Raw genomic sequence first — 65,039 nt, 5'->3', positions numbered from 1 at the left:
TGTGGACATGCTAAAGAGAAAGGCCATTTTTTTAAATGGACAACATAATTTGGATTACAATATACCAGAGGCTGCTACTTATTTTAAGATCATGGACACTGAACTGGCTTTGGCCTCGACTCCTAAGAGTAACTAACATCACTCAGGTAACAACCAAAATTTCCCCTTAACTTCAAGACTATATACTCTCCAGTGCTTCCGTTGTGTTTCTTATAAAGAACTAAGTGACCAACTGCTTCCCATGGAACCAGAACAATGGTTAACAATGAGTTCAACTATTACACAATTATGCTAATATTTTACTAGTCCAAAAGCACTTTACAAGAAAATATAAGTATGGCTTCCAATAGGAATGTTATACCTGGACTTGGTACCAAGCTCACAGATTTGAGTTTACAAGGAAAAACAGGTTTTCAAGTTAAACAACAATTTGTAACCAAAACTTTAATCCCAAGGAATTCTCACAAAACATATTACAAATGACAGCATGAAAAAAAAATGTTGCAGAGCAACTCAAAAGTTCAGCTCTATAATGTACCCTTAAGCTGGCAGGACATTGGTATTTTGAAATCTCAAATTTCCAAATAAAGAATGTTACAAACAGCTATTGTATTCATATATAGCAATCACATAAGACACTTAAAAGGTAAACTTTCTCATCAGGTTTTAAACCAAGGCAACCTATGCCCAGGGTGAAGACCAGCTGGATTTTAGAAAAACTTCTCATCTAGTTTAATGGTGCAGCTTTTATCTTTACTGGTTGGCCTGTCTGTGGGCACAGCCACTTGTAAAGACTGCATATTCATCTACAGCTGCATACTGTATCCCAGCTATGAGTGAAAGTGCATCTCAGTTCCACTTCTGAAGTTTTGCTTCTGTAACATTAGCACATCACACTTTGGTTGGGCAAGATTTAGAGTTTTTTATTTCAGTCCTACGTGCAAGACTAGAGTTCAACGCAAATTCAGTCTTGCTTAAGGGAACATTGTAAAGGAACAATTCTTGGTATTACATGCCTCATATGATCTATTTCAAACCATAGACAATTACATCGCTGTGTCACTGTTCTAAAAGACAAATTTGAACAGCTAAAACATTTTAAAAATGCACCAACCTTATGAAGTCTCAAAACTTGAATTTTCTGTACATACTCCTGTCAACTGAAGTTATTTACTGTATACTACTCTTGCAAACTGTTCTTTCCTTTCATTTGACCTAGATTGGCTACCAGACCTGGAGAAAGATCGGGATGGCTTGTGATTTCTCTTCCAAGACAGTGATCTCTCTCTTCTCCTATCTCTAGAAAGGGACCTGCTTCGGCTGCGAGAGAAGCTTCTTCTTCTTGGATATCTACGGCCAGGTGGAGGACTCCTCTGGTAATCATCTCGAGGGCGACCACCCCAAGAAGGAGGCAGGCCACGGTTTCGGCTTCTCTTCTCACCATTTGACAGTTCCACTCTTACACGGCAGCCACACGGTGTTCTTCCATCTAGTTCTTGAACAGCATCAGATGCATCTCTGGGATCCTCAGATTCAACAAACGCAAAGCCTGTAGGGTTTCTAGCAACCCATACTTCGGAGTGGCCCTTAATAGCCAAAAGCCCTTTCCAATTCAGTCTTGTTGCCATTGTTTCCAAGATTGCCTACATAAACCTTACAGTCCAAAGGACAGGAATCACGATGTATTTCGAGATCGTGGAGTAGAAACTCGGAGGCTCAAACCCACACACCCGGACTGTTTTCCACTGAACTTCTTCAGCTAAGCCACCATGAGTAGATACGCACACTTCCCCGGCGTCCACGAAATGGCGGACCTATATTAAGTTTTTTAATCCATCAGGTTTTCCTCCCCCGCTGGCTTTGAACCATGATCCTCAGATCTCATCTTCCTGAGTAACTGACAGGCGTAATTCGTGTGTGTGTGTGTGTGTGTGTTTGGGGGGTGTCAGTCGTGGGGCTTGAACTCAGGGTCTGAGCACTATCCCTGAGCTTTTTTGCTCAAGGCTAGCTCTCTTACCACTTTGAGTCACAGCTCCACTTCCAGTTTTCAAGAGACTCATGGACTTTCCTGCCCAGGTTGGCTTTGAACTGCGATCCTCAGATCCCCGCCTCCTGAGTAGCTAGGATGACAGGCTGAACCACCAGGGTCCAGGTAATTCATGGTTTTCATGGGAGGTCTTGTAAGAAGCCTGGAACTCTTGGGCTCAGAAATCCTGCCTGAGCCTCCTCACAAGGAAGCACACACATCATTAGTGTGTGTGTGTGTGCTTTTCAGGTTGTGTACTGCGTCTTCCACTTATTAAATAAATGTTAATATCTGCGGAAGGGTCGTATAAAAGCATTTGAAGCTCCGATGTCTTCCTTGCGTTCAGGATGGTGCGCGTTTGGCACCTGGCTCAGGGTCGGGTCCCCAGGGCTCAGTACCGCCAGGGGCCGCCAGGGGTCACCAGCGCCGGCGGCGCCCGGCCGCGCCGCTCTACGCGCCCCGCGTGCCGCAGGGGAGGCGCGCGGGAGGCCGCGGCGCAGTGCATCCTGGGTCGGCGTAGCCATGGCGGCTCGTGTCCTTTCGGCTTGTGCCCGCCGCCTGCCCGCGGCCTTGGCGCCGCCACCGCGGCTCCCCACGCTGGCCCTGGCCCGGCCGCTCAGCACTGCCTTGCAACCCGCGGAGACCTGGAGGAGGGTCGGGGCCACGCACGCGGCCGCGGCGCTCGCGCAGGTGACTCGCGGTGACTTTGCCGGGGCCTGGCCGGGGTCAAGGGCCGCGGGGACGGGAGAGGTGGTCTCGCGCCGGGGTTCAGAGATCGTGGGGAGCAGGCGGGGGGGCGACGGCGCCCCGGGCCTCGGGGACCGGGGTTGGGAGAGGCTGGGGGCGGCCGCTCGCCCTCCGGCCCCACCGCCCTGCGGGGCCCGCTTGACCGCGGCCGCGGTCACCGAAACTGAGGCGCACCCGGCGTCGCCGAACCCCGGAGCCGAGTGCAGAACCGTGCGGGCGGTGCGCCGGGGTCCGGGGCGCCCGGGCCCGTCGTGGGAATGCCAGCCATCCCGCCCAGCGGGGCGAGGTGACGGGCTCCCTCTGTGGAGCGGCTCTCTCCCCTCCGTCCCCCTGCGGCGGCCTTCCCGCCCTTCTCGGCGTTCTGAAGCACGTGTGGGACACCCACCGGATGAGAGTCTTCAGCCCCAGGCCGCCCGGTGGCTTTGCATCCCCAGCCCTCCTCCCACTCCCCTTCAGGTTCACTCTTCAGGGTTGAGGCTCTGGCTGCGCCCCCTGGTTTTTTAAGTTCGCCCCCCCCCCCCCGCCCGCCGTGTGACTGGGGCTACCCACTTGGAAGGCCTATTGCCTCCCAAGGAGGCGTGGCTCCAGTAGTGGACGGCCGCTTGGCCAGCTGGAGGGCCTGAGTGCCTCCGAAAAGAACAGAAAGAACTAGCCTGAAGTAGGGTAGACTCTCAGAATCAAATTGAGAAACCTCCTTTCCTATTCCTTGGCTTTGTGTAAAGTCATGAGATTCTGTCATGACTTTTTTGTTGTTGGGTTTGTTTTTGTTGGGGGGGGGTTGGGTTGTTTTTTTTTGCCAGTCCTGGGGCTTGAACTTGGTGCCTAAGCACTGTCCCTGGCTTCTTTGTGCTCAAGGTTAGCACTCTACCACTTGAGCCACAGCACCACTTTCGGCCTTTTCTGTTTATATGGTGCTGAAGAATCTAACCCAGGGCTTCATGCATGCTAGGCGAGCCCTCACCCACTAAGCCACATTCCCAGCCCCATGACTGGCTGTTACAGTTAACAAAGTAATTCGGGGCTGGGAATGTGGCTTAGAGGTAGAGTGCTGGCCTTGAGCAAAAGAAGCTCAGGGACAGTGCCCTTGCAGAGGGGTTCCCCATGGAGAATGGTGGATTCTGGGAGAGGAGTTGCTTTGAACCCTTCCTCCTTGGCGGCCAAGTGATTTGTGTCATGCGGCTGTATGTTGGCTCTTGAGGAGGTGCTTTCTTGTTCTGTCATTTGTTATCTTGACAGCTGACACGTGGCAGAGGGGCAGTAAGACCCTCTAAGAGGTCATACTAGCCAGGAGGCCATTATCTGCCTCAGTTTCTTTATCTGTAAAAGAGGGCTTACAGTATTACACATTTCACAGTTACTGGGACAGCTAAAGTAGATGATGTGAGCTTAGGCCTTGCTAATGGTCAGAAATTAATAGACAGCTTCTATAATTAATAGACACTTCTATAATCCCAGTTACTTTGAAGACTGAAGCTGAAGGATCACAAGTTCTAGTCTAGCTTGGGTAACTTAGCAAGACTGTCTCAAAATTCAGAAAGGGTGTGGGGTGGTGGTTGTTGCTCGGAGGTAGAGTACACTGTTGAAACCCTTGGTACAATCCCTAGTACCTTAAAACATTTTAATGGGGATAGATGCAGTGGCTCATGCCTGTAATTAGGACGATAATTTAAAAAGTTTGCAAGACCCTATCAGTTAATAAGCTGAGCATCTATGTGTGCATCTGTGATTGTAGTTAATAGAAGGCCAGGCTGGTCCAGGCAAATGCATGAGACCCCATTCAAAAAATAAAGCAAAAAGGGCTGAAGGGCATGGCTTGAGTACTAGAACACCTGACTACCCTGCTCAAACCCAATACTGCCATAAACAGATAAATAAGAAGGAAACAGCGCCAGGTGTGGTGGCACATGTCCATAATCCCAGCAGTCACATGGCTGAGGCAAGAGGAGACCCTGTCTCAAAGCAAAATGTCAGAAGTGCCTGGGGATGCAGCTCAGTGGTAGAGCACTTTCCCAAGGCCCTGTGTTCCCTCCAGCACTGCTTCACAAGGAAGGAAAGAAAGAGAAAGGAGCAGGCTGGTGGTGTCACACTGTTAGTACCACAGTCCTGCCAGGATGTCATCCCGCGTATTCCTCTTGACCCTCACATAGCTGACTGGTCTGCTCAAAGCCTCCAGCAAGGTGGGTGCCGCTGGCTCACACCTGTCATCCTAGCTACTCAGGAGGATCACAGTTTGAAGCCAGCCCAGGCAAGAACATCTATGACATTCTCATCTCCAATTAATCACAGAAAAAGCCAGAAGTGGAGCCAGGCATGTGGCTTAAGAGTGAAGTGCTTGCCTAGCATGCATGAAGCCCTGGATTCGATTCCTCAGCACCACATAAACAGAAAAAGCCAGAAGTGGCGCTGTGGCTCAAGAGATAGAGTGCTAACATTGGGCAAAAAGAAGCCAGGGACAGTGCTCAAGCCGAGTTCAAGACCCAGAAGCGGAGCTTTGGCTCAGGTGGTAGAGTACCACTAGCCTTGAGCACAAAAGCTCAGGTACAGCACCCAGGCTCAGGACTTGCCAAAAGAAACCCTCCTACAATTGTAAGATTAACTTGCTCAGGGCCACACCAGGTGTCCGCAGCAGCAGCCCACTGTCTAAATGTGGCCTCTTGCTGGACACAGTTCCCTGAGGACCTCCTGCTGACCCCACTGCCCAGCCACTCACCTGCCAGTGATGCCGAAGGCAGTGCTGACACCTAGTGGCTAGGGTGGGAACACCTGGAGGCCTCCCCTCTTCTTGCAAGTCAGTTCCTTTTCATGTGCACTGAGCCTCTGTTAGATCTCCTACCTCACACATTTTCTCCCTCCTGCTTGTTCCTTTCAGTCTTTTGGAGCTGTGACTTGGAAACCCCTCTATCCCTGGGGAAGGGATCACAAAAGGAAACTGCTCTGCCACCCTTCAAAGTATCCAGAAACATTACTCTGGAATAACACCTGAAATGATTCAGGGAAATGAGAGTTGAAACAGTCTTGTCTGTAGCCCAGCTGGCCTCAAACTCCACATCCTCCATGCCCTCCTATCGCAGCCTTCCAAGTGCTGGGACTGTCTCATGCCAGGCCATTTGCCTTACTTTTCAGATTAGACCTGATTTCAGCGTCTGGCTTCCATACAAAAACACGTTTCTTAATACAGACCTATATACTGGTTTGGTTTTATTATTTTTTCCTGGTTCTGTAGCATAAACTCAGGGCCTCATGCTTTCTCTCTATTGCTCACAGCTGGCACTCCCACAGTCCTCAGCTTCTTTTTTCTTTTCTTTGTGTGTGTGTCTGTCCTGGGGCTTGAAACCAGGGCCTGGGTGCTGTCCTAGAGCTTTTGTTCCTGAAGGCTAGCATTCTATCACTTGAGCTGCAGCTACACTTCTGGCTTTCCGCTGGTTCATTGGAGATAAGTCTCTTGGACTTTCCTGCCTGGGCTGGCTTCAAACTGAGATCCTCATATCTGCCTTGTGAGTAGCTAGGCTTACAGGCATGAGCCTGGCTCTCAGCTTCATTTTTATTAGTATTTTTCAGTGTTTTATCAGTCTTGAGGACTTAAGTCCCTAAGAGCAAACCCACTTTCTATGGAAAAAGCCCTAAGAATGACGAGTTGAGGACTTGAAATGAACAGCATGCCAGGCACCAGTGGCTCACACCTGTAACCCTTGCTACTCAAGCTAAGACTAAAGAGTTGAGGTTCAAAGCCAGCCAAGGCAGAAAAGTCTTTGGAAACTCCATCTCCAAAATAACCAACAAAGCGCCTGACTGGAGGTGTGGCTCAAATGTAGAGCAGCATCGGTGGGTAAAAAAGCTGAGGGAGAGTGGTGGCCTAAGTTCAAGCCCTTGTAACAAACAGCTCATACACACAAATGAACACCCCGAGATGAGGCCGTTAGATTGGGGGTATTTGGTGATAGGTGGTTTCCTGTTCCGTGTTGTCCATTCCTTCTCATTACCCCCCTGGCCTGTGAGTTGGAGTTCATCCCACATTTGGTAACTGAATCTGGTCAAGACTAATGCCTGAGTCATGCAGGCAGGCTCATGTCAGAGATGCCAAAATATTACTTACTTTGACATGCAAAATCAGAGGCATGTAGTCTGGATGGTGGCTTGCTGCCAGGCTACCTGGACGAAATAGGTTGGAGTGGGATGGATTACTGGGGCTCCCCCAGCCCACTTTGGGGAGGAGAGCTGGCTTCCTCCATCCTGGCTCTGTTATTACTAGGTCCTGTAATTACTTCACAAGCCAAATTTGGCCTTCCCAGTGCTGGGCCCTGGGTGGGAACTGCCTTTCTAGGCTAATGGTGCGTCCCCATGTGTTATTCTGACCCCCATCAACCCAGTAAAGATGGGAGAGGCCTGTGGAGGTCAGTGGAGCCAAGGCCAGGCCAGCTTTGGGCAGGGAGACCAGACTTTTTTTCTGCTCCTGGGGCAAGGTCTCTCCACATAGCCCTGGCCAACCTGCTGAGAACTGCCTGGATCCTAAGGCCGCCCAGGACTGGAGATCCAAGGCTGTGGAGCCTCCTCTGTGTGTGTGTGGCCGGAGGTTTGGTGACTTTCCCTGTCCTCCTGTAGGTGCCAGGGCCCGTGCCACGGTGGGGCCGCTCCTACAGCGACTTGCCGCCCCTGACGCTAGAGGGCATCAAGGACCGAGTCCTGTACGTCTTGAAGCTGTATGACAAGATCGACCCAGAAAAGGTAATTGTGCTGTTGATACCCCCATTTCCACCTCAGCTCTAATCACAGGCCGTGTGAGTTTTGGGATCTTGTCAGATGGGTGCGTAGATCTGGTTGCATGCACTGCACATGCACATGTCTGTAAAATACAAGTGGGCTGGAGGTGGGGTCACTCAGTAGGCAGAAGCCCTTGGTTCACTTCTCAGCACCAACCCAACACAAAAGTCACAAGAGGACTGGGAATGTGGCTTAGTGGTAGAGTGCTTGCCTAGCATTCATGAAGCCCAGGATTTGATTCCTCAGTACCACATAAACAGAAAAAGCTAGAAGTGGTGCTGTGACTCAAGTCCCAAGCAAAAGAAGCCCAGGGACAGTGTTCAGGCTTTGAGTTCAAGCCCCAGGACTCGGGGGCAGGGGGTGGGGGGGAACTCACCAGAGATAATATACCATGAACACGTTTCTGCCCCTTGCTTTTTTTTTTGGCCAGTCCTGGGGCTTGGACTCAGGGCCTGAGCACTGTCCCTGGCTTCTTTTTTTTGCTCAAGGCTAGCACTCTACCACTGAGCCACAGCGCCACTTCTGACCGTTTTCTGTGTATGTGGTGCTGGGGAATTGAACCCAGGGCCTCATGTATACAAGGCAAGCACTCTTGCCACTAGGCCATATTCCCAGCCCCCCCTTGCTTTTTTTAAATGGGGGGAAATGTATTTTTGCTTTTCTGTGCTGGGGGTTAGAAGGCAGTCCTACCTTGCTCCTTTTTTGGAGACAGGTCTTGATCTATAGGTCAGGTTGGCCTCAAGCTCATAATCTTGCCTCCTCTTGAGGACTGATTTTTTGTGGTGGTGGTGTTAGTAGTGGGTTTTTTTGTTTTGTTTGGTTGGTATGGGGCTTAAACTCTGGGCCTTAAACTCTGGGCCTGGGCGCTATCTCTGAGCTCTTCATCTCAAGCTAGCACTCTACCACTTGAGCCATAGTGCCACTTCCAGTTTTCTCATGGCTAACTGGAAATAGTCTCATGGACTTCCTGCCCAACCTGGCTTTGAACCGTGATCCTCAGATCTCAGCCTCCTGAGTAGCTAGGATTATAGGCGTGAGCCACCAATGCCTGGCTGTTGTTGTCATCAATATTGTGGCTTGAACTCAGTACCCTAGGTTTGCAGTGCAAGCATTGTGCCACTTCAGTCACACCCTTAATCCTTTATGTTTTAGTTATTTTTCCAATAGTTTTGGGGGGTTTCCCTGGCTAGACTAGACTGTGATCCTCCTACCTATGGCTTCCTTTCTTGCAGCTCTCAATAAATTCCCACTTCATGAAAGACCTGGGCTTGGACAGTCTGGACCAAGTGGAGATTATCATGGCCATGGAAGATGAATTTGGTAACATGTGCTGTGCTTATAGTATGGTTATCCTTTAGGTGTACGTTTGTTTTGTGTTTTTTTATTTCTTTGTTGGTTTTTTGGGGTTTTTTTTGCTAGTCTTGAGGCCCGAACTCAGGGCCTGGGCACTGTCCCTGAGCTTTTGCTCAAGGCCAGCACTCTACCACTTGAGCCACAGCGTCACTTCCAGCTTTTTCTATTTTATTTTATTTATTTATTTTTGGCCAGCCTGGGCTTTGGATTCAGGGCCTGAGCACTGTCCCTGGCTTCTTTTTGCTCAAGGCTAGCACTCTGCCACTTGAACCACAGCGCCACTTCTGGCCATTTTCTGTATATGTGGTGCTGGGGAATTGAACCTAGGACCTCCTGTATACAAGGCAAGCACTCTTGCCACTAGGCCATATCCCCAGCCCGACTTCCAGCTTTTTCTGTGTGTGTGGTACTGAGGAATCAAACGCAGCTTCATGCTTACTAGGCAAGTACTCCACGACTATATTACCAGCCCATGTCCTTTAGGTGTGTTAGTTGAAAGAAATGCTGGAAGCCCGAATTAGAATCAAATATTAATAGAAGTAGTAGCTGTCACCCCTTACCATCTGACAAAATCCACACTGGGGACGGGGCTGGCAGAGGCCCAGGAGGGAACTGAAGGGTCCTCGTGGGAAGGGCAAAAGCCAAGTCTGTGCAGGTGCTCACGCCCGAGTCCCCTTATGAGCTGTGGCGACTAAGATTGGCAGCAGTCCCAGTGTGCCTCTGCCTGGCCCATGTGCCCCTCGCATATTGCGTGTTTGTGCCAGTGCACCCTTGCCAAACTGCTTGTCTTAGTCCCTGGGTAGGAAGCTGTGGCCTCCATTGCGCCTTGCAGAGGATATGACTCAGATCCTTCACTCTGCAGTTACTGCAGAGTGGTTCCCAAGGGCCACTAGCCCACCAACCCCATCTCCTGGAGCTCAGGACTGAATGCTTAGGAGAGACCATGTGTAAACACTGGGCAGGGTCTGGGCAGGCACTCAGCAGGAGGGGAAGTGGTTGCCTAGCCACGTGAAGAAAGGCATGATGTTCAGTTCACATAGCATCGGGTACACATGGTACACACATGATGAGCTGTGGGAGTGTGCTGAGTGAAAGGAGCCCTGGCACTGCTGTTCATGGGAAATGTCCACAAAAAGCATTTGGGACAGAGTGGCTGGGGGGACCGCTAAGGGGTCCTGGGTTTCATTTTAAGGATGATGAAAATATTCTTAAGGATTTGGTTAGAAAAGAGTTGTTAGTTGGCATCAGTGGCTCACACCTGTAATCCTAGCTACTCAGGCTGAGATCAGAGGATCAAGATTTGAAGCCAGGGGCTGGGGATATGGCCTAGTGGCAAGAGCGCTTGCCTCCCATACATGAAGCCCTCGGTTCAATTCCCCAGCACCACATATACAGAAAATGGCCAGAAGTGGTGCTGCGGCTCAAGTGGCAGAGTGCTAGCCTTGAGCAAAAAGAAGCCAGGGACAGTGCTCAGGCCCTGAGTCCAAGGCCCAGGACTGGCAAAAAAAAAAAAAAAAGATTTGAAGCCAGGGTGCTGGGAATATGGCCTAGTGGTAGAGTGCTCGCCTCGTGTACATGAAGCCCTGGGTTCAATTCCTCAGCACCACATATATAGAAAAAGCCGGAGGTAGCATTGTGGCTCAAGGGGTAGAGTGCTAGCCTTGAGCAAAAAGAAGCCAGGGACAGTGCTCAGGCCCTGAGTTCAAGCCCCAGGACTGGCAAAAAAAGAAAAGATTTGAAGCCAGCCTTGGCAGTAAAGTCCACGAGACTTTATCTTCAGTAAGCCTGGGGGCGGAAAAGGAGGGGGGGGACTGTGAAGTGGAGCTGTAGCCAAGTGGTAGAGCCCAAAATAGCTCAGGGTCAGTGCCCAGGCCCCAGGACCTGTACGACAAACAAGAATTTTCTGCTGTTTACTGTATCTGAAACAACCAGCAGTGTACCCAGCATGGTGTTAAGTACCACTCAAAAGTTCTGTGCTCACTAGGAGCTACAGGTAGCTCATGCCTGTAATCCTACCTACTTAGGAGGCTGAGATCTGAGGATCACAGTTCACAGCCAGCCTAGGCTTTTAGAAAAATCCATGAGACTCTTATCTCCAATTAACCACCAGAAAACTGGAAGTGGCACTATGGCTCAAGTGATAGAGTGCTAGTCTTGAGCTGAAGAGTTCAGGGACAGCACCCAGGCCCAGAGTTCAAGCCCTATGACCAACAAAAGGAAACAAAAAAGTTCTGTGCTCACAGCCAGAGTGTGATTCAGGGTGGCTGGACGATTTTGAGAGTTGTGGGTTTGGGGAAAGGGTGAGGTGCTTTCAGTTCTGAAGCATTTGTTCTTTGTATACCCACACAGTTGTCAACTTCCTTCGTTTTAGGGTTTGAAATTCCTGATATAGATGCAGAGAAGTTGATGTGTCCACAAGAAATTGTAGATTATATTGCAGACAAGAAGGATGTATATGAATAAAACACCAGGTAAATAATCTCACCTAGTGACTCAGTTTGTCTGTACTTCTTCAGCAAAGCAAGAGTCAAGAAGAAAAGGGTGGGGGCTGGGAATATAGCTTAGTGGTAGAGTGCTTGCCTCATATACATGAAGCCTTGGGTTTGATTCCTCAGCACCACATATATAGAAAAAGCTAGAAATGGTGCTGCGGCTCAAGTGGTGGAATGCTAGCCTGGAGCAAAAAGAAGCCAGGGACAGTGCTCAAGCTCTGAGTTCAAGCCCCAGGGATAGCAAAAAGAAAGAAAAAAAAAAGAAAAGAAAGAAAACAGTGGAAATGCTTGACAGATTTTTCACTGGTTATAAAATGAAAGCAGAGCTTGCATGGTGGCCCTGCCCATAATCCCAGGTACTTCCTGTAATCTGCCACTGGCTAGTCTTTTTCCTGGGTGAGTGAGTAGTCATCCTTGGACAGGACTCCCTTGATTACCAGCCCTCCCTAATGTGGCCTTCCTGAGTCCCTGCCAGGCAAGCTCCCTTCCTGCACAGGAAGCAGTGGTGGGCAGAGAAGCTTCTGGATCCCAGCCCCCAGGTTGTCCTCAGCCTGATGACATTCTGTCAGGACAGGGACCTGCCCTGCCTACATGTAGCAGAGCCATCCGTGCCTGTGCAGCGCTGAGCACAGGGGTTGTGCTGGGGCCAAGGGTAGCACTGTCCCAGTGATTGTGATGCACACCCGAAGAACATGACCTTACTTTGTCCTTGCCAGAACCCTTTCCTCGCCGAGAGGACTCCAACGATACTGGAGAGGGTCGAGGGGAGGAGGCTTCTCAGCGGAAGTGGTGGCACAGCCTCTCTGTTGGACCTATATTTAAATTGTTTAAGTGTTTTGCCCTTTGAAAATAAATCTATGAAACCAACACTTCTCAATCTTTACTTTTTCAATAATGTCTTATAAAGTGCCTTTATTTCATGACACTGCTTAATATTTTTCAAAGACTTTTCTGATTACCACCATCACTAATCATGTATATTAAAAATATAGGGAAGCCAGGTGCTGGTGGCTCAGGCCTGTAATTCTAGCTACTAGGAGGCTGAGATCTGAGGATCATGATTCTAAGCCATCCTTGGCAAGAAAAGTCTGAAAACCCAGAAGCATTGAACACTGACCATGAGCAAAAGAACCAAGGACACTGCTCAGGCCCTGAGTTCAAGCTCCATGACCAACAAACAAAACACAACCTTTGGAGCGGGGCCGAAGCAGAAGGAGAGTTCAAGGTTAACCTGAGAGGTGTAGCGAGATGGTCTCGAAAACATGCAGGGCACCTGTAATTCTAGCTACTCAAGAGGCTGAAATCTGAAGGACTGAAGTTCAAAGCCAGCCAGCATACCATCTAATTATCCAGAAAAAAGCAGGGCTATAGGCAAGCTCTAGCAAAGCAAGCAGGAGGTTCTGAGTTCAAGCCCCTGTACTGTGGAAAAAAGTGCCTTCTCCAGTAGTGTACCTGGGAAAAGTTAAGAATGAATGTATTAAATGTACTCATTACCTACCTGACTTATGACATGGTAACTGCTCTGTACAACACATTAATAGCAACAATAAAATTATCCTAAAAAGTGAGTGTTTTCATGAAGAGAGGACTTTTTAAATTTCCATTAACAAGTGGGCTTTTGGGCTTTAAGGGTTGATTATAGGACTGACTCTCCATTACCTAAGGCCTTCTTTCTATATAAAAAAAAAAAAAAGGCCAGAAATGATGCTGTGGCTCAAGTGGTAGAGTGCAACAAGAAGCCAGGGACAGTGCCCAGGCCCTGCATTCAAGCCCCAGGACTGGCAAAAATAAATAGTTCTGTCCATGATCCTAAGGGGTATCTTTTTCTCACACAAAACTTCAATGTAGAAGACTACATCTCTTCCAATAAATTCAACATTTAGAAAAAAAATTTTTTAAAGATAGGACTTAGGGGCTGGGGCTATGGCCTAGTGGCGAAAGAGCTTGCCTCATATATATGAGGCCCTGGGTTCGATTCCCCAGCACCACATATACAGAAAATACATATACAGCGCCGGAAGTGGCGCTGTGGCTCAAGTGGCAGAGTGCTAGCCTTGAGCAAAAAGGAAGCCAGGGACAGTGCTCAGGCCCTGAGTCCAAGGCCCAGGACTGGCCAAAAAAAAAAAAAAAGATAGGACTTAGGTTTTGGATGGTGGGAGGTGATGAGTCTTGGTTGCATGTTGGTGAACACTAGCTCTGCTGCATTCATTTAGTCTGTGTAAGCCCAGCTGACCTTGAACTCTTTCTGCCTTAACCTCCTGGATGCTGGGACTCCTGATGTGTGACACCTCCCCCAGCTGATTTCATTACTGCTGTGTTGTTTCTTGAGGTCAACATAGATAACGTGTGTATTGCCTACATATAGTGAGATTGAGTGATGTCCTAATTCCTCTCACTGGAATTTCTAGTTTGTAAGATGGAGGGGACAAGAACGAATGAGTAAGTCAAGGTGCTGGACTGTGTCAGCCTCCTGGTGGGGGTGCTGAGACAGGAAGTCTAATTTAAGGCCCCCCCTCAGGCCTACTGCACTGAGTCACTCTAGAGTTACTCTAGGAACACTGACATTCCTTCCACACAAAACAGCCATTGTTAAGCCTGTGTTATGTGTGGTCATTGCCCCCAGACACAGCCCAACCCCCTACCTCTCTGTACTTGGTGCCAGCTTGCAGCAGGAGGTAGCTTGAGTCCAAGTGGGCTGACCTCTTAACCTGATACCTGTAGTGTCCAGGCCCATTCATGTCACAAGTCCCAAGGGAAGAATGAGGAACACTTGACCTGCTTCACAGAATCCATTGTAGGGTCGAGGTGTTCAATAGGAGCACTGGCCTTTCTGCTCTAAAAACTCACTGGAATGTGAGAGGCTAGGAACTACCACTACAGGTAAGCAGCAAGCTGGCCAAACAGTGTTCCAAAGTGCATGGCTCAGAGCAGGATTTTCTAATGGCCTACAAGGAGCAGAAAATCTAGTAGCCAAGACCAGGTCCCCTGTGCTGCTCCATGCTGTGCACTGACATGTCACTCCCATGGGGGGGGGGGTGTTTCTTGGGTCAGTATTGCCTTGAACTCATGATCCTCCTGCCTAGGCCTTGTGAGTGCTGGGGATACAGGTGTTTATCTCCATGCCCACCCAGTTCACCTGAGATTTGTGTGTGTATGTGCCAGTCCTGGGGCTTGAACTCAAGGCCTGAGCTCTATCCCTGAGCATTTTCTGCTCAAGGCTAACATTCTACCACTTGAACCACAGGCTCCAATTCCAGCTTCTCCCCCCCACCTCCTTCTTTCTGGCTTTTTGGTGGTTAATAGGAGATAAAGTCTCAGACTTTCCTGCCTGGGCTGGCTTCAAACCACTATCTTCAGATCTTAGCCTCCTTAGTATCAAGGATTACAGGTGTGAGCCACCAGCATCCAGCTCTCTTCTTGTTGTTTTGTGTTTTGCAGTACTGGGGTTTGAACCAAGGGCCTTGTGTTAGCCAATATCTCTACTTGAGCCGTGTTGGTATTTTGTCTTTGCGACGGTGTCACTAACTGCCAGACTGGTCTTGAACTCTTGTTCTGCCTGACTATCACTAGAGAAGTAGCTAGGATTACAAGTATATACCAACCACACCCAGGTTCACAATGTTGGGTTTTATGTTTGTTTCTAGTATCAAGACTTGAACTCAGGGCTTCATGGAGCTTTCTTGCTCATGGCTGGTACCCTAACCACTTGAGCCACGTCTCTAGTGTTGGCACTGCTAGTTTAAAGTGGAGATGGGGAGTCCTAAAGACTTTTCTTTTTCTTTTTGGCCAGTCCTGGGCCTTGGACTCAGGGCCTGAGCACTGTCCCTGGCTTCTTTCCGCTCAAGGCTAGCACTCTGCCACTTGAGCCACAGCGCCGCTTCTGGCCGTTTTCTGTATATGTGGTGCTGGGGAATCGAACCTAGGGCCTCGTGTAGCCAAGGCAGGCACTCTTGCCACTAGGCTATATCCCCAGCCCCCTAAAGACTTTTCTGCCTGGACTCGTCTCCAACTGCAATCCTCCAGGTCTCAGCCTCCCAAGTAGCTAGGAATATAGGAGTAAGCCACCAGCACCAGGCCTCAATGTGTTTTAAACCTGTTCTCAAAAGCCGAATGGTCAGTGGAGTCACAGAACACCTCACCAGGTGGTGAGCTGCCCCTCATAACACATGGAAGTGAAGCTGACTGAGGAGGGCTGCCCCAATAGGAGAGTGGCTCACTAGCTTGTTGGATCCTGTGACCACACCAAAACAAACTAAGTATCTTTACTGTTAACTTGAATAGATACACTCAAAACCAAGAAAATAAGACCACAGCTGGCAAAAGACAGCTTTCAGCCCAGCTCAATCTTGGTCAGTCCTCAGTATAGAGTAGGCGCGTGAAGAATTGGAAAGGAGACACAATTAATTATCAAACTTTAATTGGTAGACTAATCTTACAGGATAAACAATAAGACAGCTAGTCAAGGTTACACACTTAAAAAAAATCCAGCAGCGCAAATCTAATAGACTAAATATGTCCATCTCTTCCCAAATAGGCATTTGATTTAAAAATCAAACCAGAACAGAGCACACACCACAAGGAAACATGGTACTTACAGATTTTTGTCAAGTAACTGCAGAACTCTTTTAAGAAAGAAAAAGGAAGGCTGCTAGACATTGAGAAAGCAGTAGAACCACCCAGTCTGGTAGGTCCGTGTACCAGGAGCTCCTCACTTCACCTCTGGCACCCCAGCAAGACAGCCAGGCCCCGAGAAGGAGTAGGGGGAGGAGGACACGGGCTGAGCCTAACAGGGGACAAGACCAAGGGACCATCCTCTCCCAAGCCAACAGGAGCAAGAGCAAGAGTGGGCCCTCAGCACAGGGTGGAAAGCAAGCCTACCCTAGCATGGCCCTGGGCACACTCAATCACCCCTGCTTATCAGCCCTGGTAGAGAAAGGGTGGGCTTCTTGCAAGGAGTCCAGGAGTGCTCCAGGCACACGGTTAAAGAAGAAAACAAGTCCCTTCTGGGTGAACTGTGGCGTTTCAGTGACGTGACAATGTGGCAGCTCATCCTTTCAGCCCTAAGGGAAAGTGGCTACTAAGGGCCTCCCTGGGCCCCCACGCTGGCCACTTCAAAAGAGCAAATGCTGTTTACAGAAAGCTCACTGCAGTACCTCACCCCAGAGCTCCAGTCACTCCTGAATCTAAGTGCTCTGGCTCGCAGGGTCAGGAGTGGTGACCCTGAAAGGGTGATGTCTGGGAGAGAAGGAGTGTGGGAGAGCACCAGTACCAATTCCAAGTGGTAGGGAAGGCAGCTGGCTGTCGGGGTGGAAAGCTCACTGCCAGGGACAGAACCCTAAAGAACACGAATACTGATGCAGCTCAGGGCCAAGCACGTGTGTCTGCTCGCAGATGCGACAGGCTAGTCCAGAGGAGTTAACAGACTGCCCATGGGAGGGAGTGACCATCCGTGAATACTGCAACAGTGACAAGAGTGACTAAGGCTTCTGGGGCTGCCTGTGCCCTCCAGGAGCTTTCCCCAGGCCTTCAGAGCTGACAAGGAGTCCAATGTCAACTCAGGACCCACGAGCTCTGCAAAGCAACACTGAAAAACAGCTCCATACAAGAAAAAAAGCTGTCGTGGATCTTTTATATTTATATAGAGAATCTCCAAGTAAGGAATAAAAGCACCATTTTTACTGAAAAGAAAAAGGCTCACACAGGCTTTGGTCCTCTTGACATTGGCACCAGCCTGAGTGAGAAGCGGTCAGGCCCTTGGGCAGCAAGGAGATGAAGGCAGGCAGGCAGGCAGGCAGACACATGGAGGGAGGGTCCAACAAACGGGCACACCAGCAGGGCAGGAGAGGTCTCAGAGCCAATCTGGGCACAGAGATGCCCACAATGAGACCAAAAAAAAATGGGCTTGTGGCACCGTCAGACAAGTCTTGAGGACACATGAAAGGGCAAAGGGAGACGCTGCTGCCTGGTCACTCCCGGGGCTGGCACAGGGCCTGCAGAGGATGCGGGCAGAGCAGTGAGGCAGGGCTCCTGCAGGAGGCCAAGCCAAGGGATGAAGACCAGGCTGTTTTCTGGACATTACGCTTCACACATGTACTTACATCCCCCCAAACAGCAGAGAGTAAGTTTCTCTTGCCATAGACAAAACTTGGCATTGACTACACCACGAAAAGCAAGAGTCTATGTGGGCAGGATTCCTGAACTACAGCTTAGAAGGAAAGGGAAAAGACTAGAAGAGCATCATAGCTGGCTCTTAAGGAACAATCATCTTAGGTGAATACATGCAAATACAGTTCACAGAATGAGGGGACGGCTCAAGTGGGAGGCTGCGACCAGTGAGAGGAGAATTGCAAAGACAGCAGCAGAGAAACAGCACGCCACAAACCCACAAACACCCCGTCTTTCAGTCACGCTATCAGAAGACGACACAAGTGCACAGGTACAAAGAAAGTTGGGACTGAAACCAGAAGAGGATGAGCTGATCATGAGAGGGCAATTAGAATTATCCCACTTCTGGTGTTCTAATACCACTGGGCCCATGCACTGGGTCACATGACTGAGTGGGAAAGGCAGCCCTAGGGGCTGGGATAAAGGGCACTTCAACTTAACGCATGAGCAGAAGGATGGAATGGAGAAGTCTAACTGAAATCATCACTGGACTGCTTGCAGGTTTCTGGGGGCACTTCCACATGAAGGTCTCAGAACCTAACTTGGCCCTAGGAACTTCCTTCCGTGGGGCACTGTCTTGAGCTGGAGCAGCCCGGCCCATGCCCACTGGTGCCAGGCTGGGATTCACCAGGAGGAGGCCAGAGGGCAAGATGTGGGACAGCCCAACTCACTACCACCACAATAAGGTGAGAGCTCCTAACCCAGGCTTCCCAAGTCCACTCCAGGCAGTAGCAGCATGGTGGGGGGAGCTCAGAAAGGAACTGTAGATGAGGTACCAAAAGAGGAACTGATGTCTTTGGGTTAACAAAATCTCAAATCTAGGCAATTGAAGAAATTAAAAAAAAAAATTCAGTCAGAATCAATGGACAGCAAAGTATGGCTTACTAACACTCTCTCCCTCCCTCCACTTTATACAATTTTATACCAAGGAAAAAGATAAAAACCAAAAACCCCCAACTCATCACAAAGCAGTCCAAATGTTTTCAAAACCAAGGTTTATGAAAATATTTCATTTGAAATCACTTCTTTAAAAACTTAGAAAAAAAAGAAAAACCAACAACAATGAAAGCAGAAAAGCTTTTGGTCATTCCCTTCTCGGCAACAATGGCAGATCTACACTCACACAGACTTAAGAGTGTTCCACACCACATGTTCGGAATTGAGATTTATTGATTTCCACCATACTAACTTTAAAAACGGTCTGAAGCTGACTGCAAGAAAGGGAACCGGTGATTTTAAGTTAAAATTAAGCTATGGTGAAAGTACATCACCTCTGGCTTCAGTCAGTACTTCGCCTCAGGTTGAACAGAGGAGTTTCGTGAACAAAGTTCCAGAACTCGGAAATCCAGGGGTGCTGCAGGCCTCTCCTGGCAATGTCCTTCACTTTGGGTCAGTCTCCTGGGCCAGAGGTGAAAGTGCTTTCAAAAATACTGCCATTTTCCCAGCACAGTGTCCTTGATTGCATCCACATATTGAGTTGGAACCCAGTACACCCAGTAGTAAGAGGCTTCCGTGGGGCCAAGTTGAAATGCCTGGAAGGGAGAAAATGAAAAGCAAGCCAGACCTCAGCGGTGGACCACCAAGCAGTCAGCACAACCTACACTGGGAGGGAAGTGAGTTAATTAAAAGAGGATGAAAGACAGAGGCCATGAAGTACATGGGGAATGCTCTCCTAACGTTCAAAAAAAAAAGGGGGGGGGGGAATGACAAGTTCAGTACAACCCTAATATAGTAGCAGTCAACGTCAGTGCACATCAGAACCTTCTGGAAGGCTTGTGAAAGCAGCCTGATCCAGGAGGAAACTCCTCACTAGCTCCCAGGGATCTGAGAACCTGGGCCCAGAAAGCTGCATCCACACAGGAAAAACAGTGACATAAGGGTGGCAAGCGCCCACACCGCTGGCAAAGAGGGAGTGCCTGGCTGGTTCACAGGGATACTGTGAGGTGCTTTCCAAAGGCATAAACCAGACCAATCCTACCAATCTATAGTTGCATGGATAGATCGCATGATACCAAGTAGGAAAGGTGAAAAAACAATGTCTTGCTCATAGACATAGGCCCAGACAAGCAGACAGATGGTCATAACGGGAGCCACAGAGGGAAGACAATGAGGGGGACGGGGACTGTCTGCCAATAAATGCTTTATTTTAAAAAAATAAAAAAGACTTAAAAACAAATTACAATTATCATTTCTCTAAGTAGATAAATTTGAGTTCTGATATTCTGTCCTTTACTTTTTGTGTCAGTCGTGGGGCTTGAACTCAAGGCCTGGGCACTGTCCCTGAGCATTTTTACTCAAGGCTAACACTTTACCATTTTGAGCCACAGCTCCATTTCTAGTTTTCTGGTGTTTAACTGGAGGTAAGAGTCTCATGGACTTTCTTGCCTGGCCTGGTGAACCATGATCCTCTGATCTCAGCCTCCTGAATAGCTAGGGTTACAGACATGAGCCACCAGTACCTGGCCTTTTTCTATAATTTTTAAACCTATCTCTAAAACCCCAAGAACACAAGCACACTTTCCTAAATGCATGCAGTGTGACAGGTGAGTCTAGCTAGAGAACAACAGCTACAGAGAGGGGGGATGCATATTGGGACACCTGAGTGTCATCCTGGGCATTTAGAAAGATGGGGGATGTTGGAATCAGTTCTGGCCAGGAGTGACTGCAGAGAGAAAAAAGACGGCATGGAAACACTAGGCCATTAGCCACACCCACATCCTTCCACTCAACTCCTCTGTATCCTACCATCAGGCTGCCCCCAAACTGCAGGTACAACCCCCACAGGGCCACACTGTTCCCACCAATGTATCAAAACAGAGAAAAAGGCCTAGCTAAACATGAAAATCCATCTGCTCCACAGAGAAACAAGCAAGCAGGCCAAGCAAGCCTCTCTGCAATCTTAAGAGAAGAGGGTTCCGGGGTTGCCTGAAGCAATCTCAGGAGCTTCCCCCTTTCCTGCAACCCTTCTACTGACTTTTTTTTTTTTTTTTTGGCCAGTCCTGGGGCTTGGACTCAGGGCCTGAGCACTGTCCCTGGCTTCTTTTTGCTCAAGGCTAGCACTCTGCCACTTGAGCCACTTCTGGCCATTTTCTAGATATGTGGTGCTGGGGAATCGAACCCAGGGCTTCATGTATACAAGGCAAGCTCTCTTGCCACTAGGCCATATTCCCAGCCCTCTGCTGACTTTTTTTCCTCTCCATGGGTCATAGGCTTGAACTCAGGGCCCAGGCACTGTCCCTGAGCTGTTGTGCTCAAAGCTAATACTCTACCACTTTGAGCCACAGCTCAACTTCTGGTTTTTAGGTAGTTACATGCAGATACGAATCTCACTGCCTTTCCAGCCAGGGCTGGCTTTGAACCATGATCCTCAGATCTGAGCCTCCTGAGTAGCTAGGATTACAGGCGTGAGCTACCATCAACGCCCAGCCCTTTGACCGACTTTGCCCTAACTACAGCGAATGGGTCTCACCATACTTCCCTCTGCCCCCCAGGACAGACCATAGCTGCTGCTCCTCCTGGAGGTCCTGCCTCCCCAGAGGGGAAATGGCAGATGCTGTGTACTGTCCAGTATCTGGGACAGTGCCTTTGGGACTTTATTAAATTGCCTCTCTGAGGAGGAGTGAAAAGGGAGCTTTACCCCAAGTGGCTGTTGGGGAAGGGGGGGGGGGCGTCACACATCTTTTGCTTTGCTGACTCCCGTGGAGGACCTCCAGACAGGCTGTTCTGGAAACACACAGCTACCCTGAGTACTGCAGGGCTCGACCTCAGACCCTTTCCCTACAGGGTCTCCAGCCAAAGCAGGGCTCCTGCAGGAGAGAGGCTGCTTGGGACGCTCACAACCTCAAGGCTGGAGGGACGGCGCTCTTTTTATAAACCAGACTGAAAAAAAAGGAAACAAAATCCCCACAAGCCATTTCTCCTGTGGGTATTTACTGTCATGGTCTAAAAACAAAGTATTACAACTCAAGAGGGAGGTATGTTTCTGAAAAGGACAGGAAAAGATACGGGTCAGGCAGGGCAGGGGAACAAGGAGCCTGTAGCGCAGGTGCACTCACCATCATGTGGTAGTCCTCATGCCCTTCGATGGGTTCACTCACCACGTTCTTAATGGAGCCCATGGGCAACTTCTCAGTGCGCTCTAGGTGAGAGATGACAGCACTTACTTTTTACTTACATTTTTTTGTCAGTCGTGAGGCTTGAACCCTGGACCTAGGTGCTATCACTGAGCTTCTTTTGTTCAAGCCTAGTGCTCTACCACTTGAGCCATAGGTCAACTTGCAGTTTTCTGGAGATAAGAATCTCATGGAGTTTCCTGCCTAGGCTGGCTTTGAACCTGGATCCTCAGATCTTGGTCTCCTGAGTTGAGCTAGGATGAAAGATGTGAGCCACCAGCGCCCAGCTCGACAGCAGTAATTCATGGCCCACCTGTCCCAGTTCCTGCCACAGCGCCCCTTCCTCATCAGGCCGCCGGAACTGCAGACATCTATAGTTCCAGCAGAAGGGGTTGGGTCTAAAGTTTCTAACTGGTGCCCCCTAAGACTCTCTGGGGAGCCAATAAAAGAGGACATCGCAATGGTATAGACACTACAATGGTACAGATCTCAGAGAACATACAGGCCTCTCCTGGAAAGATTCAGAAAGCCTGGAAACTTAATAAACACTCACAAAACAGCACATACCCAGCAATGGCTGAGGTGTGGGCACCAGACAGGGAGAGAATAAAAGAGCAGCAGGTCCCTGTGGCCTTAGTCATATGTGGGATGGATGCCACTGTGCAGCAAGTTGAAGAATGGCAGCTAAGACAGGCAGGGAGGGGTGTCTGAAGAGAAAGAGAGGGAGAGAAAGGAGGCTGCAGGGGGCAGGCCAACCACAGGACCAGTAGAATGTGGAGAGGGGCACCTGCAGATACTAGGGTACAGGCATGCAGGCTCAGCAAACAGTTCAATCAGGGTGGAAGACTCACTATACCCCTTGTAGAAAAAGAAGTCTAGAAAAGCAGGTAGGGTGTGAAAACAGAGTTGCCAGACAAACTAGGAATGAACAAGCCTGGGCCTTGGTCTAGCAGCCTCTGAAAGTGGGGAACAAGGAGAAAGGGGTCCTCACAGAACAAGACAGTACAGGGCTGGGAATATGGCCTAGTGGCAAGAGTGCTTGCCTCGTATACATGAAGCCCTGGGTTCGATTCCCCAGCACCACATATGTAGAAAATGGCCAGAAGTAGCACTGTGGCTCAAGTGGCAGAGTGCTAGCCTTGAGCAAAAAGAAGCCAGGGACAGTGCTCAGGGCCTGAGTCCAAGGCCCAGGACTGGCAAAAAAAAAAAAAGACTGAGTGCTAAAAGCACATCTCATGAACTATACAACTTGGGATGGACGGGAGATAGGAAGGGAAAAAATTAGGGAGGGTGGCTCTGTTCAGAAAGAAATGTACTCATTACCCGACTATGTAACTGTAACGCTTCTTCTGTACACCACCCTGTACATCATCTTTAAAAATACAAGTTTTAAAAAAATCACGTATCACCCTGAAATTTCTGGAGACCTCACAGGAAAATAGGAAGTTTTTTGTTTTTTTGTTTTTTTTTTTTTGCCAGTCCTATGCCTTGGACTCAGGGCCTGAGCACTGTCCCTGGCTTCTTTTTGCTCAAGGCTAGCACTCTGCCACTTGAGTCACAGCGCCACTTCTGGCCATTTTCTGTATATGTGGTGCTGGTATCGAACCCAGGGCTTCAAGTATACGAGGCAAGCGCTCTTGCCACTAGGCCATATCCCTAGCCCCAAAAATAGGAATTTTAATCTTCTCTTGGTACTCCAAAGATTGGACTACAGTGGGCCCATGTTCCTAAATGGAGTGATGGCAATGGGTGAGATGAAGGATGGACTAACTCCCTTCTAGACAGGGCATCAGCCTGCTGGCCTCTGTGGGGCCCGAGGCTTCCTACACCAGCTGCACAGGGGAGGGGGTGGCCTTGAGAGTTCTTGCGCAGCAAAGCACCCTGCAGACCCCAGGGCAGCCAGATGCTTCCTGCCAGTGGAAGACAAGGCCAGTGGCTGGCAGCCAGCTCAAAGAACAGGCAGTGCTCCTTCTGAAACTGGGGGACAGACTCCCGGGCCTACAGGAGGAGCACATGACCAGGTGGACACTGGCAAAGGGCTGCGGGGGGAATGAAGAGCTTGGCCTTACTCAACCATAGAAGGCACTAGGAATCCCTCAATAAGGCTGTCAAGCCAGGCACCAGTGAGTCACACCTGTAACCCTAGCTACTCAGGAAGCTGAGACTGGAGGACGGCACTTCTAGGACAGACTGGAGAGTCTGTGAAACTCTCATTTACAATGAATTGCCAAAAAGAGTTCAAATGGTAGAGTGTTAGCCTTGAGCACAGAAGCTCAGGGACAGTGCCCCAGGCCCTGAATTCAAGCCCCAGGACTAGGGGGGAAAAAAAAAGTTCAAGCACCTCTGGCATTTTGGCTTGCCCATTTCAAGAACCAGCACAGGGTTGCCCTAGAAAGGGAGGAGGGTCTGAGACTCTGCCCAGAAAACTCCCACTGACCCAGACCCTGTGTACAGAGAGCAGGGGGGCCAGAAGGCAACCAGACAGGGTCAGCATGACTATGTTGGGTGGTAAGAAATGAAGCTCATGCCTATAATCCTAGCTATTTAGAAGGCTGAGATCTGAGAATCAAAGCCAGCTTGGACCAAAAAAAGGCTTTGAGGGGGAGGGGGGAGGGGGAGAAATCAGAGAGGAGGTAACAAATTGTACTAGAAATGTACCCACTGCCTTAGGTATGAAACTGTAACCCCTCTGTACATCACTTTGACAATAAATAATTATTCAGGGAAAAAAAAAGGCTTTGAGACTCCAGTGAACCACCAGAAAACCAGAAGTGGAGCAGTGGCTCTAAGTAGCAGAGGGCTAGCCCTACAACTGACCTCTACATCCCCCACCCACCTCCCCCAATAAAGGAAGGAAGCTGAGTATCATCCACTGGGAACTACTCTTTAGCTCCAGTCCTCAGTGCCATGTAAGAATGCAGGCCGCCAACAGCCAGACCTTTTGTTTCTTCTTTTCAAGGCATATACCCCACCATCACATATAGTGGACCTCCCAATCCTTATGAATTGCTAAAGAGCAGGCCTGACCAGACCAAGTGCTCATGACCTCTGGCTTTGTATTGAAAAAAGAAGAGCCAGTTTCTGATAGACTGTCTCTGAGATCAGAGGGAGAAAGGCCAAATAAGAGGCAAGTGTTAGCTGGGTATTGGTGGCTCACACCTATGATCCTGGCTACTCAAAAGACTAAAATCTGAGGACTGTGGTTCAAAGCCAGCCTGGGCAGTAAAGTCTGTGAGACACTTATCTCCAATAAACCACTCAGAAAAAGCTGGAAGTGGAGCTGTGGCTCAAGTAGTAGAGTGCTAGCCTTGAGCACAAAGAAGATCAGGGACAGGGCCCAGGCCCAGAGTTCAAGCCCCAGGACTGGCAAAAAAAAACCCAAAAAAGAAAAACAAGTGTTGAAAGTCAAAGCAAAAGCCAGAAGCAGAGAGAAAGAGAGAGCGAGAGGGCACGCAGCTTCCAGAGAGGCAGACAGCACTGAGGCATGAGTGCTGGGTGCTGGCAGCTGAGCAGTCCAGGAGGTCAGGAGTGACACATACCTTTAGTGCCGATCCACAGCTGGTCTTGTTCTAGCTTAAAGGTGAGTCTCACTTTTCCTCCAGACTTATTGTACATGCCGGATAAGGGCACTGTTGGCAAGCGCTCCTAGAGGGAGACAAGAGCATGGTAAGAGAGGCAGGGATAGGATCTGATCACAGGAATCTCAAGAGGTAACTGTCTGCATCGCAGATGTTCACACAACATCTGGCTTACCTGAGCACCCTTCACAGAAGGCATCACATCCTCAGGTTTTCCTTTATCCAACACTTTTCTGTGTTGCTAGAATGGAAGTCAGAAGACAAGGTTAAATGAGACTGCTGCCCACACTGGAATTGTGTGGCTCTCTGTCACATGGCAGAAGAAAACCTTAACATCTGGACTTGAAACATTTTGATTTCTACTGACTCTGGGTCCCTTTTCTCAATGTTACAAAGCACCGCTGTCCTGCAAGCCAATGAAGTGGTCTCTACCTGGGCTAGGTAATAACTCTGGAGGAGCACTAAGCAACTGCAATCCATCTCTTTGGGGAGACTGGAAGCCACTCCTAACTTCAGGTTATTGTACTGCTCACCAGTTGTCCTTACTAGAGTAACCAGGATGTTTACACTGTTGATTCAATCCCTCTACTCCCTTCTCACCAAACCTTCATCACTGAAAGGATGAAGCACTGAGCTAAAGATGGCCACAAAGATGCCACTGTCCTGGCAGGGCAAGAATGACAACACCCTCTGTCATCTTCAACTCCAAAGCAAACTACAAAGTGCTGTCCACCAGCTGATAGGGCTAAGGGATTTCTTTAAAAATGGAGTTCCAAGCCAGGTGCTGGTGGCTCATGCCTGTCATCCTAGCTACTCAGGATGCTGAGATATGAGTATCAAAACCAGCCTAGAAAGGCAAATCTATGAGACTTTTATCTCCAATGAACCACCAGAAAACTGAAAATGGAGCTGTAGCTTAAAGTGGCAGAGTGGTAGAGCACTAGCCTTGAACAAAAGAGCTCAAGTACGCACTGAGTTCAAGCCCATCCATGACTGACAAACACACACACACACAAAAGAGCTCCATCCTCAAGCCCAGTTATGTAGAAAACCTGAGGAGCCACATTTCCAAACTCAATTGCTGACTTATGTTTTTCCTGCCTACAAAGCAGCCTCCAACCCTTCCCCCATCCTAGCCCTGAGGGCTCAGAGGCAGCTTCACTAAGAGTTCCAAGTCCACAGCCCCCTAAATGTCCAGCACTTGTCTCTCCATTTATGGCTTTACTGCAGTGGCAATTGCTTGGTAAAGCTGGAACTACAAGCTAAGGAATTTAGTCAAACTTAAGCACCAGGAGGCCATGAGCCAGCTCACACCTCCACCAGTCTGGTCTACCCTCGGGCAGGAATGAACATTCAACCACTGTCAGAGTGCTAGCAAAGACATCAACCTCCACACCCCTAACTTGCTGACGGAAGGGAAGGGACTGGATCCTCCCAATCAGACCAGGCAGTGCCTCATCTAGAGGCATCACTGAAACACAGAAGCACTAAAACTAATGCAAGCATCATTTGAGTCAGCCTTGCTTAGAACCTTTTGAAGGCTCTCCCCTGCATCATGGAGACTAGTTCCAAGCCTGTTAGGCTACCATTAGTAACTCAAACCTGTATTTATGAGGCAAGTTCTGCTCAAGGGCGTGGCCTTGAGTGAGAACATTGGACATCTACCTCAAGTGTGGAAAGAAGACAGGAAAACAGAAATGAACTCAGGAGATGACCAGAAACTATGTCTCCATCTTTGGGGATGAAGTCTGTCCAAATAAACACCTTTCAGATGTTAATGCAGTGTAGGTTTTCAGCCTAAGAGCCTCATCTATCCCACTCTTATCTAAACATGGTAGACAGGAGCTGAGTACTCTGTAGACCACATGCTTAGCAGGTATGAGGCCTGAGTTCAAGCCCCAGCACCAAAGCCCAAATTAAAACAAAACAAAACAAAAAAGAAGTGAGGATGTGGTGCAAGTGTTAAGAGTGGCAGCTTTGAGCAAAAAAAAGCCAAGCATAATGCCAAGGTCCTGAGTTCAAGCCCCAATGATGCCACCAAAAACAAAGACAAAAAAAAAACCCCAAAACCTACCAAAGAAAAGCATCAGGGAAAGATGTTTAGACTTTATAACACTTCAGAGATTTTGTAAAAACAATATGGTTTTAAGACACTATGTAATATTCTCTATGGTGTCTGGGAGAGCAATTTGTCCCCAGACACATTTAATAGTTCTATAGAAAAACAGGACTATTTCTGTTCAGGTTTTGCTGCCAGACTGTGAAAGTATTTGTAGTTTTCATATCCCTTTTGGGACTTGGGAGCATATATAATGGATTATGGGACTTCTGTCCTGATGCTTATCATATGTCTTAGAGCCTATGATCACTAAAACTAAATCTCGGCTGAAGATACAGGTTCAACTATTTATGCTGGGGCTGTAGCTCAGTGACAGGCTTAGCACGTGCAAAGCCTAAGAAAAACAGCCCAAGAAAAACAAAAACAACAATTAAAAGCAAACACCTGTTTTCCTTCCTGGATGTGATTCAGCAACAAGTGAGGCTCACTGGGGGATACGGTTGCAAGGAAGGGCTCTTCCAACCTGCTTCTTCTACAGTAAAATCATTATCGTTTTATCAAATTACACAAAGAATATAATGGCTACAGTGAGCACCACACGGAGCTAGAACCAACCAAGCCTCCACTTCAGGGATCAGAGCACAAAGACAAAATGAAACCAGTGTTCTTATCTTCTTATGGCTCCTTTGGCTTCTTGAAATGGTCACTTTTAGAGAAACCTCTGAAATGTGATTTTCATGCCCACCATGACTGAGCTTGCTGACTTGGGGGAAGCAAAAAAATATATGTATAAATACCCACAAATGTGAACACTTGGACAACACGGGGCTGAATTTGAACTCGGGCATTTTTCCTCTGGCACACAACGGGACAGAGAAACCCGGTCTGACTCTCTTTATTCTCTAGTCTGAAGCTCCCCTTTCCAAAGGCCTTATCCTAAAGTAGGTAGACTTGAGACACACTGACCCGCCAGATGAGACAAAGTTGCAAATCTCAGGTAGTTGTCACCTCCACTCTGCCGCACCCAACTGCTGCCATAAATTTCCATCATGGACCCTGTCCAAAGAGGAGCTTATTCTAGGGAGAATGTAAGCAGCCAAGGCTAGAGAGGACAAAGCCTCAAGTTGCTCAGGAGCAACAAGCACAGGGTGGACTCACTTTCTGCCTGCAGAGAGGCTCCTTCTTGTTCTCTTCGGCCTTTGCATCCTGCTGAGCAGCATCTTTGGGTGTGTTCACTGCTAAAACATCATTTATGGTGGAGCCAACCACCATGATCTTGGCTCCACTGGTCACTTTTATTTCTCTCAACGTCTTATCTTCAGGGACAAGTCCCTTATACATGACTTTCTGCATGGCAGGCGGAAGACCTTGGGAAAAGGTAGAGCACAGTGAAAGAGAATGTTTGGACCAGGTGCATAGATCACTACCCATGGGTAAAGGAATAGGACATGAATGCTGGTTCTAGCATCTATTGCCTTTGTGAACGTGAGCAATTCCCCAGTTTAAAACTTTATATAGCGATGAGAGTAGGCTTTCCTGCCTTGCTTTAAGGATTATGAGGTGGGTCAGATATAAAGTATTAGTGTCTAGAATTCTGATGGGTTTTCTCATCACTCTTTCTGTCTAGCAAACTGATGGGTTTTTCCTCATCACTCTTTCCAAGTTGTTCCTCAACCACCTAACTATTGACAATTCATAGGTGTCAGGGACAGAGAAGCCAATCAGATTACTATTCTTCCAGAGCTATGGGTTAGATGGAGAAAAGTTTATAATAAAAAAAAAATCATTTCCATTAGGTACTGGTGGCTCATGCCTATAATCCTAGCTACTCAGGAGGCTGAGATGTGTGGATCACAGTTAAAAGCCAGCCCAGGCAGAAAAGTCTATGATGAAACTCATCTACAACTAGCCAGCAAAAAGATGGAAATGGAGATGTGGCTCCAGTAGTATGGCATCAGACTTGAGTATTGAAAAACTTAAAGAGATAGTGCCTAGCTAAGTTCAAGCTTCAGTACCGGCACGTGCACACACACAGAGAGAAATTAATTTCAACAGCAAATAGTATAAATAAAATGGAGAAATATGAGTTAGATCCCAGGCCCAGGAAAACCAGAATCTCCAGAAGGGCCTAGAGCTGCTGCTGAAAAACAACAACAACAAAAACAAAACAAAAACAAAACTGAACAACTGTTTCAGGTGATTTTGGGTAGCCACGTCTGAACAGCCCCAGGTACAAAAAGAGATGAGATACCTGGGCTTCAATCTCGGGTCTGCTTATCTCTATCATTTTGGGTGTTGTTCCCCCCACCCCATACACCTGATTGATAAGTGCCCTTCCGCAGTGGGGAAGGAGCGCGCATGGAAGCCTAGTGCCACACCGGGAGCGAGGCTGCTTGGGGGTCGAGTGGAGGAGGGAGGGCGGGAGGCCGGCTGTCAGCGCCCGGGGTTACCTGTGATCGAATGGATCTTTTGCTTCAGCTCGGAGCCAGTGCTGTCCAGGGGAACCCTCACGTCGTGCTTGGTCTTGTTCCAGATGATCTTGAGGTCCACCAGCTCCCGGCCCGCGCCGCCGCCCGCGTCCTCGCCGTTGCTGACCGAGGCCTGCGCCGCGGGGTCCCCGGGGGGCTGGGCCGGGGCGGGCTGCAGACGGCCTCGCGCCTCGCACGAGTCCTCGGCCGCCGCCCCCGCCGCGGCCTCGGCCTCCACGCAGCTGAGGGGCCGCGCGGACGCCTCGGCGGCCACGGCCTCGGCCTCCGCGTCCATGCTGGGCTCCTCCACGCCTGCAACGGGGTTACGGGGTGGGCGCTCGCCGCGGGCCGGGCCTGGGACGCGACTCTGCCCCGGCGCCGCCACCGCCGCCGCCGCCGCCGCACCGCCGCCGCCGCCGCTCCGGCTCCCGCGCCGCGCTCCGCCTCCCTGAGGCCGGGCCGCGTCCTCCCCTCCCCGCTGGCCTCCCCCCGCAAACCTCGGCAGCTCCCGCAGCCTCCGTGCCAGCCGGGCGCCCGCCTCCCCCTCCGCACTCACCATCCGGGGCCCCGGCCGCCGCCATGATGATTGTGTACAACACCCACCGCTCCCGCAGAGGCCGCTGGGAAGAAGCGAGCAGGCTGAGATTGGCCCCCGCAGCAGCCCCTAATCTCGCCCAGGCTGGCCGGAAACAGGTGGATGTTTCTATGGAGATCCGCCCCCTTCGCTTGCCCCGGCCGGGCCTTGCCACGCTCTAGCTTTACCCCGTGCGGAGGGGGGCGGGTCCGAGGAAGTCTATTTGCCCCGCCCACCGGCCTCGGCCCCCTAGCGCCGCAGGGCAGCCGCAGCCCTCCCGAGGGGGCATGAGCTCTTTTCCCGCTCAGACGCCTGCGACTTTAAGGGGCGGGGCTGAGCACGCTGTGGCGAAAGTGGATTGGCTGGGAGGAGAGGCGCTTCCGGAAGTGTCGCAGGAAAGAAGCCCCACGTGTACTTTTCGGCTCCCCATGGCGGCGCTCCTGAAGAGGCTGCTGAGAACCAAGACAGTCCTCGTGGCCCCGGGCCTCGGCGTGGGACGGCGGGAAGCAAGCCTGGGCACGGATCCTGGGGTGGCGGTACGAGTGCGGTTCGCGCCCAGCCCCACAGGTAACCTTGGCGGACGTGACGCGGCCGGCCGCGGCCCACCGTCCGTCCGGTCCCCGCCCTCCGAACGCTCCTCCACAAATAAATGGCTTCCGGTGCTGTCAGTCCGCCAGAGCCGCGCCGACCCCGCGCCCTGCAGCGGAGGTGGGGGCTCGGGAGCCGAAGTGACCGCATCATGTTTGCAGGCCCTGGTTCTCATGCTTTCAGTAACCGTGTATTATTGAGTATAAACTGTCAGGTACTTACTAGGTTCTGGGAGACAGGGTTCTTTGAAAAAGTGGAGTCCCCTGCTCTTGAGAAGCCTTCAACACGTTTGACATCTACAAAAAGTCATGGAGATGCGGCGCAAGCAGTAAAGCACTTGTCCTGAATTCAAGTCCCAGTACCGTTCAAAAAGATTTTTTTTTTTTTTGTCGTGGGGCTTGAACTCAGGGACTGGATGATGTCCCTTAGCTTTTTTGCTCAAGGCTAGCACCCTACCACTTGAGCCACTTTTGGAAACTTACCAAATATAAGCTCATTTCTTTGTATGAGGTTCAACACACAAAATTGTTCAGAGTTGCTAGTAGCTAGAGTTTACTCTGCTTCTATGTTTACCTGTTGTGAACTGGCAAGTTTGCAAACCAGCACTGGACTGAAGGCCTTACTTTGCAAAACACTCCCAATAGTGGGCCAAAGCCAGAGATTGTTTGGATCCAAATTTCAGTCATTGCCAATTCCTAGATGTATAATTCTTCACCTCTGAGTCTCAGTTTTGCCATCTGTCAATCATGGCTAATAGTACTAGCTTCCTGCCTTTGAGCCGGTTCAGCAGAACCATTTAGCAGGATCTATACATGTAGGATGCATTTAATAAACAAGATTCTATTTCTTTCTTGCTTGCTGATTTGCATGAAAAACACAAATAGAAAAAAAAAAGGCTGTTGACCACAAACAGATAAAAAATCTTTCAAGCAACAAAGATCACTGCAATAGCTCAAATTAATTGAAGGTGTACTTTGGTTAGATACCAAGCAGCTACCTAATAAGAAGGATCCTATTTTTGTGTTGTTTATTTTTTCTCACAGATGAGGAAATTGAAGCTCATCAAGTTAAGTAGTGCTGGACACCAATGGCTTCGTGCCTTTAATCCTAATTACTCAGAAGGTCCTAGCTACTCAAGAGGCTGTGATATGTGGATGGTAGTTCAAAGTCAGCCCAGGCAGAAAAACCCATGAAACTCTTATCTCCAATTAACCAGCAAAAAGCCAGAAGTGGAAGTGTAGCTTAAGTAGCAGAGTATCAGCCTTGAGCAAAAAAGCCAAGTTCCAGCCCTGAGTTCAAGCACCAGCCCTGGTAGACACAATTCAAATTGTATGATATGGATAGAGTACAATGCATAACGTGGTTTTACAGTATTTAAAATGTGTTGTTCTCCCGTATTTGACTTTTTTTTTTTTTTTTTGGCCAGTCCTGGGGCTTGAACTCAAAGCCTGAGCACTGTCCCTGGCTTCCTTTTGCTTAAGGCTAGCATTCTACCACTTGAGCCACAGCTCCACTTCTGGCTTTTGGTGCTTAATTGGAGGTAAACATCTCACAAACTTTCCTTCCCCAAGCTGGAACTTCCCCAGGCTGGCTTTAAATGAGATCCTCAGATCTCAGCCTCCTGACTACATAGAATTTCAATCATGAGCCTTTGGCTCTTGTATTTCACATAGGTCAGAAACCTGGTGGTTTTCTAGTTCCAGGATGAGGCTCCAAACTTCCCATCTTTCAATGGCTGGCTATTTGAAATTGCTTGAGACATTCTACCCTGGGCAAAGCTGTTTGCCCCTTGCTGAGGCCTGTAGCTCACTTTTTCTGTTAGGGCTGAACCACTCTCTTCTGTCAGGGTTCTTGCACCTGGGCGGTCTTCGCACTGCTCTCTACAACTACATCTTCGCCAAGAAGTACCAGGGCAGCTTCATTCTGAGGCTGGAGGACACAGATCAGACCCGCCTGGTTCCTGGGGCAGCTGAGAACATTGAGGACATGCTGGAGTGGGCAGGTGAGGCTGCTGAGCTCTTGGGGTCTGGGGTGAAGGATGGCAAGGAGTTCACAGGGTGCTTTAGGCATTGTGAAAATGCTGAGCCTTTCTCAAGCTGAGGTTGAAGACTGAATTAGGATTCCTGGTTCTAGAGCTTGAGCTCAAGGCCTAGGTTCTTCCCTTACCTTTTTTGCTCAGGGTTAGGGCTCCACTATGGAGACAGAGCTCCACTTCCTGCTTTTGCTGGTTATTAAAGATAAAAGAGTCACAGATTTGCCTGCCCGGGCTGGCTTCAAAATGCATTTTTTAGATCTTCACCTTCTGAGTAGGTAGGATTATCAGTGTGAGGGAGTCACCAGGACCAGGCTTGGTGTTCCTTTTCTTATCACAGAATTCTTAGGTCCATTCCCTGTGGGGACCAGGCAGGAAACAGTCTGCATGGGACTTGGAGGACACAGCCTCATCCAAAGGATAAAGTGCCTGTGAGGCCCAGCTCCTGCTCCCATGGGAATGCAGGCTCAGCTTGTCCAGTGTCCGGATTCCAAGAGGAGCCAGAAATCCAGATGTTTTTGTGAATACTTCCTATTGTTAAATCTAAGCTCAGATTTTTTTTTTTAACCATACCGGGTGAGCCAAACAAAATGTGTGCAGTCTTTGAAGTGGAGCTTCTGGTTAGAAGTGAAGTCCTGAAGACAGCTAGGCTGAGGGAGAACAAAGAGGAGTATGTCTCCCTGTGTGTCCACACCAACTCCTACAGTCCTACCTAGGACAAGCCCTGTGAGGTGTCATGACCACTGAAGAGAAATGGCCCTATGACAATACCAAGACTAGGGACATGTATTCTCCTCCAGGTAAATTATTCACTGGGTTCTGAGGCCCTGGCCAGCCAAAACCCATTTTCCTTCTTGCTTCTCTCCTGGAAGGTTTCAGCCCATATTCAATTGAGATTCATTAAATAAAGGAACCAAGATCACTTACTGTAGTCTACGAATCCCTTTCAGGTGCTGAGGACTAGTGTCCCGGGAAAGACCCAGGGCATAATGACAAAAAGGAGATATAAGAAGACTTGTTCTTGCTTTTTTTTTCTTTCTTTCTTTTTTCTTATTTTGCTTTTTTGAGGAAGGATTTTGCTCCGTACCTAAACATCCTAAGAGTTGAGATTACAGGTGGACAGGCACCACACGTTAGCCTAACGTGTGTGCGCACGTGCACGCACGTGTTTGCTCTAGTACTAGGATTTGAACTCAGAACTTCATTCTTGCTTGGCTTGTGCCTTACCACTTGAGCCATACCTCCAACTCTGCTTTTACTGGTTATTTTGGAAATGCAGGACTAAAGGATTTTCCTGTCTGGGATGGCTAGGCGATCCTTATCTCTCAGCATTCTGAGTAGATACGATTACAAGCCTGCCTCTCTTGCGCGCGTGCACTCTCTTTTAAATTTTATTTTATGTTTTGGTACTACTGAGGTATGAACTCAGGTTCTTGCGCTTGCTAGGCTAGCACTCAACCACTTGAGCCACACCTCCATCCCTGATGTTTGTGACAGGTTAATACCACTGTTCACAGACATTGTGCTTCACTCGTAACCTGGACAACAGACCTCTGTCATCCTACCCTGCCATTAGTTTAGTTGGAGTCTCATGAACTTTTACTCCTGAGCTGACTTCAAACCTGGGCTGGCTTTGAAATGCAATCCTCAGACTGAGCCTCCTGAGTATCTAGGGTTAAAAGTGAGAGCCACGGTACCTGGCAGTATTTGGCTTGTTTTTGCCTTATCTCATTCAACCTGTTGACTTCTAGCTTCATCTACTTTGCTGCAAATGACAAACTACTGGATGCTGGTGGCTCATACCTATAAGCCTAACTGCTCGGGAGGTTGAGATCTGAGGGTCAGGGTTCAAACCTAGCTGGGGCAGCAAAGTCCATGAGACTTATCTCCAATAAACTACTCAGAAAAAAGCTGGCACTGTGGCTCAAGTGGTAGAGTGCCTTAAGCAAAAATTGGCTCAGGGAAAATGTCCAGACCTTGGGTTCAAGCCCCTGAACTGGCAAAAAACAAAAAAAAAGTTCCTCCTTTCTTATGGGTGAGTAGTGTGTATGATATAACCCATAACCCATTAGTTTCTTTATCCATTCTCCAGGTTTTGGGCACTTTGCTGATTCCACTGATTGGCTATTATGAACACAGCTCTAGTAAACATGGGCATGAAGCACGTGTCTTATATATTTAGATTTCTTCAGATAAACACTTAAAAGAGTGTCATAGGCTGAGTTAATATGTGTGTGTGCATGCTTTTCCAGTATTAGGGCATGAATTCAGAGCCTGAGCACTGCCCAGTAGCTTTTCACTCAAGGCTGTGTTCTGAATTTTTGGAGGTGAATCGGAGATACACAGTCCAGCGCTAGTGGCTCAAGCCTGTCATCCTAGCTACTCAAGAGGCTAAAATCTGAGGATCACGGTTCAAATCCATCCTGGGCAAGAAAGCCCATAAGACTCTTATCTCCAATAAACCACCAGAAAACTGGAAGTGACACTGTGGCTTAAATGGTAGAGTTCTAACCTTGAGCTGAAGAGCTCTGGGATAGCACGCAGGTCCAGAGTTAAAGCCTCATGACTGACAAAGAAAAAAAAAACAACAAGAAAGAATCTCACAGACTCTCCTGCGCTGGCTAGGCTTCAAACTGCAATTCTCAGGTCTCAGCCTCCTATGTAGCTGGGATTACAGGTGTGAGTCACTGGTGTAGTTTTAATTTTTAAAATTGACTTCTTACAGATTTCCATAGTGTTTGCAAGAGTTTACATGCCCACCAACAGTTTATAAGAGTCTTGTGTGTATGTGTTTGTGTGTGGGGTGTGTGTGTGCGCGCGGGCATGCGCGCGCTGCTCCTGAGGCTCATCTACCTTAAAAGCAGTCTTGAGGGTGGCCAGCTTCCTGGACCCAGTATCATTACCCTGTACAAGCTCTGTCACAGCCAGAAAGGACACAGAAGGTCAGCCAAGCCCAGCAGACTAGATCGTCAGCCTTACACCCTCTCTCTATTCACTGCTCAGGCCTGGACTGGTTTCTCTTCCTCAGGGAAAGGATAGGTGGAGAGGAAGTTGGTGTTAGAGCACCCTCAACACCATTTCACTCCTCAGGTACCAGGCAGTTACCTGGAGGCCCAGCCCCTTTGTACTTGGTTTCATAATCTCCAAAGTGAAGTCCAAGTAGTATTGATTATTGGGATTGTTGGAAGGCTGGAAAGGTTTAGTATGAGCTGAGTGCGGTGGCACACAACTGTCATCCCAGATAATGAGGGAGGCTGAGATAGGAAAACAAGTTTGAGACCAGCCTAGACAAAGATCCCAGACAGTACCTGAAAAAAAATTAACTAAAACCAAAAGGACTGGAGCATGATCCAATGGTAGAAGGGAACGAGGCCCAGAGTTCAGTCCTCAGTACTGAAAAATAATAATAATAATACTGTATTGCAAAGTGCCTAAAGTCATGCATGGGACTCAGTGCTGTGTGTCTCCCTCTGCTCCCCAGGCATCCCCCCTGATGAAAGCCCCCGACGTGGTGGTCCTGTGGGGCCCTACCAGCAGTCCCAGCGGCTGGCCCTGTATGCCCAGGCCACAGAGGTGCTCTTACGCTCTGGAGCTGCCTACCCCTGCTTCTGCTCCCCGCAGCGACTGGAGCTCCTGAAGAAGGAGGCCCTGAGGAGCTACCAGACACCCCGGTGAGAACCCTGGCCAGTGCTCGATGTGCAGTCACTGCTGCATAACAGCTGTCCCTGCCCCTTGGTTGCCTGTCAGTTTCTATGGGTTGAGGTCTGGGCAGGGCTTAGCTGGGTTCTTTGGCTGGGTACCTTTGCCATTTGGGTCTCAGCCAGGCAGGCTTTTTATTATTATTATTATCATTATTATTATTATTATTTTGTTCCAGTACTGGGGCTTGAACTCAGAGCCTGAGTTCTGTCCCTTAGTCTTTTCCACTCAAGACTGGTGCTCTACCACTTCCTACCTTTCTTTTAATCCCCCTGTACTTTTTTTTGTATGTATATGTGACAGTCCTGGGGCTTGAATGCAAGGCCTGAATGCTGTCCCTCAGCTTTTTTTGGTGGTTAACTAGAGATGTGAGTCTCATGGACTTTCCTGGCTTTAAACCATGATTCTCAGATCACAGCTTCCTAAGTAGCCACAGGTGACAGCTGATGGCCTGCAGTATTTGAAGGCACCATTGGGGAGGAGCTGCCTCCACCTTCCTTCTAGGCTGTTGGTGGGCCTTGAGTACCATTGGTTCCTCGCTGCATAGGCCTCTCCAGAGGGCAGCTCACAGCATGGCAGCTCTTGCTCAGAGAAGACAAGGAGAGAGCCAGAGGGCCCACAAGACAGAAGGGGAAGTGATGTCTGGCCATGGATAGAAGGTAGGCAGTAGGTCCAGCCATACTCGGTGGAGAGCACTGGTTCATGTGAGAAGCTATCTCAGGCAGTCGTTTTAATCATTTTTTTTAAAACTCTGTGGATATTTATTATACTTCAAGTAACAAAACCTATGAATTCCTGTATATGGTACAGTGATATAATACTCTACAATACAAAATACAATGTACAGAAATTTCTATCAAGTAGAGGTAAAGAAACACACTTGAGCCAGGTGCTGTTGTAATCCTAGCTACTCAGGAAGCTGAATATGAGGACCACTAATCATAGCCAGCCCAGACAGAAAAGTCCCCAGGAGACTCTTATTTCCAGTTAACTACAAAAACCATAAGTGGCACTGTGGCTCAGGTGATAGAGTGCTAGCCTTGAGCACCAAGAAGCTGAGGGGAAGTACCCAGGCCCTGAGTTCAAGCCCCATAACTGAAAGAAACACATACACACACACCACTTGCTTTTTGCACTTGGGTATTTAAATAAGAAAACATTGCCTTATATGTAAAAAATCACATTATTTTAATAGGTAAAATTTTCATGTGTTTAAAATGTCCAGAAAGGAGGCTAGGGATTTAGCTCAGTGGAAGAGTGCCTTCCTGGCGAGTGCAAGGCTCCGAGTTCAGTCCTCAGCTCTAGGGGGGAAAAAAATCTATTAAAAAAATCTATAAAATGTCCAGAAAGATCCAGAATGAGGGGGCTGGGAATGTGGCTTAGCGGTAGAGTGCTTGCTTGCCTTGCATGCATGAAGCTCTGGGTTCGATTCCTCAGCACCACGTAAGTAGAAAAGGCTGCAAGTGGCTCTGTGGCTTGAGCGGTAGAATTCTAGCCTTGAGCAAAAAGAAGCCAAGGACAGTGCCCAGGCCCTGAATTCAAGCCCCAGGATTGGCAACAACAACAACAAAAAAAAACACAGATCCAGGATAAGGCCCTCACTTCCCAGTATCCAATATCTAGTGTTGGGCTTAATTCTCTGTACAGGATGACCAGTGCTTCCTGTTGTCTTCTTTGCCCTAATTGGTTGCACGCATAATGTGTAGGGTGTCATTCCAGTACTGTCTTGAAGGCTGGCTCCATACCAGTCTACAATTCTTTCTTTTTCTTTTTTCTTTTTTGTTGGTCTTGGGGCTTGAATTCAGGGTCTGGGAGCTGTCCCTGAACTCTTTTGCTCAAGGCTAACATTCTGCCACTTCCAGTTTTCTGGTGGTTAATTGGAGATGAGAGTCTCACAGACTTTCTCTTGCCACTAGGCCATATCCCCAGCCCTCACAGACTTTCTCTACCGGGACTGGCTTTGAACCTTAATCAGATCTCATCTTTCTGAGTAGCTCCAATTACAGGTATGAGCCATCAGTGCCTGGCTCACAATTCTTTCTTAAACTTGCTTAATATTCCATAGTATGAATATACCATCTATTAATCAGTTCCTTATTAATGGACCTTTTTGTCATTTTTTATCTGTTATGGTGACATTTTGCTTATGTGGTAGTTGTAGAATGGCAGGGTCAGTTTATACTGGTTCAAACACTGGTCAGCAGGAACATAATAACATTAAAGTTCCACTTCTGGTGAACTATTGGACAAGGGTTCAAATGTTTGTACATGGTTGCAACATCACCTGCAGTGTTGTGTTTCTAAGATAGGATCACACGTTGTAGCCCAGGCTGTCCTCCAACTTGTGATCCTTCTACCTCAGCTTCCTGAGTGCTGGGATTACAGGTATGCATTATCACACCTGGCATTGATAGATAGATGGATGGATAGATGGATGGATAGATAGATAGATAGATAGATAGATAGATAGATAGATAGATGCAGTCTACAAGTCCATTAAATTGTCACATCTTATCATGGGATCTATGCAGCCATCTATTGATTGTGATTGAACATTTCATTGTGTCAAAGACTGAACACAGGCTTTACATTTGTGTTTCACTTAGGACGAGTGAATACAAGTAAGGGAATACCTTGTTCAAACTGACTCGTTGGAATGCCCAGAACTCTTGCCAGAACAAGCCTCCTGGGGACCTGGTAACACACAGCTTCCTGTTCACCTGAGAGGTGCATTTCTGACAGGCTCCAAAGTAGAACTGGTGCCAGGTGTCCATACATCCCACTGAGTAGCGAGGACAAAGCCACACAGACATCCTCTCTCCTGCTGCAGTCTGGGGTGGGTGGCCAGGGTGACAGGTTGCTCAAGATATTAGGGCTACATTGTGGCCTCTTTCTACTGCTATGCCTTCTCCAGCTCCAATGAGACAGCCACCTCATAGGGAAACATCCAAGGAGGACTGAAAGCAGGGAGTTGGGGATTTAAGAAAGGATCTAGGGCTGGGGATATAGCCTAGTGGCAAGAGTGCCTGCCTCGGATACATGAGGCCCTAGGTTCGATTCCCCAGCACCACATATACAGAAAACGGCCAGAAGCGGCGCTGTGGCTCAAGTGGCAGAGTGCTAGCCTTGAGCGGGAAGAAGCCAGGGACAGTGCTCAGGCCCTGAGTCCAAGCCTCAGGACTGGCCAAAAAAAAAAAAAAAACTTAAAAAACAAAAAAAAGAAAAAAGAAAGGATCTAGCTGGGTACTATGGTGCACATTTATAAGCCTGACTACTCAGGAGGCTGAGATAGAAGGATCATAGTTCAAGGCCAGCCTGGACAAAAAGTTCCATCATCTTATCTCAACAGAAAAGGCTGGTACCTGTCATCCCAGCTGTGAGTTCAAACTGTGGTATTGAAAAACAGTAACAAAGAATCTTTCCTCTGTGACTATTCCTTAGCTTCATGTGGAGAGGAAAGCCTTTCTTGGACCTTAACCCTCCCTTCCCCACCACATGGAGTTTTCTGCCTCCCAGGAATAGAATGGGAATCCCCCCCCCCCCCCCCCCTGTCCCCTAGCACTGGGTCCTGGGATTGCAGGCTTGGCTGTAGGGGACTTCACCTTGGTCTCCCCGCTTGTCACTTCTTCACCAGTAAGGGAAATGAGGAATGGCTGGTAGGCAGGTAGACATTGAAGTCTGTACCTTGCAGACTCCCCCCTCACCATTGCTTTCATTCTAGACAGAGCTTATAAGGAAATCAGTGACTGGCCCAGAGTCACATCATGTTCAGAGACCAGGGAAGGAACTAGTGTGCAACCACTGTCTTTTACCAGGTATGCTGCTCTGCCTCTGACAGGTATGATAATCGGTGCCGGAACCTGAGCCAGAAGCAGGTAGCCCAGAAGCTGGCCATGGGCCTGAAGCCTGCCATCCGCTTCCGCCTGGAGGAGGATGCACCAGCCTTCCAGGACCTGGTGTATGGCTGGAGTCAGCATGAAGTGGCCAGCGTGGAGGGAGACCCAGTCATCCTGAAGAGTGATGGCTTCCCCACATACCACCTGGCCTGTGTGGTGGATGACCACCACATGGGCATCAGTCACGTGCTGCGGGGCTCTGAGTGGCTCGTCTCCACCTCCAAGCACCTGCTCCTGTACCAGGCCCTAGGCTGGAAGCCACCTCTATTTGCCCACCTGCCCCTGCTCCTCAACAAAGATGGCCACAAGCTCTCCAAGAGGCAAGGGGACATTTTCCTGGAGCATTTCATGGCAGCTGGCTTTCTGCCAGATGCTCTTCTTGACATCATCACCAACTGTGGTTCGGGGTTTACAGGTACCTGTGCAGTCATGGTGGCACAGTTAAACTGTGCAGAGCAACGGCTTTGCCACTTGCCAGCCTCATGAACTTAGACCAGTTGTTTTGTTGTTGTTCTTGTTGGTCGTGGGCTTGCACTCAGGGTGTGGGCACTGTCCCAGAGCTCTTTTGCTCAAGGCTAGTGCTCTACCACTTTGAGTCACAGCACCAATATCCAGTTTTCTTAGTGGTTAATTGGAGAAAAGAGTCTCTTGGCCTTTCCTGCTCAGGCTGGCTTCTAACCACGATCCTCAGATCTGATCCTTAGATCTCATCCTCCAGAGTAGCTAGGATTACAGGTGTAAACCACCAGCACCTGGCTCAGTTCATTATTTTGTACAGCAAATGTTTATTAAGCCACACTGTGTGAAGGCTGGGGCTAGAAAATGAGCACACTGAGTCTAGTTCTTACCTTCAGGATGCTTAAAGCTCCTTTATTTGAATTCTGATTGTGAGGATGAGAGTCTCCTTCACAGTAGTTAACGGGGACTCACCTAAGGGTGTGGGGTACCCCTCACTGCCTTCCACACAGTAACCCCCACTATAACCCCATGATGGCTGCCATTACACAAATGTGCTCTCTAAGTATTGCAGATGTCTGCATGGATCTGTTTTCCTAGGCTGAGCCCTTAAATGTGGCCCAGGACTCAGCCCAAACCCTGAAGGATCAAGCTCCAAGTACAGTGACCTCTTGTGGCACAGACTTTTGTTGTTGGCTTGGGTTTGAACTCGGGACTTTGTGCTATCTAGACAGCTGCTCTACTGCTGCTTTGCACTATCTAGACAGCTGCTCTACTGCTGGAGCTTCTGTCACCAACCCGTGGCAGGGATTTCTTTTTTTCTTTTTTCTTTTGTAATTTATTTATTAATTAAAAACTTTTGACAAGGAGTTGTGCAAAAAGGGTACAGTTACATAGTAGGGCAGTATGTACATTTCTTGTGATATCTTACACGCTGTTTTTCTTTCCCTTCCCTAGGTCAGGTAGACATATATACAATACCCAATGTATAGTAGCCATGTGGCCTACGCCCAAGAAAATTTGCCTAGGGCTTTGTCTAATGTTGACATTAGACAATATGTCGACAGTAGTCTTATATGAATGTACATACATAGTTTTGAGCTATTGTATTCCACTGAGAGGTCGATTTTTGACCTTTATATGTTGAGTAGTTGTTTGGTTTTAGTTACATACTGTTGGGTCGCTGACCCAATCCTGTGGGAAATACCATTTGACAAGCAGTTTTTGGTTTCACAGACCTGGTCTCTACTGTCTCTCCATCTCCCTTTCTTAACAGTCATATATTAGGGAGATCATGCCCCTTTGTTTTCTGTGTTCTAGGCTTGTCTCGCTTAACATTATTTGTTCAAGTTCTGACCATTTCCCAGCGAATAACAATATCTCACCATTCCTAATCGCTATGTAGTATTCCATTGTGTATAGGTACCATATTTTTTGGATCCATTCATCTGTGGAGGGGCATCTGGGTTGTTTCCATATTTTGGCTATTGTGAATTGTGCCGCGATAAACATGGAAGTGCAAATGTCTTTTTGATATCTTGGGACCTGCTGTTCAGGATAGATGCCTAGGAGTGGTATGGCTGGGTCATAGGGTAGGTCTATATTGAGCTTTTTGAGAAACCTCCATACATACTGTTATTTGTTGAATGGTCTTTCTATTTTCAATCAGATTTATCTCTTCTTTAATCTTTGTGATCTCTCCCCTCCTAGTCGTTTTAGATTCTGTCATTTCTTGTTTCTCCAGTTGTTTTAGTTTCATCGTGAGGTTATTCACCTGCTCTGCTTCCATTCTTTTAATGTGAGTGCTGAGGGCAATGATCTTGCCCCTCAGTACTGCCTTAGTTGTGTCCCATAGGTTTCTTTGTGATGTGTTTTCATTGTCATTGTGGCTTATGAATTCGTTGATTTCATGTTTAATTTGGTCTGTGGCCCAAGTGTTGGATAGCAGTGTGGGGTTTAGCCTCCAAGAGTGTGTAGAGCCTCTGTGGTATCCTTTGTTGTTGAGGGTTACCTTTAATCCACTGTGATCAGATGATAATACATGGGATGACGTCAATACTTTTGTATTTGCTGAGGTTCTTTGTGTGCGCTATGACATGGTCTATTTTGGAGTATGATCCATGGGGTGCTGAGAAGAAGGTGTATTGGGTCTCTGTAGGGTGGAAGATTCTGTATAGATCTGTCAGATCCATTTGGGATATGGTGTTACTTAGGTCCTCAGCTCCCTTGCTTATCCTCTGGGTGTTGGATCTGTCTCTTGGAGAGAGTGGGGTATTAAAGTCTCCCACTATGATTGTGTTTGGGTCTATCTTGTTCTGTAGTTCTGTGAGAATTTGCTTGACATATGTAGGGCCTCTTTTGTTCGGTGAGTATACATTTATCACTGTGATGTCTTGATTCTGGATTTTTTCCTTGTATTAAAATGTAGTGGCCTTCTTTGTCTTTTTGAGTTGATTTTAATGAGAAGTCCAGCTTGTCTGAGATCAGGATGGCTACTCCTGCCATTTTGGTAGGTGCGTTTGCTTGGAAGATCTTGCTCCATCCTTTCATTCGGAGCCTGTTTTTATCCCTTGCTGTAAGGTGGGTCTCTTATAGACAACAGATGGCCAACTTTTTGTTTGCGGATCCATTCTGCCAGTCTGCTCCTCTTTATCGGAGTTTATACCGTTTATATTCAAAGAGATCAAGGATAAGAGTGTTTTTTCTCCTTCCATTTTCTTTTTGGGCTGTTTTTCCTCTTTTTTTTTTTCTTATCTTTAATGAGCTGCTCTTTCTGTTGGGCCCTGGCTATTGTAGTTTCTTTCTGTTTCTGTCTGTGTGTCCTGTACTGTTTCTGTTGGGTGGGATTTCCCTCTTAGAATTCGGTGTAGGGCTGGTTTTTTATTCACATACTCCTTTAGATCCTCTTTGCTATGGAAAGATCTGGTTTTCCCCTCGAATATGAACTCCAGTTTCGCTGGATATTTTATTCTAGGTTGGCAGTGGTTGGCCTGTAGGACTTGGATGGTGTTCTTCCATTCTCTTCGTGCGTGGTAGGTTTGTGTGGAGAGGTCAGCTGTTATTCAGATCCTCTTCCCATTGTAATTAATTTCTTTCTTCGCTTTGGCTGCATTCAAAATTTGCTCTTTGTTCTTGAGATCTGAAGTCTTGGATATTATGTGCCTTGGCGTGGCTTTTCTAGGATCTATTCTGCATAGCAGGGATTTCTGAAATTGTGTCAGTAATCATCTGCTTACTGTTCTGCTCTTCTTTCATGTAACTTCAAATAGCCTTGAGGGAGCCAGGTGCTGGTTGCTCAGGCAAGTAATCCTAGCTCCTCAGGAATCTGAGGCCTGAAGGATTGTGATTCAAAGCCAACCTCAGGCAGAAAAGTCTGCAAGACTCCCATCTCTAATTAACTAACAAAACGCCAGATTGGAGGAATGGCTCAAGTGGTGGTAGAGCATGGAGTTCTGAGTTCAAACCCCAGTAATGACAAAAATCAAAAATCTTTGAAGGGTAGATATTTGTTATTCCCACACTTTGTATGGGGATGGTGAGGCTCAGAGAGGTTGAATAACTTGCCAAAGTCGCACAGCTAGTAAGTACATGGCATTTCAGATCTGTGCTTGACCATCCTGGCTTCCAGCTCCACAGAAGGAAGCAGCTGCTTATAAGAAGCAGCTAAGCAGCCTCCACCTAGACTAAGTGACAGAGGGAGGGAGGGAGGGAGGGAGGGAGGAAGGGAGGGAGGGAGGGAGGGAGGTGAGGGGGAGGAAGCTAAGTGTCTGGTGGCCTCACTTGCAGAGAACCAGATGGGTAGGACACTGCCAGAGCTGGTGACACTGTTTGACCTGAGCCGGATCACCTGCCACTCAGCCCTGCTGGACCTTGAGAAGCTCCCAGAATTCAACAGGTAGGTGGGGAATGGGGGTCCCTCCAGTAGAAAATGCCCTTCCTGTCCAGTGCTCATAGTGAAAGTGTAGTAGACTCTGGAGTCGCCCCTTCATTCTGACTTTAAAGTATGCTGTCCACCGTTCCATGTCACCTAAACTACTCAAGTTTCATTTTCTTTTCTCTAAAACAGAAAAGAGGGGCTGGGGATATGGCCTACTGGCAAGAGAGCTTACATGTATACATGAAGCGTTCGATTCCCCAGCACCATATATATAGAAAATGGCCAGAAGTGGCGCCGTGGCTCAAGTGGTAGAGTGCTAGCCTTGAGCAAAAAGGAAGCCAGGGACAGTGCTCAGGCCCTGAGTTCAAGGCCCAGGACTGGCAAAAAAAAAAAAAAAAAAAACCCAACTTAAAAAGCAAAAACAGAAAAGAGTGATTATTTTCCTTGTTTTCTTTTTTTAGTGCCTGTACTGGAGCTTGAACTCAGCCTAGGTGCTGTCCCTTAGCTTTTTGCTCAAGGCTAGCATTCAACCACTTGAACCACAGCTTCACTTCCAGCTTTTTACTGGTCAATTGTAGAAAAGTTTCACAGACTTTCTTGCCTCAGCTGACTTCGAATTGTGATCCTCAGATCTCAGCTTCCTGAATAGCTAGAATTACAGACATGAACCATAATCTCCCATCTTTTTACTGATTGTAATTATTGTTTTCTCCCCCCACTTTCCACTTTTTGTTTATTTGTTTTGTTTTTGTTGCCAGTCCTGGGGTGTGGACTCTGGGCCTGAGCACTGTCCTTGGCTTCTTTTTTGCTCAAGGCTAGCACTCTACCTCTTGAGCCACAGCACCACTTCTGGCTTTTTCTATATATGTGGTGCTAAGGAATTGAACCCAGGGCTTCATGTATACGAGACGAGCACTTTACCACTAGGCCATATTCCCAGCCCCCCACTTTCCACTTTTTATTCTACTTTAAAAATATAAGCTGGGTGCTGATGGCTTACGACTGTAATCCTAGCTACTCAAGGGGGCTGATATCTGAGGATCAGGGTTCAAAGCCAGCACAGGTGGGAAAATCCATGAGACTCTTATCTCCCAATTAATGACCAGAAAACCAGAAGCGGCACTGTGGCTCAAGTGGTAGAGCACTATCCTTGAGCTAAAGAGCTCAGGGACAGTACCCAGGCCCAGAGTTGAAGGCCCACAACCAAGAAAAACATACAACTATAGCATTCAAACCTCTATTTAAAGTCATGTCTTAACACAAATACTTGCCAAGTTCAACTTGTGCAACAGTATAAAAGTATTATAGAAGGCTGGGAAGATGGCCTAGTGGTAGAGTACTTGTCTAGCATGCATAAAGCCCTGTGTTCAATTCCTCAGCACTATATACACAGAAAAAGCCAGAAGTGGCGCCGTGGCTCAAGTGGCAGAGTGCTAGCCTTGAGCAAAAAGGAAGCCAGGGGGCTGGGGATATAGCCTAGTGGCAAGAGTGCCTGCCTCGGATACATGAGGCCCTAGGTTCGATTCCCCAGCACCACATATACAGAAAACGGCCAGAAGCAGTGCTGTGGCTCAAGTGGCAGAGTGCTAGCCTTGAGCAGGAAGAAGCCAGGGACAGTGCTCAGGCCCTGAGTCCAAGGCCCAGGACTGGCCAAAAAAAAAAAAAAAAAAAAAAAAGGAAGCCAGGGACAGTGCTCAGGCCCTGAGTTCAAGCCCCACAACTGGCAAAAAGAAAAAAAAGTATAGAAAACAGAATAGGGGGCTGGGAATATGGCCTAGTGGCAAGAGTGCTTGCCTTGTATACATGAGGCCCTGGGTTCGATTCCTCAGCACCACATATACAGAAAATGGCCAGAAGTGGCGCTGTGGCTCAAGTGGCAGAGTGCTAGCCTTGAGCAAAAAAGAAGCCAGGGACAGTGCTCAGGGCCTGAGTTCACGGCCTAGGTCTGTCCAAAAAAAAAAGAAAACAGAATAGGTTCTAAATGATGAAGTAGGAGGAAGAAAGAGCATTGCTTAGCATTGATGTGTAGATAGCTGTTTTCCATTCTGTGTAGACATATGTGAGTAGATAGCTATCAGACCAAAGCCCACATGAAGTTTAACAACAGGTAACATCTGGCTTCTCCTATGGACCAGTAGGCCAGTCTTGTATTTAGGTCCTCTTCCTGGCCTCAGCCTGGAGCCTCTCTCCATGGGAACGGAGTCAGAGTGGATGAGGGAATGAGAGCTTCATGAACTGAGAAGCAGGCTAATGCCCTCTGAGCACTGCCTCCATTCTCACTGGAAAATAAAAATGGGTCTTGTCCACCTTGAAAATCAAAGATTCCAATTTTATGTGTCAAAGAAAATTCATTTGCCGAAGCAAAATTTGCTCAGGCCTTGAAGGTAGATCCTCCATTTTCAGAGGCCCAGAAGGTCAAGCTATCAATACCGTCTCTTCATCTCTGTGTGCAACATCTTATCTCAGGCTCTTGCTAGTGGACAGTCTAGGTCCTGGTGACTACCGATAATCACATGGACATCCAGGGTCCTCCTGAAAACTCTGCTTGGCATTGTTAGTCAGGGTGTGGGCAGGACGCCAGGGCCTAGAGGCATCAGGGGCAGAAGTAGCAGTGGCTACAGGGATGTTTTCATAATTAAGTGTTGCCTTACAACTGTGCCTTGCACAGTCCTGGCACATGGACAGTGTCCCATAAATGGCAGTTACTAGTTTATCATTACTATTTATATTCCTGGCCACTCACTCCTGGCATGGACCTGGTTGACACCCCTAGCCTAAAAGGCATCTTCATTTAGCATCCTTCCTCATGTTTCACCCAGCCAGCACAATGAGCACTGTCTCATGCCATTGAGTCTGTATTTCAGGTACTTGGTATTTCAAAGTAGTCCTTCATCTTGAAAGCCAATGTGATGACAGTTCAGAGGTTGTTGACCTGTCTCAGCCAGGACCATCCATGGTCAGTCAGGTTGTCCTGGGCACCTTCTCTGGGCACTGGTTTAGTAACAAGCTCTTATTAGTACCAAGAACTCATAGCAATTGCAGCTGTTCTAATATGACTATTTTTATGATTTTTCCGAGCAGACCTGCAAGGAAGACAGGTAAATGGTTTTGCCCTGTATACCCATGAGGCCCAGGACAATTTAAATAAGTAGCTCAACTCACACTGTAAACAGTAGACATCTTTCATATAGGGTGTGTTTGAATAAATACAACATCCATGCCTGTGTAGTTGTGCTTTCGTTGTCATGGAGAAAGTGGTATTTGAGAGGAAGGTGGAAGCAGGTCAAGAAGATGCTTTGTGATCTCTAAAGCAGTCAGACTTTGCTGAGTGAATCACTGAGGGATGCCCACGGGCTTAATGCAGCCAGCTGTTATGTACAGATGTTTCTGTAGTGAAGCCTCTGATGTGATTATCTCAGAAGTCATAGTAGGCCAGGCACCGATAGCTCACATTTATAATCCTAGCTACTGAGGGAGATCATGGTTCAAAACCAATCTGGACAGGAAAATCAATGAGACTTATTACCAATTAATCACCAAAAAGCCTGAAGTGGAGCTGTGGCCCCAGTGGTAGAGCACTAGCCTTAAGCAGAGAAGCTCAGGGACAGCACCTTCAGTTCAAGCCCAGAGACTGGTATTAAAAAAAATGGCTGGGGGCCAGTGGCTCACAGCTACTGGTCTCTCAAGATTGTGTTTCAAAGCCAGCCTGGGCAGCAGAGTCTGTGAGACTTACCTCTAATTAGCCACCAGAAAACTGAAAGTGGTGCTCTGGCTCAACATGGTAGAACACCAGCCTTGAACCAAAAAAGCTCAGGGACAGTGTTCAGGCCCTGAGTTCTAGCCCCACACCTGGCCAAAAAAAAACAAAGTTCCTTGTCTGTGGAACACCTGGATTCTCTAATAAATCATTTCATAAACGTAATGAACAATTTGATGGCAGCACAGAGGGAAGCTCATGATGTCACCCTTCAAACTTCACCCACTGCCCTGGGGGAGCCTTGGAGGCAGCAGCACAGGGTGGCCCTTTGACTTTTCCTGCAGGCTGCACCTCCGTCGACTGGTGAGCAATAAGGCCCAGAGGGGCCAGCTGGTAAAGAAGCTGCAGGCCCTGGTGGAGGAGGCTTTTGGGAGCCAGCTGCAAGACAGGGCGGTCTTGGACCCCGCATACTTGGAGAGGATCATTGTGCTTCGACAGGTGTGAGCCTGGGGGCCCTGGGAGGCAGGGCCATTCTTCCCCTTCTAGTGCCCTGTTGGCATTGCTGGTTATGACTGCCCCTTCCCCAGGGCCACGTGTGCCGCCTGCAGGATTTGGTCTCTCCACTATACTCCTACCTATGGATGCGCCCCACCGTGGGCCGAGCGCAATTGAGTGCCATCTCACAGAAGGCGGATGTGATTGCTGAGCGCATGCTGGGGTGAGTACCTGCAGACTCAGCTCGGGCTTCCATGCCCTCCCCCACTTTCCACCCTTGACAGCCTCCTCAGCCCTTCTTCCCCATTGGACCCCAGCACAGACCCATAGTCCAGGGAAGAGTACTCATTCGTTGTTTTCTTGGGCAGCAGAGCAGCCCAAGGGACACAGGGACACAGGGGCATTCCAAAGAACGCAGCACTGACCTCCGTGGCCTGAGTCCACCTTAGCTGCATTCCATTTTTGCTTCTCTCTACATTTTCTTTTTTATTTTGTGTGCCAGTATTGGGGCTTCATTCAGCTTATGACCTAAGTACTGTCCCTTAGGTTTTTCACTCAAGGGTGATGCTCTACCACTTGAACCATACTCCACTCTGACTCTTTGCTGGTTAAGTAGAAATGGGAGTCTTACAGACTTTTCTGCCTGGATGGCATCAGATTTCAGCCTGAGTAACGATTACAGGTATGAGCCACCAGCACTCAGCCGCTCCTTCTCTTTAAGGACTCAAAAGCTACATATACCATTTCTACCCATGCTCTGCTGACTATAGCTATATATTCTGGCCTCACCAACCTGCCAGGGAGTCTGGGAAATGTTTTGAAGTTTGGCAGCTATATGCCAGGCTGAAAGTTCTGTAGCTGCAAAAGAAAGGGAGATAGCAGGCAAGAATGACTATATAGTTCTCTTCTCACAGGTTTTTTTTGCAATGTGATATTTTGATTATTAGCATTGAAACCTAATTAGAATTTTTCCCCTACTTAATGATATAGCCCTTTGTTCTTCTTCTTCTCCTCTTCTTCCTCCTCCTTTTTATGGTACTGGTCCTAGGGTTTGATCTCAGGGCCTAGGCACTGTCCCTGAGCTCTTTTAACTCAAGAATAGTGTTCTATTACTTGAGCCACAGCTCCACTTCCAGCTTTCTTGCTACTTAACTGGAGATACGAGTTCTCAGACTTTCTTGCTCAGACTGGCTTTGAAGTGCAATCCTCAGATCTCAGCAGGTGTGAGCCACCAGCTTCCTGGTTATTTCTTTTTTAAGTTAACTGACAGGGTGTCCATGTTGCTCAGGCTGGTCCTAAACTGGACTCAGGTAGTTCTCCATCTTGAGGAGTGCCACGAAGCTGAGACTGCAGCAGAGACTACTGTACCTAACTTTGTTCAGAACTTGGAGAACGTCTACATTCTTTTCCACAGAGAAACCTGTACCATAGTAGTGTTTTTAGCATCACTTATTTAGCTCCTCTCCTATTACTGGACATTTGAGTGGCTGTTACAGAGAATGGTGCAGTGATCACCTAGCATAGGCATAATCAAGCGTGTTTACAAGTTTATTTCCAGGGTCAATCCACAAGTTCTATTATTAACACCACTCTTAATTTAGGACATTCCACAGCAGGAACCATTAGTTCTGTATCACCACAGCTTGTGTCTTAACTCCTCAGCCTGCCGTGGGATTGGATGGCAAGCACTGGGACTCCCACTCTAGGCAGGAAAGCTGACACCCAAATGTTTGAGAGCTGCCAGATCACTAGAAGTTCTTTTGGGGCCCACGCCAAGTGTTGGACTAGCTCTCATGTGGCCAGAGTTGCCCACAGTGGCCATCTGGGGCCTGTCAGTCTTCCTTCAGTTCCTGGGCAGCTGCTTTCCTTAATGGAGTAACAGTAGGAAGAGTGCTGATTTGCTTCCCACATTGCTTGCTTGCTTTCCCTTTTTCCTTTCTTCCATCCCTCCCTCCCTCCTTCCCTCCCTTTTTTCTGCTGGCATCACTGGTATTTAAATTCAGGATCTTGTGTTTGCTGTGCTGGCTCTCTGCCACTTGAGCTACACTCCAGCCTCTTCTCTTTGTCCTTTTTTTTTGGCCAGTCCTGGGGCTTGGACTCAGGGCCTGAGCACTGTTCCTGGCTTCTTTTTGCTCAAAGTTAGCACTCTACCACTTGAGCCACAGTGCCACTTCTGGCCGTTTTCTGTATATGTGGTGGTGGAGAATTGAACCCAGGGCCTCATGTATATGAGGCAAGCACTCTTGCCACTAGGCCATATCCCCAGCCCCTTTCCTTTTTTTTTTTTTTTTGCTAGTCCTGGGGCTTGAACTCAGGGCCTGGGTACTGTCCCTGAGCTTCTTTTGCTCAAGGCTATATATTACTCTACCACTTGAGCCACATTGCCACTTCTAGCTTTTTCTGTTTATGTAGTACTGAGGAATTGAACCCAGGGCTCCATGCATGCTAGGCCAGTATTCTACCACTAAGCCACATTCCAAGCCCTCCCCCCAACCTCTTGTCATATTCCATTTTATGTTTTTAGTATTTCATTCTAAAACAGTAGTGGCGGGGCTGGGAATATGGCCTGGTAGTAGAGTGCTTGCCTCATATACATGAAGCCCTGGGTTTGATTCCTCAGCACCACATAAACAGAAAAGGCCAGAAGTGGCGCTGTGACTCAAGTGGTAGAGTGCTAACCTTGAGCAAAAAGAAGCCAGGGACAGTGCTGCTCAGGCCCTGAGTTCAAGCCGCAGGACTGGCAAAATATAATAGTAATAATTGCAGAGAACCAAGGGAGTTCTCTGGGGTCTCTTCTATAAGGGTACTAAACTTAACTCTCCCCCCCAAATCCCCATCCCCTCCTCCTAATACCATAATACCATCACCTTGAGCATTTGAAAATTTGGAAGATATGAACGTTCAGGCCAATGCAAGCATGCAGTAAGAATTGTTACTTTTAGGCCAAGCATAGTGGTGCACATTTGTAATCTCAGCTACTTGGGAGCCTGAGACAAGAAGATTATAAATTCAAAGCTAGCCTGGGCAACATGTAGGGTTTTTTGTTTTTTGTTTGGGGTTTTTTTTGGCCAGTCCTGGGCCTTTCAAGGCTAGCACTCTGCCACTTGAGCCACAGAGCCACTTCTGGCCTTTTTCTACATATGTGGTGCTGAGGAATCAAACCCAGAGCTTCATGTATATGAGGCTAGCACTCTTTCCACTAGGTCATATTCCCAGCCCCACATGTAGGGTTTTGGTTTTTTTTTTTTCTTTTTTTGTGCCAGTACTGGGGCTTGAGATCAGGGCCTGAGCACTGTCACTTAGCTTTCTCAAGGTTTTCTTCCTCTGCCACTTGAGCCACAGCTCCACTTCTGGCTCTTTTGGTGGTTAATTGGTGAGAAGAGTCTCACTGACTTGCTTTGAGCCACGATCCTCAGATCTCAGCCTCCTGAGTAGCTAGGATTACAGGCGTGAGCCACCAGTGCCCAGCTACAACACAGATTCTGTCTCAGAACAAAAACACAAAGAGGGCTGGGAATATGGCCTAGTGGCAAGAGTGCTTGCCTCATATACATGAAGCCCTGGGTTCGATTCCCCAGCACCACATATATAGAAAATGGCCAGAAGTGGCGCTGTGGCTCAAGTGGCAGAGTGCTAGCCTTAAGCAAAAAGAAGCCAGGGACAGTGCTCAGGCCCTGAGTTCAAGGCCAGAACTGGCCAAAAAAAAAAAAAAAACCCCACAAAGAAGCTGGGTGCCAGTGGCTCTTGCCTGTAATCCTAGCTATTCAGTAGGGGGCTAAAATCTGAGGATTGCAGTTTGAAGCCAGCCTGGGAGAAAAATTTGGGAGACTCTTATCTCTAATTAATTACCAAAAGAAAAAAAAAGCCAGAAGGAAGGCTGTGGCTCAAATGGTAGAACACAAGTCTTGATGAAAAAAGCTCAGGGACAGTGCCCAGGCACTGACTTCAAGCCCATGACCAGCTGGAAAAAAAAAAAAAGAAAAATTTCTTTTGTTGCAAACTGAAGGTCAACTGCTGATATTCTGGCAGTTTAGGAAATCTGTGTGCACTAAGAAATTTTTCTTTTTTCTTTTTGGCCAGTCATGAGGCTTTAACTCTGGACCTGCTGGTGGTTGTCCCTGAGCTTCAGCTCAAGGCTAGCACTCTACCACTTGAGCCACAGTGCCACTGTTGGTTTTCTGGTAGTTAACTGTATATAAGAGTCTCATAGACTTTCCTGCCTGGGCTGGCTTTGAACTTTTATTCTCAGATGTCAGCCTCCTGAGTAGCTAGGATTGTAGGCCTGAGCCACTGGCACCAGGCAAGAAAATATTTATTAAAAATCACTCGGGGAGGGGTGGGGCTGGGAATATAGCCTAGTGGCAAGAGTGCTTGCCTTGTATTCGTGAAGCCCTGGGTTTGATTCCTCAGCACCACATATATAGAAAATAGCCAGAAGCGGCTCTGTGGCTCAAGTGGCAGAGTGCTAGCCTTGATCAAAAAGAAGCCAAGGACAGTGCTCAGGCTTGAGTTCGAGGCCCAGGACTGGCCAAAAAATAAAATATCAGTCTGGGGACTGGGAATATGGCCTAGTTATAGAGAGTTTGCCTCCTATCCATGAAGCCCTGGGTTCTATTCCTCAGCATCACATATATAGAAAAGGCCAGAAGTTGCACTGTGGCTCAAGTGGTAGAGTACTAGTCTTGAGCAAAAAGCCAGGAACAGTGCTCAGGCCCTGAGTTCCAGTCCTAGGACTGGCAAAAAAAAAATCACTCTGAACCCAGTTTCCTGAGCCAGTAGTACCCCCTCTGAGCTGACCTTTGAACCACATGCCTATGGACCCTCTTATTCTGGGCTGGAACAGATGTTTACAAGAGCAGTGCTCGAAGAATGAGGGGTGGACCCAGGAGCTCATCTGGATTGCCAGGAGTGTGGGGGCACTTGCTGGCTTGTTGGACTTTCTATTCACTACATGCTTCCCTTGTTGGGAAAAGGAAGGTTCTAGCAAGTTGGTAGCAGGGCTGTTCCTTGAAGCAGTCTCCTGATTTCATTCTGCTCTGCTATATTACATCCCCAAAGAAATCTCTTCTAGCCAATCTTGAGGCTGTTTCAGATACTTTCTCTAGAAATTAGCCAGTCTTCCATTCCGTGATGCAATGCATCCCTGAGGCATGTTTCCCCCCACCCCTGCATCCCTGAAGTGTTCTCTGTGTGTGTGTGTGTGTGTGTGTGTGTGTGTGTGTGTGTGTGTGTGTGTGTGTGTGTGTATTCTGGTTGTTTGTTTTTGTTTTATGCCAGTCTTGGGACTTGAATTAGGGGCCTGGGTGTCATTCCTAAACTTTTTTGCTCAATGTTGGTACTCTACCACTTGAGCCACAGCTCCACTTCTGTCTTTTTTTTGTTTTTTTGCATAGTTAATGGGAGATAGAGTCTTCTGGATTTTCCTGCCTAGGCTGGCTTGAGATCCTCACATCTCAGCCTCCTGAGTAGCTAGGATTACACCTGTGAGTCACCAGCCCCAACCCTGAGTTTCTTGTGACAATGACTCTTAAGTTTTTGTATTGCGCTGAACTTAGCATGTGTTCAGGCACCTTTTGTAGTACCTGTCAGGGCTGATGTCATCACAGCCTGTGTAGGGCGGATACTGTCAGCAATTCCTGTGCACAGGTGGAAAGGTAGACGTAGCAGTTGCATGGCACACAGGCCGCCATTACACATCCTCCCGGGTCATTTGTGTACCCACTTGCATAGCTCATGTGTGCATGTAGTCCCTTTTTTTTTTTCCACCTTGGACAGAGGTGATGGGAAATACCTCCCCACACCCTCAAATCTGGGCCTTCATTGTGAATGAGAGGCCATCTGTAATGTGTTCCTTCCCACACACTTGCCCCTGGCCCATGCTGGCTCCCTTGGACTGGTCCTCTTCTAGGCTTTTGGAAAGATCTGGTACGAGCTTCACTCAGGACATGCTGAATGGAGAACTGAAGAAGCTGTCTGAGGGTCTGGAAGGCACCAAGTACAGTGACGTGATGAAGCTCCTCCGAGTGGCCCTCAGCGGACACTTGGTGCGTGGGGTGATGGGCAGGGCTGCTTTCTGGAGCCACCCACAGATTGGCTCAGCTAGCATTTACTGGCAGGCACTGAGAATGCTTTGGGGGAATACAAAGATGGCTGAAGCATTGAGTCACCCAGTAGACTATCATGTTTTGACCATATTTTTATCTATATGCAAGTACCATGTAAGTACTGTGTGTACAGTAGTGAGTGAAACACAAAAGCCAGGCACCAGTGGCTCACGCCTGTAATCCTAGCTACTCAAGAGGCTGAGACCTGAGAATCTTAAGACAAAAGGCTATGAGATTCCAAACACTAAAACGCCTAGAGTGAAGCTGTGGCTCAAGTGGTAGAACTCCAGCCTTGTCACAAAAGCTCAGAGACAGGGTCCAGGCCCTCAGTTCAAGCCACAACATTGACACAAAAACACAAATAAGAGCAAGGGAAGGGGTGACATTGTCCAAAAAGAAATGTACTCCTTACCTGACTTATGTAACTCCTTTGTGTACCACCTTTATAAAAATAAAAAAAAATAACTTAAAAAATAAAACAAAACCACAAGCCCACTTCATGGGCTTCAGGAAGGGAACAGATCTGTCAGCAGTCTACCTAACTGGAAAATGTGCTTCTGAAACCCAGTGTCATCCAGGAAAGAGAAGGACCATTAGCACTGGGTCTATAACTCACTGTAGAGCACTTATCTAATGTGCTGAGGTCCTGGGTTCCATCCCCAGGGCCATCAGTCAATCCTAGCTACTCAAGAGACTGAGATCTGAGGATCGCAATTCAGAGCCAGCCCAGCCAGCCAGTCCACAGGACTCTTTATCTTCGGTTAAACACCAAAAAGCCAGAATTGGAGCGGTGATAGAGTGCCAGCCTTGTACAAAAAAAAACAAAAGCCAAGCAGGACTGAGAATGTGGCTTAGCGGTACAGTGCTTGCCTAGCATGCACAAAGCATGTACAAATCAAACAAAGGTTCGATTCCTCAGTACCACATAAAACTGAAAAGGCCAGAGTGGTACTGTGGCTCAAGTGGTAGAGTGCTAGCCTTGAACAAAAGAAGCTCAGGGACAGTATCCAGGCCCTGAGTTCAAGCCCCAAGACTGGCAAAAAAAACAGGCAAAAGAGCAATAGGAGAGTTCAAGCCCTAGAACCATCATAAAAGATGAGCTTCTTGAAAACAGGCTACAGGTTGAGACTTGAGCACAGGTCCTGAGGTAGTTCCAGGCATCCAGTAATGATTTTGCTCCCCTCCCCCTCTCTTTTTCATAGCAAGGACCCCCAGTGGCTGAAATGATGGTGTCCTTGGGACCCCAGGAAGTGTGGGAACGAGTCCAGAAGGTGCTTTCCAGCTAAGGAGCATGTGTGCAGGACAGTGGACATGGCCCCAGGATCCTGTGCCCTTGGAAACTGCCTGACACAAGGAGGCAGCCTGCGGGTTAGGCCTGGCAGCGGGACCAGGCATGGAGAGTTTAACCAAACTCAGAGCATTGACAACGCCTCAAAGGGCCAGGGAAGCCCATCCCACAGCTCTTCAATTCCAGGAAAGATGTCCTTCTGTATGGGTTTCCACACCACATTCCACACAGGGGTTAGGAGCTGGAGCACAGAAAATGCTGCCTTCCAGAACAGTCCAGAGGGCTCAGATACAGATTTGTTAGGGCTGCTATCAGCAGAACTAAGTGGTGGTGGCTCATACATCAGAGATTGCTTTTCTCCCAGAAGCTGCAAGTCCAAGATCAAGTCTCACAAGGTTGTTTCTCATGGGCCTGTCTCCATGCTTGCAGACTGCCATTTCTTGCTGTGTCCCAGGTCTCCTTGGAACCCCTGCATCCCTGGCTTCTCTGTGTGTGTGCTAATCAACTCCTCCCAGGATACCAGTCACATTTAATTAGGGCCCACTCTCCCAGCCTCATTTTACTCTTAACACCTTTTCCAAGGCTCCTCGTGTCCTTATACAGTTCACATCCTTTGGTCCTAAGGGTCCTGTGGAGTGTGGTGGGGGGAGAGGGTGGTGTCCTTATACAGTTCACATCCTTTGGTCCTAAGGGTCCTGTGGAGTGTGGTGGGGAGAGAGGGTGGACATAGTTCAACCCCTCACAGCTTGGCAGCAGCCTGAGCTAATAACTGCCAGGAACCCACACTTGACAAAGCCAGGGCCTAGCTAGACATGAAACGTTCTTTGGGGATTGTAAAGTGAGAAGTTACTCATTGGCCAAGGGAAGCACTTCTGTTTGGTGTTAGTTTTCATCCTTGGACCTGGGGGCAGCCTGTGCTCCTTTCCCCAGAGAGGGAGCTCCTCTCTCTCCTTTCCCAGTCCTTCAACTGAAGACTTTGCCCCTGCCTATTTGGTGTCTTTTTCTCTATAGCCACTCCTTTCTGCCATCACTGTAAAGGGAATTTTTCCCCCTTGGGGTCTTAGATGACTTGGAGTAGCTAAAATGAAAAGGAATGAGGAGACAGGAAGGGACTAGGGACAAAAACCTTCTACGTTTCTCAGGCTCCAAGTGAGCAGCCAGCCTCAAAGATAGCTACGGGCCACCCCTTCCTCCACATGGTAGAGGCTGACTTGTGTGACCAGCAGGCTGGCCTTGACCTCCAAGGTCATCAGACACCTCAAAGCTTCTAGCTTGTTCCCCTCAATTCCCTATCAGGAAGACACTGGAGCAGCCCTTTGCAGGGTCTTGCCAACGGCCATATGGGTGAGAGGTGTGGGAAAATGGTCTTTCCATCCTAGCCAAGTAGTGGAGTGACTGCCACCTCCCTGAGAGATCCAGAGCTGCTCAGCAGAGCCCCTCTGGAATGTAAGTGAAGGGGTTGTGAAATAGTAAATGTTTATTTTGTCAAGCCACTTGCTTTGGGAGTGATTTATTGCCCAGAATAGATAACTACTCTCTGCCCAGGAGAGCAGGGTAAATGCACTGAAGAGTTTGTTGGGCCTTACAGAATCTTAGTCTTTGCTTAAAAAAAAAAAAAATCCACAAGAAGCTGGGCGCTGGTGGCTTACTTGGAGATGGAGGCTTGGAGACAGCCTGGGCAGAGAAGTCTGTGAGCCTCTTATCTCTAATTACCCACCAAAAGCTGGGAGTGGAATTGCGACTCAAGTGACAGAGCCTCAGCCTTGAGTAAAAGAACCAAGTAAGAGCATGAGACGTTGAGTTCAAGCCCCAGTACCACCAAATAAAGTTCTCTGGTTATGAGTAATAGAAGCCAACCATCTAGTGAAACTCCCTGGAGGCAATGAACACCAAAGAACCTATGAAAAAGCCCCATAGCCCTGAACAAGGCACAAGCCAAGCAGCAGGGGTCACACTTGTCCCTGTTCTGTAGTGGGAACATGTAAATTGTATGTTTTTTTTAAATTAAATTTTATTGACAAGGTGATGTACAGAGGGGTACAGTAACATAATAAGGTAGTGAGTACATTTCTTGTCATATTTGTTACACCTTCCCTCATTTTTCTTTCCCTTCCCTAGTTCAGGTAAGCATATACAATACAATGGTACAATATCCAGTGTACCAAAATCATACAGTAGCCACATGGGGTACGCCAAAGGAAATTCACCTAGTACATTAGACATAATTATAACAAAATCCTCCTGTTTCCTTCTCTTTGAGTTCATTTTGCTTAGCCTCATATAATCATATGTCCATAGCTGTTGAGCTATTGTGATCCTCTGATAGGTCTATCCTAGACCTTTTTATGTTTATTTAGTAATTGTTTGGTTTTAGATACATAATGTAAAGTCGCTGACCCAAACAGGTGGAAATACCATTTGAAAAGAAGTTAGTTATTTTTCAGACCTGATCTCTATTGTTCTCCCACACACACACCCCTGCACCCCTAACAGTCATATATCAAGGAGACCATGTGCCTTTGTTCTCTGTTGAACTGTATATTTTGTTGTTTCTTTGTGTGTATGTGTCCCTCTGTTTTGAGATGCTGAGTCTAGTTGGCTGAAACCATATTGCCAGATCAGATCTTAACCAGGAACAAGTAGTCCCTTGGGGACTGTTTCCTGTGAGGGAAGTGTTCCCAGGCAAACAAGGGAGCTGTTTCAGCCTGTCTCACTAGGCTCTCACAACCCCATGACAGGGTAGTAGTACTGCTGTCTGCATTGTAGATGGGGAAACTGAGGTAGGAACACTTGAGAGCACTGATGAAACTGTTTGCGGCAAAGTCCGTATTTAAATACAGTCCTGGCTGGGTGCCAGTGGCTCACTCCTGTCATTCTGACTACTCAGAAGGCTGACATCTGAGGATGGAGGTTGAAAGCCAGCCTGGTTAGGAAAGTCCGTGAAACTCTTTTCTCCAATTAACCACCAGAAAACTTGAAGTGGTGCTGTGACCATAAGTGGTAGAGTGCTAGTCTTGAGCTGAAGAGCTCAGAGACAGTGCCCAGGCCCAGAATTCAAGCTCCACCACCGACAAAAAAAATTCAGGTCCCAGATAAGCCAGAACCCTAACCCAAATCTTTGCTACTAATTGGCTTCAAACTTTGCTTCTAAGACATCAAGAATCATTATAGAGAGTGAGATGCTGGAGTTTCATGCCTGCCTGTAAATTTTAGCTACTTAAGAGGCTGAGACCTGAGGATCATGGTTCAAAGCCAGCCCAGGCAGGAAAATCAATAATCTGATATCCAACTGACCAGCAAAAAGCTAGGAGAGGAGGTATGGCACAAGTGGTAGAGTACCAGTCTTGAGTGGAAAAGCTAAGGGACATGTCGTGCCTAGGCCCTAAGTTCCAGCCCCATTTCCAACATCCACACAGGCAGCCAGAAGAGTGTGTTGGCCATTTGGGATTGGGGATAGAGGAAGTGGAGAGTTACTGCTGAATAGTGTGCGTTTTCAGTTTCAATAAACATTAGCTGCTCCCTTGTGATCACCACTGTTGTCTTATTCTTAGAAACAGTGATCTTGATTGTACCACAGAGGAACATTCTGTGACTGAAACTGTTGTGCCAAGTCGCAAGACCACCCCCAAGAAGACCACCGAGATTTAGACACTCCGAAATGCAAAAGCAAGGCAAGGCTTTATTTAACGAGCTGCCAACTCGGGCCTCGTCCTACCCACCGACACAGCGGAGGTTAGGAGGAAGCCCCGAGCTGTGATTACACAGGGCTTATAAAGGCAAAGAACAAGGTTACATCAGCTGTGCAAGCAAGATTAGAACACAGGTACAAATCTGATTGGCTCAGGGTTCGATTCTAAAATGGGGTTCACGTGGTGGGGCCTGACTTCAAAGTCTGGCACCTCATTTCCCCCTTTTTCTTTTTGGTACCTTGGGAGCCAATCATGGCTCCATTCTGTCCATTTCAATGGCTTGCATGTCTAGGGGATGATATAGAGGTAAGGCATGGGCCAGTATGGCCAAAAGTAGTATCCGAAAATAACTCTGGTCCCTCGGTTTTAAAGGGGGGCTGATGGGTGAAGATCATCCATCTTCTGTAACTTCTTCAGGCTGACTCAGGGGCGTTGACCTCACCCAGCCAGGAACCTATAACCCTAGTCTACTTTACCAAGGGACTGCAGGATTCACCTCACTTGAGTGAGCTGCCAAAATAACATTAACACTAGCCAGGGTAGTAAGGAAAGAAGGCAAAAAGAAAATTATAACAATATTCAGTCTAACTTTCTTTTCTTGAGGCGAAGGCGAAGCGGCTGAGTTGGGTGCTTGGAGACCTCCCATGTTCCACCACGGTAGTTGTCATCCAGGGCAAAGGGGTCAGCTGGCCTGGCGTGGAAGTAATGAACCCAAGTGGTGATGCCGTCTAGGGTTCCTTCCACCATGGTTCTTAGGATTTCAGTCCCCTGGTCTGAATAAATGGGGGGTAGGGACAGAAGCAGAATCATATCTTTTAGAGTCCAATTCATTTTCTCTACCTGTCCTGCACTCTGGGGTCTATAAGCACAATGCAATTTCCAATCCGTCCCCAGTGCTGCAGCTATTCCCTGACTTACTTTTGAGACGAAAGCCTGTCCGTTGTCTGACCCAATGTTGGATGGGAAGCCATACCTGGGTAGGATTTCTTCCAGGATCTTCTTAGCCACTACATTCGCAGTCTCATGCTTTGTTGGATAGGCTTCAACCCATCCTGAAAAGGTGTCTACAAAAACTAGCAAATATTTGTAATTTCTGTGAAATCTACTTCCCAATACACACCTGGCCTATTCCCACAGAGGCGAGCTCCTTTAGTAATCTGTTGATTGGGGGCATTGGCAAGCTGACAGGCCTTTAACAGATCTCAATAAGGACACAATCTCAGGTCTACAAGCTTTCTTTACTAAACAGATGTATGAGCTTAAAATTCTCACTGCCAGTCAGGGCTTTGAGCAAATGCGGGGGGTGAGATTTTAATCTATCCTCTCATTTGACAAACTTACCCTTACTAACCACTATCACAGATGACTGGTAAATTCCTGCCCAGTAGACAGACATGGGCATTGGAAAGGCATGCTTATGAACTATTCTTCTAGGACTTCCCGGCTTTAACTTTTGAAAGGCCAACAGTAGTGACTCTAGGATCTGACACCATCTCTGACATCCAAGCAGTGACTTACTGCCTCTGGATGCTCCATCACTTTTGTCCCAGGAGGAGTGACTTTCGACTTGGACTCAGGGCCTGAGTGCTGTCCCTCAGCTCTCCAGCTCAAGACTAGCACCGTACCACTTTTGAGTTCCACACCACTCCGTTCCCAGCACTCTGCTGGCTGATTAGAGACAAGTCTCTCACAGGGACCTTTCTTTGCCCGGGCTGGCTTCGAACCGCAGATTCAGATCAATGAGTCTTATAAGGGGCCACTTTACTCCAATTATAAGCAACAAGGTGGTCCACACAGAAGTAGTTTTTAAGCATGCTCTCTTACCTGGAACTTATTAAGGGTCAGTATTAGATCTTGACAAACTTGTAGGAATCACCTGTGCTTCTCTGTGGGCCTGCTGGAAACTGTTACAAAAAAACCTACAAAGAAGCTGGAATGGCAATTAAACATTTTGGTAGCCATAATTCTCCTTTTCTCACTTTACAATAATTATTTAGGACAATTTTACTTCCAAATTTCTTATCTAGAAATGTATTCTTGATTTCCAAAGCCTTTTTAACACTAACACAACACTTTAGCTTTTATCTGCATCGGAAAAACTGAAGCTCACAGGCAATCTGAAACCAGGTGCCGCCCTTCGCTTACGTGCTGCTTGTTTTAAAAGAGCCTCTTTTTTTTTTTTTCTTCAGTCCCAGTTACTGCATGGCATGAAGACCTTTGAATTTAAACTTAGTTTTGCATCATACTGCAGTCTTGAACATGTTCACACTCACACATGCACACACACATACATTTTCAAAAGATCTTAAAGCGGGCTGGGGATATAGCCTAGTGGCAAGAGTGCCTGCCTCGGATACACGAGGCCCTAGGTTCGATTCCCCAGCACCACATATACAGAAAATGGCCAGAAGCGGCGCTGTGGCTCAAGTGGCAGAGTGCTAGCCTTGAGCGGGAAGAAGCCAGGGACAGTGCTCAGGCCCTGAGTCCAAGGCCCACGACTGGCCAAAAAAAAAAGATCTTAAAGCGCGCTGAATAAGCATCGGCCGTACATTTTAAGACAAAAACTTTAACAAATGATTTTAGCATTCTCCAGCCTCATTTTCCAGGGCTTGATAGTTTTAGTAAAACATTTTTAGTCTTAGTAAAACATTTTAGCGCACCAAACAATTTTCTGCTTAAGAAGGCTGGGTGGGGGTCCCCCCAGAGTTCTTTTTTTGCGGACATTCTCACTGATTGACTGATTGTGGGCTGTCACCTGTACATCTTTCCAGTGAGCTAAAGTCAAGTCCAGGGGAGTGGAAGGAACGTTCCCCATCATCCGTTTGTCAGTCAGGCACAGTGCAAGAAAAAACACACACAAAAATGATCTCCTTAACCTTCCTCCAGTGAGCTAGGATCAAGTCTAGGGGGCTAGATGGAGGTCCTCAGATAGAACGTTATCTATAGCTCTGATCAGATGTTCAGTCCAAAAGGCTACAAGAAACAAACAATTAATACAAAAGGAGGAAAACACACAGGCCTAAGAAAAGCTACGAGTTGGAGATCTCCCAAGCTGGGCCACAACCTCCTACAAGGGTGCAGAAGGAATGGACCCGAGTTGGCCCACAACCTCCTGTAAGAAGGAGTGGACCCGAGTTGGCCCACAACCTCCTGCAAGGGTGCAGAAGGAGTGGACCCGAGTTACGAGTTGGAGATCTCCCAAGTTGGCCCACAACCTCCTGCCAGGGTACGGGAGGAGTGGACCCAAGTTGGCCCACAACCTCCTGCCAGATAAGCAGAAGGAGCAGACCCAAGTACAAGGTGGGCGGGTTGAGTCTCGTTTAGGAGGCCCTCCTGGTCAGTTCTGGCCAAAAACCAAACTGACTCGCGCCCTACAAGTATAAGCAAAAGCAAAACAGACAAATTACAGGACAAGACAAATGAACAGCGCTGTTTTCTTACCTTCGGAGTCTGGGATCTCGGGGTCTTTGGGGCTATCCCGGACGAAACCCCAAATGTTGTGCCAAGACGCAAGACCACCCCCAAGAAGACCACCGAGATTTAGACACTCCGAAATGCAAAAGCAAGGCAAGGCTTTATTTAACGAGCTGCCAACTCGGGCCTCGTCCTACCCACCGACACAGCGGAGGTTAGGAGGAAGCCCCGAGCTGTGATTACACAGGGCTTATAAAGGCAAAGAACAAGGTTACATCAGCTGTGCAAGCAAGATTAGAACACAGGTACAAATCTGATTGGCTCAGGGTTCGATTCTAAAATGGGGTTCACGTGGTGGGGCCTGACTTCAAAGTCTGGCACCTCAAAACTAGCAGTAAATTTCTTGAAGCCAGGCACTGGTGGCTCATGCCTGTCATCCCAGCTACTCAAGAGGCTGAGATTAGAGGATCATGGTTCAAACCCGGCTGGGGCAGGGAAGTCTGTGACACGCTAACCTCCAATTAACCACCAAAAAGTGGGAAGTTTATGGCTCAAGTGGTAAAGTACTAGCATTGAGACAAAAAGCTCAGGGACAGCGCCCAGGCCAATTTAAGACCCAGAACTGGCACATACACAAATAAACACATTAAAAAAACAAAGGGCTGAAGGCATGGCTTAGGTGGTAGAACACCAAAAGTGTCAGACCCTGAGTTTAAATCCTAGTACTGGGAGAAAAAAGAACAAATGAAAAACAGGTTTGGAAGTATGTCTCAGTAACAGCCTGAGTTTACCAAGCACAGGCTCTGAGTTCAAACCCCAGTACCACACACACACACACACACACACACACACACACACACACACACACACAAAGGAAATTGACTATATCAATTTTGGTTCTGAGACAAAGTTTGGCTGTGTAGACCACACTGACCTTGTATACTTGATCCTGCCTCCTCCCAAGTGCTGGAATCACGGGCATTCTGTTAATATTTTGGTCTTACATAAAATAAAAATTCTTTTCAAGGACCAAGAAAGTGAATACTTAGAAAAGGAAAACCTTTTCTGAAAACGATGAAAGGGTTTGGAGAAGGAAGCTTTTAGTTGAGTTCAGAGAACATATGTGTACTTTGTTGGGTTCTGAGGGATGAGAAGGAATTTCCTAGCTAGGAGTGGATTAGAAGGATATTCTAAGCACAGGAATGAAATGAGAGCTTCACAAGGTTGGAGGTAATTGGAACCAAAGGTAGAGGTTAGGGGAAGGTAGACAGGCCCCTGAGGAAGCTAACAGAACTGAGATCTGAATGATCTTTCTTTGCCAGTGAAATACATCTAGGCATGTACTGATGCGAATGCAAGACCCTTATTCGAGCCAGGAGCAGGAAGATAAATTTGGCACACTTGGCTAGTGGATGGTGCTGTTAGCCAGGGCCCAGGGTCTTTCCACCTCTGCTTTCCTAACTGAACCCAAA

At 47.9% G+C, this 65,039-nt stretch overlaps 3 protein-coding genes and 1 pseudogene across 5 annotated transcripts; 2 read left to right on the top strand and 2 right to left on the bottom strand.

Moving 5' to 3' along the window:
- Positions 1-1,137: 1,137 nt before the first annotated feature.
- On the bottom strand, positions 1,138-2,550 carry LOC125341058 (annotated as a pseudogene).
- Ndufab1 (NADH:ubiquinone oxidoreductase subunit AB1) lies at positions 2,514-12,243 on the top strand. The gene is made up of 5 exons (XM_048331862.1): positions 2,514-2,716; positions 7,373-7,495; positions 8,764-8,851; positions 11,256-11,355; positions 12,093-12,243. The coding sequence occupies exons 1-4, from the start codon at positions 2,549-2,551 to the stop codon at positions 11,345-11,347; spliced, it is 471 nt and encodes a 156-aa protein (XP_048187819.1). The 5' UTR covers positions 2,514-2,548; the 3' UTR covers positions 11,348-11,355; positions 12,093-12,243.
- A 6,140-nt stretch (positions 12,244-18,383) lies between these two features.
- Ubfd1 (ubiquitin family domain containing 1) lies at positions 18,384-30,446 on the bottom strand. The gene is made up of 7 exons (XM_048331861.1): positions 30,315-30,446; positions 29,741-30,070; positions 28,449-28,657; positions 25,407-25,472; positions 25,193-25,298; positions 21,597-21,679; positions 18,384-19,073 (listed from the first exon to the last, which is right to left on the bottom strand). The coding sequence occupies exons 1-7, from the start codon at positions 30,337-30,339 to the stop codon at positions 18,963-18,965; spliced, it is 930 nt and encodes a 309-aa protein (XP_048187818.1). The 5' UTR covers positions 30,340-30,446; the 3' UTR covers positions 18,384-18,962.
- Positions 30,447-30,619: 173 nt separating this feature from the next.
- Positions 30,620-57,954, top strand: Ears2 (glutamyl-tRNA synthetase 2, mitochondrial). Of its 3 annotated transcripts, none has more exons than XM_048331858.1 (9): positions 30,620-30,899; positions 32,767-32,922; positions 36,434-36,623; positions 40,490-40,962; positions 44,790-44,898; positions 48,922-49,075; positions 49,186-49,295; positions 54,981-55,116; positions 56,379-57,954. In XM_048331858.1, the coding sequence occupies exons 1-9, from the start codon at positions 30,620-30,622 to the stop codon at positions 56,460-56,462; spliced, it is 1,692 nt and encodes a 563-aa protein (XP_048187815.1). In that variant the 3' UTR covers positions 56,463-57,954. The 3 variants fall into 3 exon arrangements, with proteins under 3 accessions (XP_048187815.1, XP_048187814.1, XP_048187817.1); XM_048331857.1 differs by having other exon boundaries at positions 49,165-49,295; XM_048331860.1 differs by lacking the exon at positions 32,767-32,922 and having other exon boundaries at positions 49,165-49,295.
- Positions 57,955-65,039: the final 7,085 nt, after the last annotated feature.

Source organism: Perognathus longimembris, chromosome 23 (genome assembly GCF_023159225.1).
Source record: "Perognathus longimembris pacificus isolate PPM17 chromosome 23, ASM2315922v1, whole genome shotgun sequence".
In the NCBI taxonomy this organism is placed as follows: Eukaryota; Metazoa; Chordata; class Mammalia; order Rodentia; family Heteromyidae; genus Perognathus; species Perognathus longimembris.
This window is presented reverse-complemented; position numbering and strand designations above follow the sequence as displayed.

Bases quoted from the DNA above. Each gene is read 5' to 3' on its own strand.
- Ndufab1 (XM_048331862.1), top strand. From the start codon at position 2,549: ATGGCGGCTCGTGTCCTTTCGGCTTGTGCCCGCCGCCTGCCCGCGGCC. The intron at 7,496-8,763 runs GTAATTGTGCTG...CCTTTCTTGCAG, and splicing joins ACAAGATCGACCCAGAAAAG to CTCTCAATAAATTCCCACTT. The intron at 8,852-11,255 runs GTAACATGTGCT...CCTTCGTTTTAG, and splicing joins GGCCATGGAAGATGAATTTG to GGTTTGAAATTCCTGATATA.
- Ubfd1 (XM_048331861.1), bottom strand. From the start codon at position 30,339: ATGGCGGCGGCCGGGGCCCCGGATG. The intron at 25,299-25,406 runs GTAAGCCAGATG...GTCTCCCTCTAG, and splicing joins CTTCTGTGAAGGGTGCTCAG to GAGCGCTTGCCAACAGTGCC. The intron at 19,074-21,596 runs GTGAGTGCACCT...TCTCCCTTCCAG, and splicing joins ATGAGGACTACCACATGATG to GCATTTCAACTTGGCCCCAC.
- Ears2 (XM_048331857.1), top strand. From the start codon at position 30,620: ATGAGCTCTTTTCCCGCTCAGACGCCTGCGACTTTAAGGGGCGGGGCT. The intron at 40,963-44,789 runs GTACCTGTGCAG...CCTCACTTGCAG, and splicing joins CTGTGGTTCGGGGTTTACAG to AGAACCAGATGGGTAGGACA. The intron at 55,117-56,378 runs GTGCGTGGGGTG...TCTTTTTCATAG, and splicing joins TGGCCCTCAGCGGACACTTG to CAAGGACCCCCAGTGGCTGA.